At 44.8% G+C, this 72,089-nt stretch overlaps 1 protein-coding gene and 1 long non-coding RNA gene across 8 annotated transcripts; both read left to right on the top strand.

Annotated features, from left to right (window-relative positions):
- The first annotated feature begins 4,995 nt into the window (after positions 1-4,995).
- Positions 4,996-10,768, top strand: LOC123097297 (uncharacterized). 7 transcript variants are annotated; one of them, XR_006446979.1, is made up of 4 exons: positions 4,996-5,502; positions 6,144-8,384; positions 8,459-8,549; positions 9,988-10,768. It is a non-coding gene; the product is annotated as an uncharacterized lncRNA (long non-coding RNA). The 7 variants fall into 7 exon arrangements; XR_006446974.1 differs by having other exon boundaries at positions 4,998-5,502; positions 6,144-7,972; XR_006446978.1 differs by lacking the exon at positions 9,988-10,768 and having other exon boundaries at positions 4,999-5,502; positions 6,144-6,578; positions 6,821-7,972; positions 8,459-9,922.
- Positions 10,769-16,721: 5,953 nt separating this feature from the next.
- Positions 16,722-34,993, top strand: LOC123097298 (arabinosyltransferase XEG113). Its single transcript, XM_044518999.1, has 10 exons — positions 16,722-17,523; positions 18,404-18,660; positions 18,827-18,962; positions 30,608-30,702; positions 30,807-30,860; positions 31,017-31,130; positions 33,461-33,559; positions 33,650-33,769; positions 34,307-34,393; positions 34,482-34,993. The coding sequence occupies exons 1-10, from the start codon at positions 16,806-16,808 to the stop codon at positions 34,650-34,652; spliced, it is 1,851 nt and encodes a 616-aa protein (XP_044374934.1). The 5' UTR covers positions 16,722-16,805; the 3' UTR covers positions 34,653-34,993.
- The last annotated feature ends 37,096 nt before the right edge of the window (positions 34,994-72,089 follow it).

The following is a 72,089-nucleotide window of genomic DNA, read 5'->3' on the forward strand; positions in this document are numbered from 1 at the left end:
GCCCGTGCCGGTCGCCGTCGTCTCCGTCGGCGCCAGATCCGGCGAGGGGCCGGCCGGATCCGGCGCCCCGACCCACCGGTGCCTCCCCCGAGCTCTCTCTGGCCACTTCTCCGGCGAGCCGCCACTGCCTCGAAAGTCGCGCCCACAAACCCTAGATCGAGGTCGTTTCCCCCCTCTGTTTTTCTGCCAAGTCCCGAATGTATCACTTTACATTGCTCTGTTCATCATGGCATTTCTCATTGCATACTGCTCCATTTTGCGTGCATGATATATCTAAATGTTCATCACGAGATGCTCTTCATTTTGTTCCATTGTGCCATGCTCGTTTGAGTTCATCTTGATGCCCAAATCTCTGGTGCAAGAGTGCTATATGATGTTTACTGTTGTTACTTATCAGAACTTGATGTTTTGTTATTTTTGTTGCATTTGATGTGTGCATCTTATGGGCATGAGCTCTACGGGTGTTTTGATCTATGTCATGCCATTTTTACAGAGGTGTATGCCATGTATTTTTTGTGATCTATGTGGTGACTAGCACAAGCATGCAAACTAGGCTTCGTGATGTTTCTGTTTCCAGGGACTTAGAATTTTGCAGTCTTTTGCTGTTGTTATTTTGATGCCATGTATCCATGTGTCTACAGTGAGATCCATGCTTCTTTTGGGTATGTTTAGTAAGGATGTTTTGTGTATATAGTTGTGCTCTATCCATCCATGCCCCTGTTTGCAATTATGGAGTGCCCTAGCATGTCTTCAGCTTGCTCTAATTTTGCTATAAAATGTTCCTGGCAGAATGTTAACATGATATTCAATTTTGCCAAGGTTGTTGTAGTTGATCCATACATGCTACGAACTTGCTCTTGCCATGGTTAGCTTCATGAACATGCCATATTGCTGTAGGTATGCTTGTTTTGTCATGCATTGCTTTGTGATGAGTGAATCGAGCTCACAAAGATGCCTTCATATTCCTGTTAATGCCATGCTCTGTTTTCTGCTAAGTCTGGAACCTGTTAACGAAACTTGCTATGTTTACATGGGTGCCATCATATCTTCTGTGCCTTTTTGGCTCATGATGAGTAAGGAATTTTGTTCTATGTATTTAGTAGATTCATACCATGCCTTGTTTTGCTAGGATAAGTTCCTGTAGCATGTTGATTGCTTGCTCTGAACATTGCTTCCTGATGCTATTTCAGCCATGTTCAGTATTTTCACTAAGTCTGTGAAGCTGATATCTTCTGCACTTTTGCCATGCTTGTTTGAGCTTGTTATTGTGTGATCTAGCCGTAGCTCAGTGTTCATCTTTTGTCAAGAATCTCTTGTAGATCACTGACATATGATTTTTTTGCTATGTTGGGGTGCTGTAGCATAGTTACTTGATGTATTCTAGGTGCTATCCTGCTATTAATCGCATAATTATGTCATTCTTGTTTTGCTTGCCATTTGCAAACCGTGCATCCGTTTCCGGTGATCTTTATATCGATTTCGACCAAAATCATCTCATCTTTCCAGTGGCATACTTGGTTTGCCAAGTTGGTGCCTTGTTCATCCTTTTTCTTCCGGAGCACGCATATGCATCGCATATCACATCTCGCATATCATGCATGCATTGCATCATGTTGCTTGTGCATTTCCCGTGATTTATTGTGGTTCCATTGCTTGTGTTCTTGCTGTGGGTAGAGCCGGGAGACGAGTTCATGAACGAGGAACCTGTTGAGTACGCTTACGAGGATCAAGCTTTCGACAACTCTGAGAACCTTGCAGGCAAGATGACCATACCCTCGAAATCACTTCTATCTTTGCTTTGCTAGTTGTTCGTTCTATTGCTATGCTGCGCTACCTACCACTTGCTATATCATGCCTCCCATATTGCCATGTCAAGCCTCTAACCATCCTTTCCTAGCAAACCGTTGTTTGGCTAAGTTACCGCTTTTGCTCAGCCCTTCTTATCGCGTTGCTAGTTGCAGGTGAAGTTGAAGTTGGTTCCATGTTGGAACATGGATATTTTTGGAATATCACAATATCTCTTATTTAATTAATGCATCTATACATTTGGTAAAGGGTGGAAGGCTCGGTCTTATGCCTGGTGTTTTGTTCCACTTTTGCCGCCCTAGTTTCCGTCATACCGGTATTATGTTCCTTGAGTTTGCGTTCCTTACGCGGTTGGGTGATTTATGGGACCCCCTTGATAGTTCGCCTTGAATAAAACTCCTCCAGCAAGGCCCAACCTTGGTTTTACCATTTGCCACCTAAGCCTTCTTCCCTCGGGTTTTCGCGAGCCCGAGGGTCATCTTTATTTTAAACCCCCGGGCCAGTGCTCCTCTGAGTGTTGGTCCAACCCGTCAGCCGCCGGTGGCCACCAGGGGAAACTCTGGGCTTGCCTATCGGAAGCTTGGACAATCCGGTGTGCCCTGAGAACGAGATATGTGCAGTTCCTATCGGGATTTGTCGGCACATTCGGGCGGCTTTGCTGGTCTTGTTTTACCATTGTCGAAATGTCTTGTAAACCGGGATTCCGAGACTGATCGGGTCTTCCCGGGAGAAGGTTTATCCTTCGTTGACCGTGAGAGCTTATAATGAGCGGATAGGAGGGAGGCGGCTCGGGGCGATCGGGTGGGAGGAAGGGAGGCGGCTCGGGAGAAGAGAGGGATGGGGAGGGGTGGTGCGCGCGCGGCGACGGGGAGAGGGTGCGGCGGCGACGCAAGAGATGGCGGCGGCTAGGAGCTGCGGCGGCGGCTAGGAGCTGCGGCGGCGGCTAGGAGCGGAAGCTAGGGTTGGATCGGAAAAAAAACTGATACCATATTGGAGCCAATGCAACTCTCGATGTATTGATCGGGTGCACGGTGCACGTATATATGGATACAAGGGCAGCCCTCAACCTCATCTATACAAGGAAACTAGAGGCGGGGCCGGTAGGAGATTATCCTAACAGATACATGCATAAATATGTTCAACACAGAACAACAAATGCATGAATACCATATGTCGAGAAAATTGGACCAATATAATAATAAAGGGATGATATTACAGGATTATGGTTGAATATATGAAATAGGACGTGACATACTCTACTTTGTTCCTCTTGCCATCTCTCGAATACCACGTGTTTGCCTCCTACCCTCTTCTTCTCTCTTTCTTCTTCTTAGCAAGAATATCACAATCAGAGATATTATGTGTCAAATGAAAAGTCAATAGAATGCAACTCAAGATGGTGATGTCACTCTTCACCTTATTGGCATCTCATGTGGTCCCACAAAGCAACCGGGTATGAATTTAATAAGGTGCTAAAATTATCTCGCACATAATTCATACTCAAAGAGGTTATTTGTTCTCCAAATGTGGCTGCAAAATGAAACTATCATGGACCTCACATATCTGTCTTTTTTTGGGACTATGGTATTACTCACAAACTTATATGCCCTAAAAACTCGTAGATGAATAGTAAAATCAAATTCATTAAAAAAGTGTTTTTTAAACTAATATGTTCGTATCTTATAACTGCATTCCATGTTTCTTGAGAAAATAACATCTCTCGGGTTATGATAAATAAAGATCGATGCTCTAATAAACATAACCCTTCTTAGGGTAGGAAGTTTGGTTTTTGCCCATATAACCACACGTTTTTTCACAAAAAAATTGCACGTAATTAGAAAACATAAAACTATTTGTTGCAAAAATATTAAGATTTTTTTATTATTTAACTATTTCTTTTGGTCTTAATGTTATTCAACATGGGGAATCTTCATTAAATGAACACGAATCATTGAAGTTACTGCTATTGTTGACTACTTACAACATGTTCATCTGGGCTATGTCCTTTGAATACTGAAGATGAAGATATGGACAGGCAGAGAGCGTTGCTGGAAACTGGAGTGGGATCCTCGCCTTCGTTGACGGCACCTGCACTAACTCTAGGTGCATCAGCGTCAGCCTCACTTAGGAGTAAGCCAAAAGGACCCTGCAAGCAAACCAAATAAAAAAAACCTGAACCAAATCAAGCCGAAATAAAAAAAGAGCAGGGGATTTCTACCTATCACCTGCAGCGTCGCTAGCATTATAGTGCGGAGGAGTTCTTCACTATGGGAATAACAGGAGAGGGAGAGAAGATTGAAAGTGGTGGCATGATATTTACATGTCTGCCCGGGAAGGGTAAGGTTCATCTCAACAACAAAGGATGCATGTGACCGTTCCCATTGCATCCGGAACAACGACTTCTCGTGCCGCTCCACCAGCACGTCAGCTCTGCTGACGTACCTGCCATCCACGACAGCGGCAGGAGCATGCTGTGCTCGGCTCCGGCAGCTGCGCGGAGCTCATCACATCACACTCCATGAAGGTGATGCGAACCCTGTTGAGCAGCCAGCGCACAGTGGAGCAGTCCTCAAACGTCTTCTGTACTCTGCACAACGGTGTGGTGTACAGCAGCACGGTGTGCTTGCTGCCGGGTGGGCACCAGCTATCGAACCCGACAAGGGATCTATGGCACGGCCGCCATCTAGCCGGCAGGGATGTCGTCATGCATCATCATCGCGGCGCCTGGTCTTGTCGAGCGCTGGCGTGTATGCGATGATGGCATGGACGGTGGCGAGGAGGCCGGAACGAAGAGGCTTTCCGATTAGATCTTTCGGTGGCGGTACCGGGTGCCTGACTCTTGAGAAGAAACGATCTTGTGGTCGGAGCACACCTTCATCTTGTTGGCCTTTCGCGGTTTGGCCTCCGGCGAAAATTTGTCCTTGCCGTCGTCGCGTTGCCGCCTGGGCAGCCGCCATTGGGGATGGCGACCAGCTCGCACACAACCTCCAATGGCGGGAGTGTGGCACTGGGAGGCGGGAGGACAACGTTGGTTTGTGCGGCGTCGCATTGGGGATAGATGGAAGGGAAAAGAATCGGTGAGGAGATTCTAATATCTCAGTTGGTAGTCTACGTTTCGGGTTTATTTTCGTCCCACCACTTTCGTCCGTTTTTTTTTTAGGTTTTTTTTTTTCCGTCCACCACCTCTCCTCCGCTGGTTTTACCGTCGGGAGAGAACCAATCCCTCGCTAGCCCGGCCTCGTCTCCCGTCTCCAGTCGCAGCCGCCGCCGCACCCCAATCCAACCCCGCCGCCGGCGATCTCCTCGCCCCCCTGCGCCGGCGCCCCCAACCTTCTATTCCTCTCCCAAGGGAATCCCAAGGGAAGGGAAGGCAGGGGAAGGGAAGGGAAGGGAGAGGGAGCGCCCAGATCCACGACGGCATCTGCACTTCGCCCCCGCCGCTGCATCCCTTCGCCGGTGCCCTCCCAGTTCAAAGCCGCCACCGCTTTGCTTCATGAACCGGCGACGATCTACTTGTGGAGTCGCACGACGATCCCTTCCCGGATCCGCCGCCGATCACTTTCAGGATCCGCCACGGATCACTTCCAGGATCCGCCGCCGACCACTTCTAGGATCCGCCGCGTACCGCCTACAGGATCCGCCGCCGATCACTTCAAGGTTCCGCCGCGTACCGCCTATAGGATCCGCCCGTTCGTGGTATGGCTCCCTTTCCCTCTCCGCCAAATCTGACCTTTGTGTATGTGTTGCGCTGTGTGCGTGTGTGCTCTGCGTTAGTGATGGGATGGGCGTGCTCTGTGTGTGGCTTGCTAGCTTAGCTTGTGTGCGTGCGTGTTCTCCGCCGATTGATGCTTGTATGAACTCAGCGTGTTTGTGTGCGTGCTGCTTGCTGGCTGCCGATGGATGCTTGTTGCGTGTGCATGCATGTGTGTAGTGTTTGCTGGATCAAGCAACAACGACACATGTTGTTTTCTAATTTTGGTGTGTGAATATATCATGCGAACAAGAGACAGCTTATTGAGATGTAATAACCAAGTAACACTGAAGAGACAAAAATACGTATTATTATGCAATAGCTAATTTCCTTATCATGTATTGTTTATAGACAACCATTGCTTGGTTATGCGCTTCTTTTCTATTGGTTGATTATGGACTACATCACTCACTTCTAAATTACAAACTGGATATCATGTTCAACATAAGATCCCATGTTCAAATTTATAGGTGGTTCATCCACTTTTTAATGTTAATTGGTGATAAGAGCAGCCTCACAGTTCAAGACACATCATATAATTATTCTGTATGAACTACCCTAAGACTAATCATATGTACACTTGCAGGGGCAGCTAGCTTTGCTGATGCATATGCCGACATGATAAACAAGATATGCATGCATATTTTAATTTTATTTGGAGATAAGATATATATGCGATACTAATTGCTAAGTCGAGGAAGCAAGGTGTGTAGGTTCTCCTTGATACTGTTTTTTTTTCTACATTGTCGCACACTTGAAAAACAATCCTTGCGTTTAGCCAATAGTGTGTAGCTTCTCCTCGATATTGATTCTCATACTTACAGTGTTGGATACTTCGCTTAACACAAAACTGGAACATGAAACACTGATGCAGGTTTCATGATGGAACTGGAAAGGCCCTTTTGAATGTATGAGAACATCTACAAACCAATATTGTGCAATAGTATATACTCGTTGATGTGTTGGGGATGATGAGATTTTTGTAACCAACGGTTTCTGAGCTAACATCGAAACATAAGATGTATATCTCACGCTGGACCATTAAAAACATTAGATTTCCCTACATGTCTGTCATCGAACATCAGAACTACTATTTCAAATTCATTGGCATTTGGTGCTATGTTCTGTACCATATCAGAACTATTTCCCTTTTATTTTGGTGTGGATATATACATGTACGTACACGCATATTAACTATTGGACTATGCATCAGCATTAATATTTACACATTACAATGTACATTCATACATTCATTTCGTACAGAGATCGGGACAAAGGAGTTCTGAAGAAGAAGATTCATCTACAGAATATATAATATGCATTGAAGAAAACAGAGATTCATCTTGGTGAGCACTAACCGTTCATTATAGATTGTTGGCGAGATAAGTTGCTCCTATGACTAAAATTGTGCCGGCGCTCTGATTTACTACTGGGTGCCCTTTCTAGAGGTAAATTTTATTATTATTTTGGTCGTGTACGTGTGTGGGGGGAGGGTGTCTTGATTGATTCACTAACTGTTCTAGCTTTGACGTTGTATGTCATCAGCTTGGGTTTGTTCCATCAGACTTTTCACACATTATATGACTTCGTTAGAATTCAGGTTGCGTTCTGTCTTTTACTTTAGAAAAATAGCGAGTGAACCTTTTTTGAAATTCGGTCTGCCACATAGAGAGGAACTCATTGGCTCCCCGGCACCATCGAGCACTGAGGTTGACCAAACAAGTGTGTGAACATTTATGAGATTTGTAATTTGAAAACTATATAAAGCCAAATAACTATGAACACACCCTTGGAATAAATGTGAAAGGAGAATCTGCGGTCTTACCGGAAAAAATTGAAACATTAGCTAGGATTTGTTGGTTAGATTCATGTTGCTCCATCCATTTACTATCAGTTCCTTTCATATATTGCTTCCATCAGAACATGTTGACCTGATTGTCCATGGTTACACTCATCTTCAAATGGCACAACTTGTTTTGCTGCCACATCTTCTCTTACCATACGATGAATAGGTACTATGTTCCATCCCTCTCTTATTTCACACTGCATTAACAATGTTTTTTCAGTGTGTCGATTTGCCTAACTATGCCTTGTTGATTACTGATTTTGTTACTAATGTGTACACAAACCCTGCCTAATTAATTTAGTCCACTATATCTAACCATATGAAAGTGAAAGTTGATTCTGACTACTTGCCTGGTGGTACGGTACATTACCTCTTTTTCAAATTATGAGAGCGGAACGACAGCGTTGGCGTGGACGACTCGGAGCTCAACCCCGTCAAGGGCCGCGAGCAGGAGCGGCTTTCTTTTCAACAAGAAGATGACCAAGGTCCAAGGGCGCCGCCAGCCACTTTGTCGTTGTCATCGAAGAGTCCAAGATTGTCCCCGCATCGGTTGCATTGGTGCCGATCAGGTGCTAATCTGAATCCTTGTCCAATTGCAAGTGGCCTATAAAAAACCCTGGGTTGAATGCACATTACCATCACACTGCCATGTAATTTTTGTTGGTACACAATCATGTTGCTGCAGTTCTATTTATAGACTTTTTGGTCATTTTGTCTTTGTCTTTGTCCATGGTCAGATCATGTTTTTAAGCTTGATTGTTATGAGTCAGTAAGGTGAGAATGAGCGGTAATGGTTTAACTAATCATCCCATCATGTTTTTAGTATCACTAATTTATTTATGCTAATTCTTTCAACATTCTTGCCGTTGATGATTCTAAAAGGTAAAGAGAAATGTTAAAGAATTCATCTTCTGCTATGGCACGCAACCCCGCCGGCTCCATGGATGTCTACGCAGTCATCGTCCTTAACTGCTGTCTAGCGTCTGTGACCTCTGTTGGCCTCATCATGGTTCCTTCACCCTCCAGCTGCTCACGTGATTCTCTGTTCGTCGCAGGTCCAGGTCTGCGCGGTTGGGGCGTCAATCACGTGTTCAGCGGCATGTCAGAGCAACTCTCTGGCCAGAACCCTGACTATGTGCGCTTCAGGTAATGCAATCCGCCAGATATGTATGTTCACGTTTGTCAGTTGGGTTACACTAGGAGCAGGGGATGTGCACAAGAATTTTCCTGCCCATGTGGTTGCCGGTCTTCTGGATTGGTTTGGATGCTATAAAAAAAAGTAGAACCAGTTCCACCAAAATCGATACTAGGCTACTAGCAGTACCATTGTCTTTGTCAATTTTGTACCTGCCATAGTAAGATGACCCCTATTCTTAAGAATACATAATAGATGATATTGTAGTGTTATGAGATTAGCTTTTACTTCTGTCCATCGATTGCTACAGATTTTGGGAGAACACTGTTGTCCACGTTATATCATATACTTCCAAATTATAAAGCGTTCTTGTTGTATGTAAGTTACCTATTATCCACAGAATACAAGTAGTGGTTCAGAGCTACAGAGAAAAGTCTAAGATATTCATCGTTATTTCTCCAGTAAGATATCCCCCTTCGTTAATACTGCCCTATTCCTTTTCCCTTTTTCACGAAAGTGGAAGGAGTGATGAAGAACTGAAACATAGTTACAGTGGGCGTTTTTTATAGGAACAAACTGAAGAATTTGACATTAACATAATTGTAGTACTAATTCAGGTGTCCCTGGTTTTATTACCACTAGAACATGTTGACCTAATTGTCCATGGTTACACTCATTTTCAAATGGCACAACTTGTCTTGTTGCACATCTTCAAAATCGTTAATAGGCTACTAGCAGTACCATTGTATTTGTCAATTTTGTACTCCCTCCGTAAACTAATATAAGAGCGTTTAGAATACTAAAGTAGTGATCTAAATGTTCTTATATTAGTTTACAGAGGGAGTACCTGGCAAAGTAAGATGACCCCTATTCTTAAGAATACATACCTGAGAATATTGTAGTGTTAGGAGATTAGCTTTTACTTTTTTCCATTGATTGCTACAGATTTTGAGAGAACACTGTTGTCCACGTTATATCGTATACTTCCAAATTATAAAGAGTTCTTGTTATATGTAAGTTCCCTATTATCCACACAATCCAAGCAGTGGTTCAGGACTACAGAGAAAGAAAGCACCAATAACTTGTTTTTTCATTTCTTTTTGGTGATAAAACTGGATTTTGCTTTTCCATGATCATGTGTCGGTGCCTTTGTCTCTATCAAATATTAGGGGTAATGAATTTTCCTGTGCTGGATCAACATGCAGATCCTGCCCACCTTGAAGTCATAAATCCAGTGAAGTCAATTTCAGTATATTCAGGACATAGCCAGTAGCTTAGCAATTTCCACGAGTATGTTTTGTTTACAATAAAGTTGTGTGCAAAATGTATATGCTACATTATGCATGATTCTCTCTTTTATCAAAGTATATCCATGTGTTTATTTTGTCATCCCGTTGCAATGCACGGGGACCTTCGATTTGATTCAGTTTTATGTTCTACTACAAATAGGGAAATGTGGACGCTGGATATCCATTTCTTAGGTGTCAATCTGGTACTTAGGCTGTGTAATACAGGGCAGAGTTCTTCCAGCTACTAATTCACGTAATCTGATTTATAGCCTAGGCACTTTTCTTTAAGCATAGTTACCTATTCGATGGTGACCAACCATCCGTCACACGCGCCATACAAACAATTCAGGAGGAGGCCCGCTTGTGAGCATGCGCCGGCGCCAAAGGCCTTGCGGTCATCATCCCGGAGACGCAGTCCTGGTCCATCGTGGGAGGCGCTTCCACAGAGATCCATGCGTCGAGGCAGCTTACTCATGCCATCCATGCGCACATGCTTGTAGGCGGCCTTTTGTTGCGGCATATATCCTGTAACAACTAAACCCTGTATTTTCACACTCTCCTATCAATGCAATGATATGCAAGGCTTTTGCATATTCGTGAAAAAAGGACATTGCCATATATGAATGTATGAACAAAAAAGGAGGTAAAATAATGATTTCACATACGCACTTTCCCTACAACCTATGTCAAGGGTACCGACTGTAGTGATTTTGCATATTAACTTGATAAAGATAGTACTACTACCTTGAGTTTGACAAAGAATAATGACACTAAATTGCCAGCCATTTTGGATTTGTCATCTTTTTCCCCACTAGGGCGCTTCCTTAAAATTTATTACTTTAAGAGACATGGGGATCGTGAGGTTGACACACTTGATGGCTACTAAGATGTTTCAATTCGCCAGGTTGTCTCTTACTGCTGCTTATGCATCACTGAAGATCACAAACCGTAGACTCCTCTAGGAGTAGAGATTGTTTGCTGATTATGGAAAGAGTGTGTTTGATTGGTATATGTTTGATTGCGATGGAAATAGCGAAAAGATTTGATTGCGATGCGATTCGATTGTTGTTGTTTATGGAAGCTTTTTGTGATGCGATATCTTTTGGATGGAAGGTTTTAAACCCACCCTTCACGATATGATTTGATTGGTGTCTTATATGGAAGGGTGGGATCGCTGGAAGGATGGAAGAATTGGTGTGTTATATGAAAAGGTGCAATAAGGTCTTTGGTGAATACTCCCTCCGTTCCTTTATCTGAGGTGCATTTTTTTTTACAAAAAATTCACAATGTAAGGTGTATTTGTTGTAATCTCACTTAATCCCTCTTTTACCCCTCCACCGCCACATACATGGTAGCTATCCTCTTGATGCTAAAATCAAGCCAACCACTTAATGCGTTTGTTGGGAAAAAGGGCCCCATCGTTTAGTTAGGAAATTGTATATCCTCCCGTCGCACGCAATCCCATTTTTTTAGTGCTTCCTCCTTGAGAGCGTAGACAACATCTTTCTCTACCTGATCTAAGCCTTCTCCTAAGAACAGAAACCATCACACGAACAAAGATTCTCAACGGATGCCCTTTCTCTTCCACCATGGATCCGTTCACGCTAGAGGAAGATAGGTTCAACTCATTGCTGCATGTTTTTAGCCAAGAGGATGATCCCGCTATGGAACTGTTCAGTCAGGTGGAAGAAACGGACGAGTCCTTGGGCCTGTTTAGTGAGGTGCAAGACCGCGGCCAGTGTCTCGCCGAGGACTCCTCGCCTGTGTTGTCCAACGTGAAGCTCGCCGACCAGATTTTGCATGATGCGGCCACGGCCGACAGCGGCGGCGTCCGACAAGCCGGGTTATTGCGCACACATGGTGCTCGACATCCAGTCTGTAACTTCTTCCATGGCGGGAATCGCCACCGTCAACGAGGTCGTGAACTGCGCTGTGTCCGAACCGTACGCCGCATCGGCCTCTTGTAGCATGCCATGTCAAGCAATGCTCGGCGCTCTGACCTTTGCCGTATGTATGGAATATCCATCATGTCAAATAACATCACTGATTTTTGGTTAGTCCCACTTATACGTTTGCTTTTCTCCATCATATCTGTACATGTAGTATGGCATGCCTTGTTCTAACTTTTAGCGCCACAACCGGAGGCGTCGATCAAGGCGAGGAGAACGATAAGAGCAACACGGTAAATGACAAGGCCATCAAGAATGATGAGGTGGATAGCGATGCTGAGACCATCGATTTCGAGTTTGAAGCAATGCAAGCTGCCAGAGCAAGTGAAGTGCGTGTGGAACGATTTTATGCCCCAGATTCAATGCCGGACTCGGTACCCCCAGGAATGGAATCATATAGGGATTTCATACTAAAGTCCTTGATGACATCGTATGATCCAAAGATGATGAAGAAATGACCACGTAATCAGTGACGCAACTACTCTCTGTTTAGCACTCAACATTTGGTGTGATTTCAGAAATTATCATTGTGCCCAAAGTCTTTTTTGAATTGCATGAGTTTGTTAAGTGACACCATACTTTAATAATGGCATGAATGAAGCACATTTTGTTGGTTACTTTTACTTGCAACGAGTTCTTCTAAGATTACTCGATGGCATGGAGTAATAAGCATCAGAAAACAAAGAACGAGTTCTCTAAGATTATGAATAATGCTACAAGTGCAGTACGAGTATGCTTAAATTTAGGACTGTATAGATAATGAATTTGCTAAGTTTGTTAATGATAACAAGCCAGAAGAAGTACATCAAGCATCTGGAAGGGCCTCAATAGCAGCAATTACAACATCAGCATCGCAGGGTATTACGTCCGGAAGCATTTCGAGTGCTGCCAGAAATGACTTCCTCATGTGCGGGACCTTGTACATGTTACCTCCTTTCTGCTTCAGTACCTCGCGCATGCATGACTGAAAGGTAAGAAAAATACGGTTGCTTCTCTCAGCCGGGTATGTGTCATATGCTTTTTCCACCTTCGCAACAATATCAACAATTTTACCAGGGGACATCTTCTCAAAAAGAGCCTGAAGTGCCACAAAGAACCCTAAGCCAAGGATGTTCAAATCAGGTGAGTTCGGCGGCTGACATGTAAGCCTAATATCCCATCCATCCGCCTGTGCCGCTGCACAAAACACACTGTCATTCACAGAAATATGGGTCTTTGCATTATCTTGCTGAATGTATATCATGCGTCCGCGTTCCGAAGTCGGCCACAAAGCCTTGATGGCAGGTAGAAGCTTGTTCACCATATAATCTCTACTGACATCCTTTGTCACCGACGGCAAAACTTTGGTTACCTCTTCCCCCCTCTCTCGGTAAGGGCTACGCCTCTTTGCAAAGTCCTGATATGTGAACGGCCAAATTCCAATCTTGCCATCAAATGTCATGACACCATGATCATCATAACGAGGCCTTGCTACCGCTGCCAAGAACATCACTTTCCCAATAAATCCCTTGCTCTGTGTGCCGCGATAGGGCTCTTCTTCATCAGATGCCAAGTAGTAGTTATGAGTATCTTTAGTGCGGTAGAACCACTTCTCATCAATATGAATGACATTGTACATGCCTTTAAATGTTGGTTCTTCAGGCACACTTAGTTCATCCAACATGGATAAACAAAACCGAATCCGACCTAGCTTGTTGTCATCAGTCAGTGTGGATTTAATTGAATTTGTATGGCGCTTCAGTCTGCCCTCCTTCAACCTTATCCATAATATTGTCTTCGCCATTTTAAGCTCAGTAGCAAGATCTTTGAGCGTAGTTCTTTTGCTCAATTCAATCTGTTTTATGGCATCCGAATCAAAGGGTATCTTCTTGCGGCCACAAGTTTTCACCCTTTTGTTTGCTACCCCATGAATAACCACCAGCTCGCTTGCCTTTCAACCATATGTTTTGAACAGTCTGGTAATTAACTTAACAAAGCTCTGCCACCTCCTCAACCACCCCTTGGTTTAGTACGCCTTGATTTGTCCGCTCTAATATCATGGCATAAATTTCTTGCTTTTGATTGTCTGGGTACCATCTTCTCTTATTTTTTCTATTAGCATTTGGGCCTACAGAACATTCAGAACAAGAACTGAATTACTTTCAGCTAAAATGAACTACTAACATTCTCTAGAAATTAACAAGAATTTAGTGCCACAGATTACTCACAGTGACGTCAAACAAGGACTAACTTAAATAACTCATGGAGTAGACTAACCATTGTTGCTGCCGGTGTCAGCTACTTCAGCTTGTACTCCAGGTCCAGGGTCACTCTCCGGAACAACACCTTTGTTCAACTCCACACGGATGCATGGGTTAACGTTGCCGGCGGGGATGGTTGCATCATTGCCGCTGCCATCTACCAGAGATGGAACACCTTCGGTACAATCACCTTGGTTAACGTTGCCGGCAGGGCTGGTTGCATCATTGCCGCTGCCATTTACCAAAGATGGAACAACTTCGGCACGGCCGCCTTGCCACTTCGTCAGAGCCGGGCGCATTCTGCTGCGACCAGCCAAGCCCAAGCGTCGACGACCACGTCGAGCGTCACTGGCGTCCCCGGCGGCATTGTCCTCACCTCCACGGACACGCCCGACGACAGGACCAGCAAGTAGCGTCGCACGCACGCGTTTAAGCACGACATCATGTGCACCATGAGCACGTCCGAGACCCGCGTGCACACTGGCAGCTTCTTCCCCTTCCGAGCCATTGCATCCACCACCAGCATCTACTCCATGGCCTGAGTTGTGTGCGGACATAGAACCTGCTGCATCAACTCCTTAGTCACCGGTGGCGATGTTCGCGAGATGGCAGGGGAACATGACAACCGTTCCCTGGATGAATACTTCACCGGTACGGCGCGCACGAGAATCTATAAGAATATGTTCACCGTCGAAGAGATAGGCCCTGGTGGTACCAAGCCGGATCGCCCCCGGATAGAAGGTATGCGTACTTCTGAGCGAAACCGTCGTGCAAAAGGACACCGGCCACCACTTCTCCGCTGGATTCACCGGCGGCTTGCACTGTATTCCATCCTCTGCGTGGCCTCGTCCACCAGCGCCTCGGCGATCGACCTGTGTAGAGATGGTGACACAACGGGTCAAGTACTACCCCAGAGTACATGATCTGATCTGGTTCAAGGAATATGGAATACATACAGTACGTACCTGTGAAGACTGCGTTGCATCCACTGTGTGGCCGCGTCCGTCAGCCTGTTGGCCTCGCGCGCGTCCGCGCCCGCCGGCGCGTTGGCCGTGTCCGCGTCCGCGCCCGCCGGCGCGCTGGCCGTGCCCGCGTCCGCGCCCGCCGGCGCCTTGGCCGTGCCCGTGCCCGCGCGGCCCCGCGTCTTCCGCCGGCGTGCGTACGTCAAGTCGCCCGTGCTCGGCAGAAGCACCTCGCGTGTGCTGAAGGAGGTCCACCTCATGGTCGGCTTCTTTGCTGGCATCAAGTCGATCATGCTGGCGTCCATTGCCGTCATCGAGCGCATGCTCAACTTCTACATGGAGCCCGCAAAGAAAAAATTATTCCGCTATTACTGCAAAAAGGTGAGACTGCACAAGAACATACCGTCGTCGGAGTCATCGGAAGCTAGCCAGTCATAGTCGTATCCAAGATCACAGGCACTGTCTTCGTTCTCCTCTATTGAATCCCAATTAGGTGCTGGATACAAGTCTAGATCAACCATTTTTTTGTTGGCCACGTACTGAAAGAAGGGGGAGATGAAGAAAACCCAGGGGGAGTTAACTCATTGTGTACACGAAAACATATTTTAAAATCTTCATTGTCTTGGCGCCAAGTCACTTCCCTCCCTTTTTCTGATGACCGCGCGAACACATAGGTACTCATTTTCGTATAGGAGGCAAGACAATTATTTGCATCCCTGATTTGTTGGGATACCCGGATTGCATGTGCCATGCAAGGCCGACAGCATATCTGCATGCAGCGGCCAAATCAGTGGAGGCTCACGTAATTGATTTCCAACGCTAAACTAATACCATGGGTAGTATTGTCCCAGATGCTCCAAAAATTGTTGCCTTGGTCACCGAGCTGGAAAAAATGCACCTTAGATAAAGGAACGGAGGAAGTAATTAATAAAATGACTGCATGCATTGCCCAGATGCAGAGGCCGGGGGTGATCCTCCTTCTGTAATAAATAAATAAATATGAAAGGGTGCGATCGCTGGAAGGATCGTAGGGTTGGTTTGGTTTTTTTTTTGGCATGGGACGTGTGGGTGTGGTGATGAATTAAAAACGGTGTTGGTTTTCGGAGGGAGGGGGAAAATCGGTGGAAGGGAGATCACGAGATGGGGCATATATCGATCGATGGAAGAGTGGGAAACGAATGAAACCAACGAACGACCTAAGTACCGAGGAGGGATGCTATTCCGCGCGTGCTCGTTGCGACGAGCGATTTCCGACAGGAGCTACGAAATAAACTTTCCATTTTAAATAAGCCAGGATGAAAGATAGAAAAGGAAACACCTCGGCCCCACCAGTTGAAATCATGGGGGAAGATAAAAGTATGGAAGGCACACCCCGGCCCCATCAGTTGTAATAGGGGGGGGGTTGTGATTTTTTGATGTTGAAGACACATGTGGTGGGCCCCCTTCTCCCTGTCCGAAAGCATGCAACGCCTGAGGCTAATTGCGCGTTGCGAGGCGCGGCCGCGAAGGAGCCTTTTCCAGTACCAAGACATTAGGAGTAGAGATGAAGATCACGCGGATGACATTTTTTTTAAATCGCTGACATTTTTTTGCGCTACTTTGGTTGAAACCGCGTGGCAATTTAACTGTTCGCTGGAAAAACGGTCCGAGCGAACGTTCCCCGGATATTGGCGTTGAAGGAAAACCCCACCGTCCAATGGGTCCAACGGACGCCCCTCCGCGGCTGCCCCACGCGATAGATATGACTGGAGCACCCGTCCCCACCGCCAGTTGACCCCCTCTGCTCCGGCGACCCCGATCCCCCGCCCTCCTCCCCCGGGCGGCGAAATGGCGCCGTGTTGCCCTGCCGAATCTACCAAGCCGGCCTTCATCGGGATATTCGGCGCCATCGTCGGCGGATTCGCCGTCTCCGCTGTTTTCTTCCTCCTTTCTTTCTCCTCTATCACCGCCCCCGCGCTCCCCTTCCCGGTCGTCACCGCCACCACCACCAACCTCTCTGCTCTCTCCACCCCCGCCCAGCCGGAGACCATGTACAACCGCCCTATCTGGAAATCCCCGGCTCGGGGGTCGCGGATGCCTTCGCCGCGCGCGTTCCGCCTCACCCGCGACATGGTGCGCGCCCGCGCCCGCGATGGGGTCATCGTCGTCACCTTTGGCAACTACGCCTTCATGGACTTTATCCTCACCTGGGTGCGCCACCTCACAGGCCTCGGGGTAGACAATCTCCTTGTCGGCGCCATGGACACCAAGTTACTCCGGCAACTCTACCTCACGGGCGTGCCCGTCTTCGACATGGGCAGCAGGATGGTCACGGAGGACGTTGGCTGGGGGTCCCCCACCTTCCACAAGATGGGCAGGGAGAAGGTGCTGCTCATCAACGAGCTCCTGCCCTTCGGGTACGAACTGCTCATGTGCGACACGGACATGGTGTGGCTCAAGAACCCGTTGCCATATCTCGCCCGCTACCCCAGTGCGGATCTCCTCACCTCCAGCGACCAGGTCATACCCACAGTCACCGACGACAGCCTGGAGAACTGGAGGGAAGGTAATCTACCCGCACACTGACATGTTGCAGTTACATTTTAGCTTCTAACTCTTTCCTAGCTAAAACTGTTTTTTGTCCCAGACTTAGGCTGCTGTAATAATGGTGATGTGGACCTGTTTTATCAGGCTTCTTTTCTATGAAAATGGAGCCGGGGAGCTCTCCCTGTTATTCTAAAAAACATGTTGCAATTACATTTAAGAATGAATGTCATGAAGAGACATTGGTTTTTGATTTTCATCCGTTGATAAGCTGATAGCAATCTGTCAAAGATGTTGTATCCCACCCGCTAGTACTATCAAAACTGAGCATTACTGAGAAGTGTCTCCTTGCGCTTTTCAGACTATTAAATTAAATGCTGTAAAACTATACTCGTTGCCAAATATGTGGGATCTATTATCTCTCTTGTTACCCCTCGCCCTTGAAATTCAAATGAATTTAGTTCAACCACGAAACTAATATTTCAGTGTTTGTAATCCAAACATTTGATTAAACAAGATTTTGTCGGTGAAAGAAAGGAGGAACTCACTTAGCTAGCTTATTGGAAAATGTCAGCGAATACCTTTTCACACTATATTGGTCTAGTTCGTGTAATACCATTGCTGAAGATATTTGTGCCTGCCAACATATATCATCAAATCCTCAGAGAACAAGGACACAAATTACAATAGTACTCTCATTACAGGGTTTCTCATATCATTACGGAAATGTGCTGCGATTCACCTTAATAAGATTACAGTACCTTCTTTTTTTGTTTAGCATCAGTTACCAGCAATTTGTTTCAGTTTGACATGAGGTATCTTGATGTTTCCGAGTTATAGAGTTTGACACTCGTAACTTAAGGATATAATTCATTGCTATTTGTCCGTGTCCTTATCCACAGTAACTGGGGCATATAATATTGGTATTTTCCATTGGCGACCCACTGAACCTGCTAAAAGGCTGGCAAAAGATTGGAAAGACCTTGTCATATCTGATGATAAGATATGGGACCAGAATGCTTTTAATGATCTCGTACACACAGTTTTTGGACAACCTGTTCAAGGAGAAGATGAACTTGTCTACTCATATGATGGAAAATTGAAGCTTGGAGTCCTACCAGCAAGTATATTCTGCAGCGGCCATACCTACTTTGTGCAGGTAGGAGCATTTTTTGTTTGAGGTTGGTGACTAAGAATCATTTTTTGTTAGTTTCATTTATGTTATTCCATTCTTGGGTATTACTCTTTTGTGCCACCATTTTGTACTTAGAACTCATAGTGCTATTGATATCTAACTGCTCCGTATACTCTTGTTTAATTGACAGGGCATGCATCAGCAGCTTCGGCTAGAACCATATGCCGTGCACACTACTTTCCAGTATGCAGGTACTGAAGGAAAGCGCCATAGATTACGGGAGGCAATGCTTTTCTTTGATCAACCATCTTATTATGACTCACCAGGTTTGTTCACTGCCTATCCCACCATAAATATTACAATAGTCGACCTTCGGAAATAAAGTTCAGGCTAGCAGTTCTTGGTGGTGTGTCCTAGTGTTCGTATGCTTCTTCTGTATATGTGTCATGTGGGACCAGCACTTGAAGCGCATGAACAAGGAGGGTCTCAAATCTGCTTAGCGAGAGGCATTATCTTTAGTTTGCTTGTATGTCAAGTTAGTTAATTATTTCCATAGATAATGATTGTTTTAATTGGAAAATTAAGTTGGATTTGTATCAGCCGGCCCGGCCTTATATATGAAGGGACCTAGGCCTAGTACGTGGGCATCAGAGAATCAATAAAGAAGAAAAGATGAGGCTTGCCTCTAGTTATCCCCAAACCCTAACCTCCCTGCGCCTTCACCGCACAAGGATCTGCACGGATATGCTCTTGTTCCTAGTTACTAGGCCACGCGCGTGCAGGAAGATGGGATCACTGCTGTCCATTGTCCGCGATGATGTGGAGGGCATTGTCAGCAGCAAGTTTGCCGGCCTTGTTGACCAAGTTACTGCCTTGTCTACCGAGACTCTTGAGCTCAAGACCGATCTCTGCAAGCTGATGGAAGACGTGACCAAATTGTGCCAAACACAAGGTGGGCCGAGCGCGACGAAGGCGAGTGAGCTGCTGACTCGTGACAGCAAGCAGTACAACATTGATGATGATGCTTGGCAAGGTGCTCCCAAGTTCTAGAAGCTGAAAATTTCGACCTTCAATGGTTCGAAAAATGTGTTCCCATGGCTAACCCGTGTGGACCAATTTTTCGAAGGGCAGGGCACACCTGAGTGGGGTAAGGTCTGGCTGGCTCATATCAGCTGGCTGGTCACACGGCGCTGTGGTACCACAACTGCAAAATCTCCCACAACGCCCTATCCTGCCCTGTGTTCGCTGAACGCATCACCCACCATTTTGAACCTAAAATCTGAAACACCCAGCTTGGCACAATCAAGAACCTGCAGCAGTCTGATGTGGCAGATGAGTATGAAGAAAAATTTCTCACCCTCATGTGTAGGTGTGAAGGACTCGCTGAGCAGCACAAGGTGGAGTTGTTCGTGGCTGGCCTCCACAATCCCCTCCGGACGGATACACAGCACACACACACACACACACAACACAAAGCCTTTAGTCCCAAACAAGTTGGGGTAGGCTAGAGGTGAAACCCATAAGATCTCGCAACCAACTCATGGTTCTGGCACATGGATAGTAAGCTTCCACGCACCCCTGTCTATGGCTAGTTCTCTGGTGATACTCCAGTCCTTCAGATTCCTCTTTATGGACTCCTCCCATGTCAAGTTCGGTCTACCCCGACCTCTCGACATTATCGGCACTCTTTAGCTGTCCGCTATGCACTGGCGCTTCTGGGGGCCTGCGCTGAATATGCCCATACCATCTCAGATGATGTTGGACAAGCTTCTCTTCAATTGGTGCCACCCCAACTCTTATCTCGTATATCATCATTCCGGACTCGGTCCTTCCTTGTGTGGCCACACATCCATCTCAACATGCGCATCTCCGCCACACCTAACTATTGAACATGTCGCTGTTTAGTCAGCCAACACTTAGCGCCATACAACATTGCGGGTCGAATTGCCGTCCTATAGAACTTACCTTTTAGCTTTTGTGGCACTCTCTTGTCACAAAGAATGCCAGAAGCTTGGCGCCACTTCATCCATCCGACTTTGATTCGATGATTCACATCTTCATCGATATGCCCATCCTTCTGCAACATAGACCCCAATTATCTAAAGGTGTCCTTCTGAGGCACCACCTGCCCATCAAGGCTAACCTCCTTCACCTCGTGCCTAGTAGTACTGAAACCACACCTCATGTACTCGGTTTTAGTTCTACAAGTCTAAAACCTTTGGATTCCAAGGTTTGTCTCCATAGCTCTAACTTCCTATTGACCCCCGTCCGACTATTATCTACTAGCACCACATCATCCACAAAGAGCATACACCATGGGGTATCTCCTTGTATATCCCTTGTGACCTCATCCATCACCAGAGCGAGAAGATAAGGGCTCAAAGTTGACCCCTGGTTCAGTCCTATTTTAATCGGGAAGTCATTAGTGTCGCCATCACTTGTCCGCACGCTTGTCACAGCATTATCGTGTTGGGGAACGTAGCATGCAATTTCAAAAATTTCCTACGCTCACGCAAGATCTATCTAGGAGATGCATAGCAACGAGAGGGGGAGAGTGTGTCCACGTACCCTCGTAGATCGAAAGCGGAAGCGTTTGACAACGCGGTTGATGTAGTCGAACTTCTTCTCGTTCCGACCGATCAAGCACCGAACGTACGGCACCTTCGAGTTCTGCACACGTTCAGCTCGATGACATCCCTCGAACTCTTGATCCAGCAAAGTATCGAGGGAGAGTTCCGTCAGCACGACGACGTGGTGACGGTGATGGTGAAGTAATCCGCGCAGGGCTTCGCCTAAGCACTACGTGAATATGACCGGAGGCGTAAACTGTGGAGGGGGGCGCCGCACACGGCTAACAATTGTTGGTGTGTCTTCTAGCGGTGCACCCCCTTCATATATATAGGTTGGAGGGGAGGAGAGGCAGCCAAGGGGGCGCCACAAGTAGGAGGAATCCTACTTGGTGTCCTCCCAATTCGGCCTACCCCCTTTCCTATTCCTATTCGGAGTAGGAAGGGAAGAGGGGGAAGAGGGAATCCTATTCCCTTCTTTCTGTCCTCCCCCTTTTCTACTCCAATTTGGCCAACCCATATGGGAGGAGCGCACCAGCCCCTAAGGGGCTGGTTTGTCCCCCTCTTGGCCCATTAACGCCCATGTAGTTGCCGGGGGGATGCCCGGAACCCCTTCCGGTGACCCTATATGCACCCGGTACCCCCGGAACACTTTCGGTGTCCGAATACCTCTCGGCCATTTCGAGACTCCTCGTCATGTCCGTGATCTCATCCGAGACTCCGAACAACATGTGGTCACCAAATCACATAACTCATATAATACAAAATCGTCATCGAACGTTAAGCGTGCGAACCCTACGGGTTCGAGAACTATGTAGACATGACCGAGACACTTCTTCGGTCAATAACCAACAGCGGAACCTGGATACATATTGGTTCCTATATATTCTACGAAGATCTTTATCGGTCAAACCGTAATGACAACATACGTTTTTCCCTTTGTCATCGGTATGTTACTTGCCCGAGATTCGATCATCGGTATCTTCATACCTAGTTCAATCTCGTTACCGGCAAGTCTCTTTACTCGTTCCGTAATGCATCATCCCGCAACTAACTCAGTAGTCAGATTGCTTGCAAGGCTTATTATGATGTGCATTACCGAGAGGGCCCAGAGATACCTCTCCGATACTCGGAGTGACAAATCCTAATCTCGATCTATGCCAACCCAACAAACACCTTCAGAGATACCTGTAGAGCATCTTTATAACCACTCAATTACGTTGTGACGTTTGATAACACACAAGGTATTCCTCCGGTATCCGGGAGTTGCATAATCTCATAGTCAAAGGAATATGTATAAGTCATGAAGAAAGCAATAGCAATAAACCTTAACGATCATTATGCTAAGCTAATGGATGGGTCTTGTCCATCACATCATTCTCCTAATGATGTGATCCCGTTCATCAAATGACAACACATGTCTATGGTTAGGAAACTTAACCATCTTTGATTAACGAGCTAGTCTAGTAGAGGCTTACTAGGGACACCGTGTTTTGTCTATGTATCCACACATGTATCAAGTTTCTGGTTAATACAATTCTAGCATGAATAATAAACATTTATCATGATATAAGAAAATATAAAATAACAACTTTATTATTGCCTCTAGGGCATATTTCCTTCATATCGTACATGTCCTTGATGAGGGTAATGTACTTTGTTGGAACTTTGTGTTTCTCCAAGGCCCACCACATGACATTTCGCGGTATCATCGTAGGCCTTCTCTAAGTCATGAATACCATATGCATGTCCTTCTTTTCCTCCCTGTATCTCTCCATGAGTTGTTGTATCAAGAAAATGGCTTCCATTGTCGACCTCCCAGGCATGAAACCAAACTGATTTTTGGTCACGCATGTCATACTTCTTAAGCGGTGCTCAATGACTCTCTCCCATTGCTTTATTGTATGGCTCATCAGCTTAATTCCACGGTAATTAGTATAACTCTAAACATCCCCCTTGTTCTTGAAGATTGATACTAATATACTCCGTCTCCATTCTTCTGGCATCCCCCTTGTTTGCCTGAAAAATGAGGTTGAAAAGCTTAGTTAGCCATACTATAGCTATGTCTTCGAGGCCTCTCCACACCTCAATGGGGATACAATCAGGGCCCATCGCCTTGCCTCCTTTCATCCTTTTTTAAGCCTCCTTGACTTCTGACTCCTGGATTCACCACACAAAACGCATGCTAGTATCATCAAAGGAGTTGTCCAGTTCAATGGTAGAGCTCTCATTCTCCCCATTGAACAACTTGTCGAAGTACTCCCGCCATCTATGCTTAATCTCCTCGTCCTTCACCAGGAGCCGGTCTGCTTCGTCCTTGATGCATTTGGCTTGGTCAACATCCCTCGTCTTCCTCTCTCGGATCTTGGCCATCTTATAGATGTCCCTTTCGCCTTCCTTCGCGTCTAACCGCTGGTAGAGGTCCTCATACGCCCGACCCCTTGGTTCACTCACAGCTTGCTTTGCGGCCTTCTTTGCATCTTGCTGAAATACCCGACCACCTTGGATGATGCCATGGACTAAGCGCACGCTTATGATGAACGGGAGAGCCCAGAGGAAGGCCCTACGAACGGAAGTCTAGCTAAAATTCCCGGCCACCTTGGAGGATGCCATGGACTGAGAGAGGTATGCAATATATAGGTGGCTAGAGGTAAGGGAAGAGCTGCATGCAGGCAAGGCCCGTGGGCACGGGGTGCCCATAGAGCTAATCTTCTCCTTCAACTGCCGAGCACCGTCTTCCGTGCGTTCTTTTTGCTCCTCTTAATGGACTTGGTGTTCCTTCTTCACTCCTTCGTGATGTTCGTCAATGTACCTAATGACACATAGGGTCTCTTTGTGAGGCAGTAGACAAGTCTCATCTAAATGCATATGGAGCTCGAAGAGGAGCGAGTTCACCTCGCTTTTAATGGCACGTGTGTGAGCTCTTGTCAAAGGTCCACTTGAAGGTGTAGGTGTTGGTGTAGGATCCATGGCGATGTCCATGGGGTGCTTCGCATCATCTCCCCCCTCCTCTTGTGGAAGACCCACTCTCGGATAAAAAACGACATCACCATGGTAAGGGACTAAGTCGGTGACATTGAACATGTCACTCACGGAGTACTTGTCGATCTTATGGGCGTTGTTGTTTATCCTTTCTAGCACCTTGAAGGGCTATCGGCTCAGGGTAGAAGCTTGGACTTGCGTTGTTTCGGGAAATGATCCTTTCGAAGTATCTCCAGGGTTGAACACCATGGGCTTCTTGTTGGTGTTGATCTTGGATGTATGCCTTTGCACTTGACGCTCGATGGTGTGCCTTGTGTCTTCATGCATCTTCTTCATGAAGATCGCCCGAGCACTTGCGTCAATATTGGTGCGCTCTTGTAGTGGAAGCGGATGTCCAATGGCGACAAAGGATTTAAGCCATAAACAGCCTCAAAAGGGGACTTCATCATCGTCGAGTGTCTTGCGCGGCTGTAGGCGAACTCGGTGATGGGCAAACACTCTTCTACCTCCTTGATGTTCTTCTTGATGAGTACTCAAAGTAGGGTAGATAGCATGCGGTTGACGGCCGCCATTTGGCCATCGGTTTGAGGATAATATGCCGAAGAGAACAAGAGCTTGATTCCTAACTTGGTGCAGAGGGTCTCTTCCAAAAGTAACTCCAGAACTTGACGTGGCAGTCGGAGAAGATTGTCTTTGGCACTCCATGTGTATGCAAGATGTCTCCGTTCTTGAGGTGTTGAACTTGCCATTGTATTTCTTTGGTCTCCTCAGGGTTCGGTAGGGGTGTGCCAGGGATGAGGTCAATGCGGTGTTTGATCCCTTGTAGAGGAGGTAGTCTCGGTGGTGCTCAAAGGGAAACACATCCTCAAATTCTCGCAAAACATTTGACAAAGCACTAGGAAGATGTTGTGAGTTGTTAGTCATAATGACCTCATATTTGTACAGGAGTACAAAGTGAAGAACATGTGATGGGCGCTCAGTCACTTCCCTCATCTTTGTTGGTGGCTCAGAGAACTACATCTTTTTGACCACTCATCATGGAGGTACCCATTTTTGGCTTGTGACACTCGCTCACTTTATGGTGGTTCCAAATCTTCTTTATGATGGCTTGAAGATTGGTGTCTGTCGGTTGTGACTAGACTTGGGGTCGTAGGTCGAAGCACATAGTCCTTGCCCTTCCACTTGAAACTATAATGGTTTGTGCGTCCATTATGAATTACTCAGTGGTCATATTGCCATGGACGTCCCAATAGAAGATGAAATACGAGCATGGGAACTACATCACATTTCAATGTGTCTTCATAGGCGCCGATCTTGAAAGATACTTCCACGGTGTGCTCCACTTGTATGGTGTCAGAAGTCCCTCAACCATTGAACCTTGTATAGGGCGCGGGTGCTTCTTCTTGATAAGATGCAATTTGGAACAAAGCTCTTGACTAGCCAAATAAAGGCAACTTCCTCTATCGGTTATGACTTTGATTGATCTTCCTTATATGCCCGCTTTGGTATGGAAGATATGGCATTGTTGGTCATCTTAGTTTGTTGAAGTGTCAAAATCTTTGAGACAACAAGAGCCGGGCTCGAATCATTGTCACAAATGACTTGACCATCTTCCGCATCATTTATTTGGCGGTGCATAGCCACATGATCCAGTGCTTCTAATTCATCTTCGCTTAGTTATACCTGCCATCCATGTTGAGGATCATTGTTCTTGTAGGACACTCGAATGTTTTGTGGCGACTTCGAGTAAGAGCCTCACATGTGAAGCATTATATGCAACTTGTTTTGTCAGTGGAGTCTGTTGGAATAATTGTAGTTCATGAAGCGCGGGGCTTGAAGGAGCTTGCTGTAGTAGGTGGACGACTTGAGTTAGTCGCTGGTGGCCTTGAATTTGGTGTCACACTACTAGCGGGTGTAGCTCGAGTGTATGGTGCCGCACTTGGAGAAGCTTGAGTATTGTTGGCACCAAAGTTTCTTCAAGGATAGGCGGAGAACTTGGAGTACTTGATATCATCTTGCACTTGTTGTTTTGCCTTTGATGCTTGATGTACGATCTCGAGAAGGTTGGAGTGTGGTTAAAAGTCCACAATCTTCTTTATTAGATAGTTGAGACCATTGAGGAATCTTGCCATAGTTTGCTCCTCGTCTTCCTTCACATTGGCTCATATCATCGCAATCTCCATTTCCTTGGTAGTATTCTTCTATGGACTTTATGCGTTGCTTGAGATCTTGCAACTTCTTGTAGAGATCCCACGTGTAATGTGTAGGCACAAATCTTGCTCTGAATAACTTGCTTCATGGCATCCCAAGTGGCGATAGAAGGTTCGCCTTGTTCTTGTCATCGTTCAGTGGCTTGCTCCCACCGAATGAGGACATACTCATCAAACTCGAGTGAAGCCATTGCTATCTTCTTCGCTTCATCAAAGTTGTGGAGGCGAAAGATTTTGTCCACTTCAAGTGCCCATGAGAGGTTCCTCCGGGGAACTTTGGCATATTGAACTTGAGCTTGCCAAATCGTTCTCCACCTTCTTGATTGTTGTGAGGTTGGCGTTGCTCTTGACGCGGAGGAGGTCGAAAGTCTTCACGCTCCTCATGATGTGCTTGATGTGGGAAACGAGGTGCGTTCCTATACGCCTTATTTCATGGCGTTCCTTGATGCGAGCCTCTTCATCTTGGTGCTCTTCGCATGCTCTCCGGTTGCGCTCTTGGAGGTTGTAGGTAGCGTCACGGGGAGCTTGGTGCGCTAGATTAGCTTGCTCCACACGGCGTTCTTCTTGCCGGTGTGCCTGACGTTCTTCATCTTGATGAAGACGGCTTTCTTGTTGTCGACGTCTTTCATCATCTTCACGCGATTGGCGATTGAAGGCATCTTGATGCTCTTGCTCTTCGCAACGTCGGTCACGCTCAAGAATGTACCCTTGTAACCCATTGCCATGGAAATGATTTGGAGCTTGAGGGTCTTCACGGTCGTCACGTAGATGATAACGGTGTCGTGTGAACTTGCGCTGGATGGTAGCTCGGATGAATGTCGACTTGAACGCCTTCTTGACGATGAAGATGAGGAAGACTTGAAATGTTCATCTTGGCATCGAAGACTACGAATGCGCTCATGCAAGATTGCATTGGCGTTATTCATTGCTCGTTGAAGTCCGAAGTGGTGTGACTTGGTGACGAGTTGATTGGCGTCTTCGTGGTCATCAAAGACCGGAGTAAGTAGGGATTGAAAAGAACAATACTAAAGTTACCTCTTCCCGAAGTTGAGAATGGATTAAGTGATCTCTCACTATGGAATGCGAAAAGAGTGCAATTGGTACTGAATCTTGTCAATCTCACACCTACACAACAAGGCTTGTAAGAGTAGTTTGGTGAGGATTAGTGGCACAAAGTCATGCAAATTGAGGTCCAAGATATTGTAAAAGTTGAAATCAATTCGAAGGACTCAAAATGCCAAGCAATAGATCATAAATGTATAGGAGATGATCAATAGGAACGCACACGGTGGGATAATGGGGCTTGTGCATCAAGAAATGGGCATATAAAATTGGGCCTAGCGAAGACTAGCTCTTGCTGCACAAACACAAGGAGAGACGCTAGCTTGATTGCTCTCGTGGTCTGGATTTGCACTTGTGCACTGACCTACAAGAACAATGCAACATTTTTCTATACCACTTCTCCGTGCCAATGGGTGAAAAGCTTGCCAAAGGTTAAAAGCTTTCTTTTGTATCTTTCTTTGGTCTCTCTCTCTCTCTCTCTCTCTCTCTCTTTGATATTTCGTCCTTTACCACTTTCCTTGATGCTCGAGCAAATATGCGAGACAAGTATTTAAGATATGCACGGAGTAACTTAGAACATAGAAGATGATGTACTATCACTATGGTGCACAAGTCACGAGGCCCAACAATTCTCAAATAGGTAGTTATCACTAGAATGGTGGGCTATCAAGTTCAATGGCATGGGAAGATAGTGGTTAACAGAATATATACCTTCGTTGAGGTCGAAGGGTAACTGTCCTTGCTTCCAGTGTTCGTGTTAAATGATGGAAATGGTCGATGTAGTGGTACACGGTTTCCAGTATGTTGGCGAAGATGCCGCTGCACCAATGGCAAATATGCCACACAGAAGGTGAAGGCGCCGACTCTTTAGGGGGCCGTCCGCACGGGGTCTCCAGGGCTCATGTGCATGGGGGGGGGGGGGGGTCGTGCGCACGGTACAAGGCCGTCGGCACGGGGGCTCGGTGGCTGTACAAATTCAAGATGGAAAGAAATTTTTTCGGCCAAAGCAACACAAAGGAGGCCAGATCCACTTGCCAAATACCAAATCCATGGATTGATATCAACAAAAACTCACAAGGAACAACAAATTGCAAGAAATTGGTATGGCTATTCTTTGTGGGGAATTTTCGAATTTAGGTAAGAACAAACAAAATTAGGCTAGAAAGGTGAAAGGGAGGGCCCCAAATTGTGACAACCAAAGCTCATGATACCAGGGTGATGTAGGGCCAGGCCAAGCCCTAGGTTGCCAAATCTTTCATAACTTGGAGATGGATCAAGAGGAACAAACGGAACCACAAGAACAAACACCAAAAGACGAGATCTAATCACACATGTTCTCTCTCCACAAATCCACACAAGATGCATAAGATCCATAAACAACTAGAGGAACAAGTAGCTAGGGTAAGTTTTTCCCAAATCCACTAGGGAGATGAGGTCTTGATAGGGTAGTCTTCTCCAAATCCACAAGAGGAAGAGGATGTTATGAATCCAAGAGGATCTTTTCCAAAGGAGGCCTTGGACTTCAAAGGAGTGATAGATGAGTAAAGCCCTCTCTACCTTGGTCTATTATGCTTTGCTAACCCTAACAAATGAGAGAGGTACGAAATGTATAGGTGGCTGGAGGTAAGGGATGAGCTAGGGGGTACAAGGGGCATTTCCCATATTTGCACGCAGGCAAGGCCCGTGTGCACGGTGTAAAGGGGCCGTGCGCACGGGGGTTTTGTGGGCACGGTACAAGCCCCGTGCGACACCCAAAAAACGTTCGGGGTGTCCAATAGCTGTAGCGGTGGCCCGTGCGCACGATGTCCAGGACCCTGTGGGTACGGGTGTCCAGAGAGTTGATGCCCCGTGCACATGGGTTCTGGGGCCTCGTGGGCACGGGGTGTCCAGAGAGCTGATCTTCTCCTCCAGCTGCTGGGCACTGTCTTCCGTGCGTTCTTCTTGCTCCTCTTCATGGACTTGGTGTTCCTTCCTCGCTTCTTCGTGATGTTCATCAATTTACCTAATGCCACATAGGGTCTCTTTGTGAGGTACTCCCTCTGTCCCATAATATAAGATCGTTTTTCAAGCTAACAAAAAACGATCTTATATTGTGGGACGGAGGGAGTAGTAGCCTAGTCTCATCTAAATGTATATGGAGCTCGAAGAGGAGTGAGTTCACCTTGCTTTCAGTGGCATGTGTGCGAGCCCTTGTCAAAGGTCCACTTGCAACCTGGCCCAGGCTCGGTCATTGTCCGTCCATATTGCTACCCCACCATCCAAAGGTATGAGATTGAGTGCCAGTGCGCGGAGATGTTTGAGCCCTTGACTGATCTGCCATAGCCACTCTGAGTTCTCGTCCATGCTCTTGGTGGAAGCCCGACAAGTTGTGCCGTTTCTGCGTGGACTACTGTGCCAAGTTCGTCACCAAGCTTGACCTTTACTCAGGCTGCCACTAAGTCCGCATGCATCTCGATGATGTCCGCAATTTCACACACATGAACGCTTGTTTGAGTTCCTCGTCATGCTTTTGGCTTGATGAACGCATCGTTGACATTCCAAGCTCTCATAAACAAAGTGCTGTGGCCTTCTTACGCCACTTCGTGCTTGTCTTTGTCAATGATATTTTGATATTTAGTCCATCTTGGGCTGATCAGTTTCGGCATGTTCGCAGTGTTGCAACTTTTACAGCAGCACGAGCTCTTGCTCAAATAGTCCAAGTGCACATACGGTGCAACATCTGTTGCATACCTGGGCCACGTCATGTCAGTCGACAATGTTGTGATGGACTGTAGCAAGGTGCAAGCGGTGGTGGACTGGCCAATACCCAAGGCAGTGCGGGCACTTCTCGGCTTCCTTGGCTTCGCGGGGTACTACAGGATATTCATCCAAAACTTGGGCACCACCGCGACACCCCTCAGAAAGCTCCTCAAGAAGGAGGGTTACTGCTGGTCCATGAAGGCCGACACTGCCTTTTAAGCCCTCAAGACGACATTGCCTATAACATCATTTTTGCACATGCCAGACTTCAGCTGTGACTTCATTGTTGACGTTGCTTTTATTAATATTGTTAGGCTTCATTGGATGGTGCATTTCCCACTGCATAGATAATATTTTTTTACCTCATTCCAATTTTATCATGCCCATATAGTATGCGGTCTCATGTTGCAGGAGGTTTCCTATCATTTAGGCCTAATATTCCCAAACGAATGCTGTTAGATGGTGCCCATACCGTTGAATCTCATTTTGCGTTGGTCAATTACCAGGTATCTTCTGGCATATCTATATTTCACCAATTTTATGGGTGCACTTCTATTGGTAAAAGTTGTCTGTTTACTATCTGAGGAGTCACTTGCTTGAAACTCTTCAGATGAAGCAAATAAGAACGGCGTTGGCTATGGCTTCCTTGTTAAAGCGGACCCTGGTCAGTGAAGTTTCTTTTTGATGCTACTCAGGTTTGATTGAACAAAACCGAATAGTTCAGGGCTTATAGTGTGAACCTTTTATAGCATTATCTTGTTTGTTGAGCTTTGTGCAAGCATGTGAATCATCCTTTTCTGACCACTTTTGGTACTTTTAGGTAATGCCTCCATTATGGTGCAGGCTTGATAGGATGTGGTTTGGGCATCCTGGAGTTATGGAAGGCACAATGACTAGACAACCTTTTCTCTGTCCAATGGATCATGTATTTGAGGTAATTACTCGAGGAACAAAAATCGTTTCTCATGGTTTTATTTATACCTGTATGAATTCTGTCAGGAAGGTACCTATTGCCCTTTATCATTTTGTATGCTATGTTTAACTACCCTTATGTAACTAGTTGCTGTAAGAGTTACAGTTTCAGACAGCTTGTCACAAATAGGTTCATCTGTTGGTCAACTGAACTGAGTAATTAAAAGAGTAAAAAAAATATAATTTTAAGTGAAATTGTATCATGTGATGACATGACAGTTCGGTATAGATGACGTAGAAGGTCGCTCAGAAGTATTTGCCCAAAAGCAGGATAGTTCTACAATCCTGTCTTCTGGATTTGGAGAACTTGATTTTAGGAATGCCTTCTTTTGTGATCTGGTGAACTACTCATATATGGCTGCCTCTGGCGGTCAAATGACCTGTATTATCCTTCACACTTTGCCGCAAACAAATTTGTATGACTATCAGGCAAGAATATAACAGCTTTCACGGTAGCTGCTCAATTGGTTTCTACTTTTCATTTTACAAATACTTCCTCTGTAAAGAAGGCATTTTACATAAGTTTGTGTCTTCACACTACAGAATTTCGCACCATTTTTTGTTGAACCCAATCCGAAGATACTATTTTAATCTTTCAATCAGTCATCATCGAGGGTCTATCATTGTAAAAAGCCTTTGATTATTATGTCTACAAATGTGGAAGTGCAATATATTCTTTGGAGGCATGCTAAATATTGTTGAACAGAGAAAGTGTTGATAGAACATAGTGCTTTCAACCAAACCAGTTGACAATAGAGTGAAATAAAGTTGGTTGTACTTGACATGATAGATAGGGCAGACAAGTGCAGTGAGCACTACAGGATGTCTATAAAGTGGTTTGTAACAGTTGATATATCTGGGGACATGTCTCTTCAGTTTGAACTTTGGAGAAGAAATATACTCATACGCTAGCCTTGCTTGTGAGTTGAATTAGAGCAACTCTATCAGATTCCCTAAATTCAGAGCCTTTAAAACCAAGCACCCTTTAAATTTTTATTAAGGTTGCTGTGCAATCGCGCAAACTCAGACACCCTAAAAAAACAGCCTTTATATTGCTTCTGCCATACCGGATCCATTTGTCACTGAGGTTGGCTTTTCCCATTTGTAACCTCCGTTCCGCCATTGAATCTGCACATCGTAAACTCCTGCACCGGGCCTGCAAGTGTCCCCTCTGGGTGAGCAGCTCCTTGAGCGCGGTGGTGTGAACAAATCCCGGCCTGCACGAGCTCTTTGACACTCTCAGCGTCGCAGCCCAAGCGCGCACACCGTGATGTCATGTCCCTCCTTGAGAAGGCTGAGCAAGGGTGATATGATGTCCTTCGATGATGAGCTTCCTACCCCGCCCGTGAAAACCCAGAACAGCCCACCCTGAACAATGGCATCCATCTACGCCAGCCTCTACACACCGCCTCCGGTCAGCTTCCCCGGGAGGTGCGCTCAGCGGCGTTGTCCCAACTGCGCTCCCCCGGTAGCGCCAATGCGCTCAACACTGTCTACTCCCATCTGGTGCCCCTTGTCACCATCCCGCCGCTCGGTTCCAGCGTGTACTACTGCCAAAGCCACGTCCCTACCAACTTCGCCGCCATGCAGCTTGCAGAGCCACCACCACACCGTTGGTTCCTCATCAGGTCTTCCTCCCGGCACGGGGGGGGGGGGGGGGGGGGGGGCGGTGAAGATGTACCACATGGTGTGGTAGCGGCAATGGGGCAAGTGGGCTGCGGAGATCCGGCTCGCTAGAACTGGATGTGCGTGTGGCTCAGCATCTGCCACTTGCCGGAGATGGCCGCCCAGGCCTATGACCGCTCCGCCGGTGCTTTAATATTGCTGGGAGGTGGGAAAAGGGGAGGAGCACGCTCGCGGGGGGGGGGGGGGGGGGGTATCAACGCTAGTCTGGCGGTGGAGATCGCGAATAGCCACGGGCGGGAGGTGACATTTCCCTCGTGCCAAAATCTGGTAGACTTGCTTCTATATGGTACTCCCTCTGTTCCAAATTAATTAAAATTCTAAGATTGTCCAAAGTCAATCTTTTAAAGTTTGACCAAATCTATGAAAAATCTGCCAAGACTACAACATTAAATATTTATAATACAAATCTTTATTTTATAAAGAATCTAATGAAACTAATTTGGTGTTGCAGATGTTAATATAGACTTGGTCAAACTTCAGTAAGTTTAACTTTGGACAAACCTAGAACTTATATTAATTTGGAACGGAGGGGGTATCTAACTTATTTTTGTACATCAACCATGAAGCAACATTTTCCTACTTCAGCTCAGTGATTTACATGTATAGGTACATGTTATGCTGAAGGACTTGCCTGAGGAGGAATTTGGGCCACGTATTGATTTCAGAGAATACACATTTCTTGAGAATCCATCATTGCCTAAACAGGTAACACTATGCTCTTTGCAGGCATTTCACCTTTATCCGGAAACAAGATGGCTTGTTCCCTAATAGTTTCTGTTTGGAGTATTAATTTAGGTGAAAGAGTCGTTTCTTGAGGTGCGGCTCTGCAATGAGCATAGCACCAGATGCTCCACAGCCAATGGAACCAATAAACACAGAGCCCTTCTATTGCCAAGGAATAGCACCGAACAAATGGTAAATTATGAGGAACCTACTGTTGTGTCTGGTTTCAGTTCAGCGCAACACATCATTCACTTGGTCACACTTGTCACATTGTAAAATGTCCCATATGTTTCCTTTAATCTTGTTTGATTTAGTTGCTCCCAATCAACTCCTTTACGAATTGTTATTTTCCTTTCTAGGAGAGCTATGCATTCTGTATGCATATGCATAGATCAGTCATCTAAAATAATATGAAAACAAGGCAAAAGCTAATATAAAATTGAAGCAAATAAATTAATGCATTTCCTGCTAACTCGCGATTACTGCTATAATTTCAAGGTGTGCCGATATGGGTTTTCTGTTTCAGTATCAGTCCATCAGTGAGGAAAGTGGCATACATATTTTTGTAAAGAAGTAAATATAAAGGTGTACAGAGATTGATACACCTAACATTCCTGTAGATACAAACTGGGAGTCCTAAGATATATAATGAACAAAATCTATTACAGGGTTTAATTAAGAGCTTTATGCTGAAGCCCCCCCCCCCCCCACCCCCCTATTTTTTTGCAGCTTTTGGATGTCTTTTCATCGTATAAGAATATCAAGATCATACATTTCTCGTCTATGGTTGATGGCTTCAGAGGTTTTGCTGATGCGGTAAGCTGCTGATCATTTACCTCAGTTTTGATTAAATTTCTGGATGAAAGTCTGCACTCTTAAATTTTATCTAATTACGAAAAACCAGGCTGTGGAGACGCAGTTTCGGAATCGTGTGAAGAGGTATACAGGAATATGGTGTTGTGTTGAGTTCCGTGAAATTGGGCACATATACTATGACATGTACTGGGATGATAAACCAGGTTGGAAGCCACACCCCCCACAGAATAGGGAAGAGGACCATCCACCTTGGGCCTGAATTTTGAGGTCGGACAATAGATCAACCATGAAAAGGGATGACATTCTGTGATGAAGGCAAGATAGGTCACACATTACTGCAGGTTCATTTTTAACTCCAGAGCAGGCTGCTCCTATCCGTTGGAAAAAAATGCTTACTCGAGAAAACATTTAACTTCCAGTTTTGTAGGCCTGTTCTGTAGATTAATTCACTACTGTTCAGTCTGCCCCTTGACCTGTACTTCTTATCACATATGTCCAGAAAAGTTTTCATGATATAGCGTGAGACAACATTTAAGGTAATGATTTGACTAAAAAAGCATGGCATCATGTTCATAGCCCTCTCAGGCTCTTCATACTGAAGATAACTACAGTTGGCTGTGTTTCCCCTGTTCTCGTGTTTTGGATGCGCTCTGAGACGTCGATCGTCCATGTAAAGGCACATTGTCCATTTTAAGGCACACGGTTGAAGATAACGTTTCGCTTGTTGGGGAACTCTCTTCGTCATCCATCATCCATGGAACGGCTGTCCTTCGTTCCCGGGTCACTGCTATTTTGACTAAGTTTGTTTAGCTTTTCAACCACTCTCTGTGTGTAAGGGCTATAAAGCCCCCATTTCTCCTTAGAGGGCATGTGATTTGTAATCGGGTTGTAACCCTAGCCGCCGGTGGTGAGCTTTACCTACTTTCCCATTCTAGAACTCGGTCCACAATTTCTCTCTGAATGTTTGAATACGAGAAATGCGACACACGGAGGGGAGGATTACGGGACTCACGGACTAGCAAACGTGGGAGATTAGGATTGGAGAAGAGGGGAGGATGGGCCCCATCCCGGCTGAATGGGAGAGAGATTAGTTAGAGAGAAAATCCGTAAAGCCTTGAATACAAGTGCTAACTTCAATTGTTGGTAGCTATGTTGTCGGGGTGGGTGAGATGCGAGTGATTCATTAATGCAAATCACGGGTGGAGTAGTGGGTTGCAGGCGATGTTGTAGCTGTAATTGTATTGTAACATCCTGGTTTGGGTTCTATACCAACCCCCTCTTTCTATGAAATATGATAAGCACATTCGTGCGTATTTGAGATTTTTTTGAGGTTGGGATCTCTCGTAAAATCCGTGCTCGAGCTCCGGTTGAGGCGGCGGAGATCTTTCGGTGGTGGCCGGAGAGGCGTTGTTCAGGTGTAGTTAGTCCTTCAGTCTGGTTGCTGGAGAACAATTCTTTGGTAGTAAAATTCCAGCCCTTGATTTCTGATCGTGCATCGCCGGCGGCGGGCGAAGGTGGCGGTGCAGGCGGCAACCCTCCCAACCCAGCCATATTGTCTCTAACAAGGTACTCTATCTGATGCGGAGCATCCTATGGCCATTCCTATGGACCTATCTACACCTCTCCAAGTGTTAAGTGGATCGATGACACGAGCATGTGCAAGAGCTCTCGAGATCGAGGTGACATCTCTCCTTAGTGATATGTGTGATTAGGTATGGCCCACGTGAGACATGGCTACTACCTAAAGCCGAAATGATATGTATGATTAGGTATGAAGAACACCCCCTCGGAGATGCTCGTGACGACGGACAAGTCCCCAAGTGCATGGATGAAGGAGCATGGCGGAAGGAACCGGAGAAGGTCTACATGCCTCGGACATCCGGCCCTTGGAGATGTCAACCACAGCAGCAGCTCGGCTGAAGACCACCTACAGGCATCGGACATCCGGCCCAGCCCCGGACAACCGGCCCGACCAGCCCGGACATCCGGCCCAGCCCCGGAAATCCGCCCCCTTTAATACAGAGAGCACCCAAAACTTGCCCCTGCCAGCCCGGACATCTGGCCCCAGTGCCGGACATCCGGCCCGAGCCCGGACATCCGGCCCCTCCTGCCTGCGTGCAGTGTATCTAGGCCGAGGCCCATGTACCCCTTCGCCCCCTAGACTATATATACTCTTCCTCTACCTACGTTTTAGGGTTAGCATTGTGATAGCTCATTTTGGAGATAAAGCTTTGCTGATCCACTTGTACCTACTCCGTTGGAGACCAAGGCCTCCTAGGAGAAGGTCCCCCAAGTGGATTAAAAACCCCCTTGTGGGAAGATCCTCATTTGTTGGATTTGGACCCTTGCTACCTCTTTGTGTATGTGGATCTAGCACAATTGTGGTTGGATCAAGTCTATTTGAGAGTACTTGTATTTCTCTTTGATTTACCCTCTTTCCCCCTCCAAGTGTGAAAAGATCAACCTATTAGGGTTCCACCCTACATCATCTTGGATTAGAGCCACGTTGATTCACAACTTGGAGTTCTCCCCCTTCGATTTCTAGCCCCAATTTTGTGTGTTTTCGACCAATTTCGAAAATCCCCATAAAAAACAGTCTCGATTTTTTTTGTGATTTGTTGGTTTGATGATGTTTTGTTGGATTTGATCCATGGATTTGCTGTGTTACTAGTGAATCTAGCTTCCCTTCACTTTTGCCCAATTTCCATCCACGAAATTCCATGAATTTTGCCCCGAATTTTTCTTTTTCCACCCAGTTCATCGAGTTCGTCCATAGATTTGGCGCCCCGGACATCCGGCCCGTGGCCCCCGGGCATCCGGCCCAACGCATGGACATCTGGCGCCTGGCAGCAGCAAACGTCTCCATCACCACCATTTCCCCCCGATTTCACCATTTTGATCGGAGTTTCCACCATTACTTCTGCATACGACCACCGCTTTCTGCAACCACCATCACTTTTCCGCTACCACCTCCGACAATTTTGACACATTTTGTTTTGAGAATTTGAGTTGGGGTTTCCGTTTCCTAACGTGTTTCGGCTACTAGTGACGGTTCGACAACGACATCACCGCCACTCATCCTCGACACGGATTCGTCATCGACAACGACCACTTCACCATTTTGATACCTTCAACCGTAGGCAAGGGCGGCAACCTCGACGACACCTTCGTATACTCTCCCTTGCCATTGCATTGTTAACCCCGAGCCCATTTTGCGTCAGTTTCCTATCGAGACTAACCATTTGAGTATTGTCGGGCAACGTTTCTTGTGCACTTTAGTGATAATCGATCCACACATTCCTTTGCGCGCATTTATCATTGTATCATCTATAGTGTCATACATTGTTCCGGCATATACACAATTGCTATCTTGGTTCGAGCATTTTGCAAAAGTGGCCAAAGAAAGATATCAAAAGAGCAAGAGAGGAAAGCTTTTAAGCAAAAAGAGAACAAAGAAGCTTGTAAGCAAGAACCATAACATATTGCATACAAATTGCCATACTCGATCATCTTGGATCATCTTAAGAGAATCACCGGGAATCATACATATAGCATACTTGGGATAGAATTCATTGCATTTTTGCTTTGTAGGTTGTGCACAAGTATCGTATCTGGCTATTGAAAATCGTGCTAGCGTCTCTCTAGTCTTGTGCAACAAGAGCATTTTTCGTGGATTCCACATTTTGAGCTCGTCCCTTGGTTGCACGACCCCATTTATCTATCCGTGCGTGTGTTTCCGTGTGCCACATCTTGCTTTGGTCTACTTGTTTCACTTGCAAAATTGTGAATCTCTTTCAACATTATTGAATCTTGCTAACAATTGCATAAATTTTATGCCACCTGAAAATGCTAGTTATCGACTAGAGGACGGGGGGGGGGGGGGGGTGAATAGGCGATTTTTATGGCAGTCTTCGAAAGATGCAAGATCTTCAAAGACAGACAACCAAACAACACCTATACGATATGCAACGAAAGATAAACTACGCTAGACATACCATAGTCAAGTAAACAGTATAATGAAAGCACGAAGACTAAAGGAAACTAGGTAGAACAGATCGGAATGGAAGACAGTATGAAGCCAAATATGTGAAAGTCTTCACACAACGAAGTCAAACAGACCAGGCAAGCAAGCAATGACTTCACGAAGGCAAACTGAAATGTAAAGGAGTTAGGGGATACAACCAGTTGCTTGATGAAGACAAGGATTTGGTAGACCAGTTCCAGTTGCTGTGCAAACTATATGTCTGGCTAGGGAGGCTGAGATTGAACTCAGAAGACCATGTCTTCACCTTATTCCCTTGAGCTAAGGACACTTAGTGCTCACCCAATCACTCATGTAAGTCTTCAAGGTGGACTTCCAAACCTTCACAGACTCCGTTCACCGGCGATCCACAATGACTCTTGAATCCTCAGAACATGACGCCTAACCGGCTGGAGGATACATAGTCCTCAATTGTAATAAGTCTTCAGATCACGGGGACAGAAAGACTTCAGTGATGCCTAACACTCTTTGGCTCTGGGTGTTTTGGGTTTGTCCTCGCAAGGTTTCTCTCTCAAAGGCTTCGGAGGTGGGTTGCTCTCAAACGACAAAAGCCGTGCACTAACTTTGAGCAGCCACCAATTTATGGTGTAGGGGGTGGGCTATCTATAGCTAGGAGGCAACCCGACATGATATGTCCGAAATGACCCTGGGTCACTAAGGATCTGACACGTGTCCAACGGTCGGATTTCAAACACACGAGGCAGCTTGACTTGGGCTACAAGTAAAGCTGACTCATCCAACTCTGGATAAGATTTGCTCTCATTGTCTTCACTAGAAGACATAGGATTTTGGTTGAGCATCACGTCAGTCTTCCGACTTTGTTCACCTGGACCCCACTTAACAGTTAGGTGGTTCATATGACTCAAGAAAGAAGAAAATGAAACTACGAAAGAAACTATGTCTTCGCACTCCATAGCCTTCACGTGAATGTCTTCACACGCCATTATCTTCAACGTGAATGTCTTCACGAACCACCATTGTCTTTAATGTCTTCATACATTTTTAGGGGTCATATCTGGTAGGTAAACCGAATCAACGAGGGACTTCTACTTGTGTTATCCTACAATTCTCACAAACACATTAGTCCCTCAACCACGTTTGTTGTCAATACTCCAAAACCAGCTAGGGGTGGCACTAGATGCACTTACAATCTCCCCCCTTTTGGTGATTGATGACAAACTGGTTGAAGTTTTTAATGGGGATAAAAATATGTGAAAGTTAAAGAACGAGGTCATTGTCTTCATGAAGTTGAAAGGGCTCCCCTTGAAGATGTGCATATAAGTAATTTGCCTTTGAATGCAAATGCACATGGCAGGTTCTGCTTTGTGGAGATCTCCTTCAATTCATGAGGACAATTCATCGTGCATACAAAAATGTAGTGAATATAATGATATCCACAATGAAAAATGGGTGTCTGCAGAATAACTTCATGCGGAATTTATCATCACAATAAAAGGTAGCAGCAAAAGTAGCAGACGACCATCAAAGGCTTAAGTGTTACAACTCAAAAACCAACAGTTCAAGAACGAGAGTTGCAAAACTTAACAAAAATAAGCACCCGACCCATATAGACCCGCTTGAAGACTATCAACTCATATGCTTCTCCCCTTTTTGTCAGGAATGACCAAAAGGAGTGAAGACATAGAGTGTCTAAGCGTTCCTAGAAGGTGTTGGTGAAGATGTTGGGACAGCCGGGTCGACGGTGGAGTTGGGCGGTGTAGAAGGGCTTGATGCAGAATCATGATGCAGTGAAGTCATGGCTGGTGAAGTGGCGTCGTCTGCTACCTCTTGAGCGTGCGTTGGTTTTCCCTTGAAGAGGAAAGGGTGATGCAGCAAAGTAGCGTAAGTATTTCCCTCAGTTTTTGAGAACCAAGGTATCAATCCAGTAGGAGACAACGCACAAGTCACCTAGTACCTGCACAAACAATCAAGAACCTTGCAACCAACGCGATAAAGGGGTTGTCAATCCCTTCACAGCCACTTGCAAAAGTGAGATCTAATAAAGATAGTAAAGTAAATATTTTTGGTATTTTTGTTGTATAGATTGGAAAGTAAAGATTGCAAAATAGTAAACGAGATGCGATGTAAATAAAAGAGATGCAATATCATAAGAAAGAGACCCAGGGGCCATAGGTTTCACTAGTGGCTTCTCTCAAGATAGCATGTATTATGGTGGGTGAACAAATTACTGCCGAGCAATTGATAGAAGAGCGCATAGTTATGAAGATATCTAAGGCAATGATCATGAATATAGGCATCACGTCCGTGTCAAGTAGACCGAAACGATTCCGCATCTACTACTATTACTCCACACATCGACCGCTATCCAGCATGCATCTAGAGTATTAAGTTCATAAGAACAGAGTAACGCATTAAGCAAGATGACATGATGTAGAGGGATAAACTCAAGCAATATGATATAAACCCCATCTTTTCATCCTCGATGGCAACAATACAATACGTGCCTTGCTGCCCCTACTGTCACTGGGAAAGGACACCGCAAGATTAAACCCAAAGCTAAGCACTTCTCCCATTGCAAGAAAGATCAATCTAGTAGGCCAAACTAAACCGATAATTTGAAGAGACTTGCAAAGATATCAAATCATGCATATAAGAATTCAGAGAAGAACCAAATAATATTCATAGATAATCAAGTTCATAAATCCACAATTCATCGGATCTCGGCAAACACACCGCAAAAGAGTATTACATCGAATAGATCTCCAAGAACATCGAGGAGAACTTTGTATTGAGAATCAAAGAGAGAGAAGAAGCCATCTAGCTAATAACTATGGACCCAAAGGTCTGTGGTAAACTACTTACGCTTCATCGGAGAGGCTATGGTGTTGATGTAGAAGCCCTCCGTGATCGATTCCCCCTCCGGCAGATCACCGGGAAAGGCCCCAAGATGGGATCTCACGGGTACAGAAGGTTGCGGCGGTGGAAAAGTGGTTTCGTGGCTCCCCCTGATGTTTCTAGGGTATAAGAGTATATATAGGCGAAAGAAGCACGTCGGTGGAGCTACGAGGGGCCCACGAGGGTGGGGGGCGCGCCCTCCTGCCTCGTGGCCGCCTCGTTGCGTCTCCGACTTCATCTCCAAGTCTTCTGGTTTGCTTTCGGTCCAAGAAAGATCATCGCGAAGGTTTCATTCCGTTTGGACTCCGTTTGGTATTCCTTTTCTGCGAAACACTAAAATAGGCAAAAAAACAGAAACTGGCACCGGGCCTCCGGTTAATAGGTTAGTTCTAAAAATAATATAAAAGAGCATATTAAAGCCCATTAAACATACAAAACAGATAATATAATAGCATGGAACAATAAAAATTATAGATACGTTGGAGACGCATCAAGCATCGCCAAGCTTAATTCCTGCTCGTCCTCGAGTAGGTAAATGATAAAAATAGAATTTTTGATGTGGAATGCTACCTAACATATTTATCAATGTAATTTTCTTTATTGTGGCATGAATGTCCAGATCCGAAAGATTCAAGACAAAAGTTTAATATTGACATAAAAATATGAATACTTCAAGCATACTAACAAAGTAATTATGTCTTCTCAAAATAACATGGCCAAAGAAAGTTCATCCCTACAAAATCATATAGTTTGGTTATGCTCCATCTTCGTCACACATAATATTCAAATCATGCACAACCCCGATGACAAGCCAAGCAATTGTTTCATACTTTAATATTCTCAAACTTTTTCAACTTTCACGCAATACATGAGTGTGAGCCATGGACATAGCACTATAGGTGGAATAGAATGGTGGTTGTGGAGAAGACAAAAAGGAGGAAGATGGTCTCACATCAACTAGGCGTATCAATGGGCTATGGAAGATGCCCATCAATAGATATCAATGTGAGTGAGTAGGGATTGCAATGCAATGGATGCACTAGAGCTATAAATGTATGAAAGCTCAACAAAAGAAACTAAGTGGGTGTGCATCCAACTTGCTTGCTCACGAAGACCTAGGGCATTTGAGGAAGCCCATCGTTGGAATATACAAGCCAAGTTCTATAATGAAAATTCCCACTAGTATATGAAAGTGGCAAAATAAGAGACTCTCTATCATGAAGATCATGGTGCTACTTTGAAGCACAAGTGTGGAAAAAGGATAGTAGCATTGTCCCTTCTCTCTTTTTCTCTCATATTTTTGTTGGGCTTCTTTGGCCTCTTTTTTTATGGGCTTCTTTGGCCTCTTTTTTTCCTCACACGGGAAAATGCTCTAATAATGATGATCATCACACTTCTATTTATTTACAACTCAAGGATTACAACTCGATACTTAGAACAAAATATGACTCTATATGCATGCCTCCGGCGGTGTACCGGGATGTGTAATGAATCAAGAGTGACATGTATGAGAGATTATGAATGGTGGCTTTGCCACAAATACGATGTCAACTACATGATCATGCAAGGCAATATGACAATGATGAAGCGTGTCATAATAAACGAAACGGTGAAAAGTTGCATGGCAATATTATCTCAGAATGGCTATGAAAATGCCATAATAGGTAGGTATGGTGGTTGTTTTGAGGAAAATAAATGGTGGGTTCATGGTACCGGCGGAAGTTGCACGGTATTAGAGAGGCTAGCAATGGTGAAAGGGTGAGAGTGCGTATAATCCATGGACTCAACATTAGTCATAAGAACTCACATACTTATTGCAAAAATCTACAAGTCATCAAAAACCAAGCACTACGCGCATGCTCCTAGGGGGATAGATTGGTAGGAAAAGACCATCGCTCGTCCCCGACCGCCACTCATAAGGTAGACAATCAAAGAAATACCTTATGCTTCAAATTTGTTACACAACGGTTACCATACGTGCATGCTACGTGACTTGCAAACCTCAACACAAGTATTTCTTAAATTCATAATTAATTTACTAGCATGACTCTAATATCACCATCCTCATGTCTCAAAACAATCATCAAGCATCAAACTTCTCATAGTATTCAACGCACTTTATATGAAAGTTTTTATTATACCCATCTTGGATGCCCATCATATTAGGACTAGTTTTATAACCGAAGCAAATTACCACGCTGTTCTAAAAGACTCTCAAAATAATATAAGTGAAGCATGAGAGATCAATAATTTCTATAAAATAAAACCACCACCGTGCTCCAAAAAGATATAAGTGAAGCACTAGAGCAAAATTGTATAGTTCAAAAGATATAAGTGAAGCACTAGAGCAAAATTGTATAGTTCAAAAGATATAAGTGAAGCACATAGAGTATTCTAATAAATTCCGATTCATGCGTGTCTCTCCCAAAAGGTGTGTACAACAAGGATGATTGTGGTAAACTAAAAATCAAAGACTCAAATCATACAAGACGCTCCAAGCAAAACACATATCATGTGGTGAATAAAAATATAGCCTCAAGTAAAGTTACCGATAGACGAAGACGAAAGAGGGGATGCCCCGGAAGGCATCCCCAAGCTTAGGCTTTTGGTTGTCCTTGAATTTTACCTTGGGGTGCCTTGGGCATCCCCAAGCTTAGGCTCTTGCCACTCCTTGTTCCAAAATCCATCAAATCTTTACCCAAAAACTTGAAAACTTCACAACACAAAACTCAACAGAAAATCTCATGAGCTCCGTTAGTAAAAGAAAATAAACCACCACTTTAAGGTACTGTAATGAACTCATTCTTTATTTATATTGGTGTTAAACCTACTGTATTACAACTTCTCTATGGTTCATACCCCCCGATACTACTCATAGATTCATCAAAATAAGTAAACAACACACGAAAAACAGAATCTGTCAAAACAGAACAGTCTGTAGCAATCTGACTTAATCGAATACTTCTGGAACTCAATTTTTTTTGAAATAAATTGGTAGACGTGAGGAATTTGTCTATTAATCATCTGCAAAAATAATCAACCTAAAAGCACTTTCCAGTAAAAAAATGGGAGCTAATCTCGTGAGCGCAAAATTTTCTGTTTTTTACAGCAAGATCGCAAAGACTTCAGCCAAGTCTTCCCAAAGGTTCTACTTGGCACAAACACTAATTAAAATATAAAAACACATCTAATCAGAGGCTAGATGAATTATTTATTACTAAACAGGAACAAAAAGCAAGGAACAAAAATAAAATTGGGTTGCCTCCCAACAAGCGCTATCGTTTAACGCCCCTAGCTAGGCATAAAAGCAAGAATAGATCTAGGTATTGCCATCTTTGGTATGCAATCCATAAGTGGCTCTCATAATAGGTTCATAAGGCAATTTAATTTTCTTCCTAGGAAAGTGTTCCATGCCTTTCCTTAACGAAAATTGGAATCTAATATTTCCTTCTTTCATATCAATAATTGCACCAATCGTTCTAAGGAAAGGTCTACCAAGAATAATAGGACATGTAGGATTGCAATCTATATCAAGAACAATGAAATCTACAGGCACATAATTCCTATTTGCAACAATAAGAACGTCATTAATCCTTCCCATAGGTTTCTTAATGGTGGAATCCGCAAGATGCAAATATGAAGAACAATCATCAAATTCACGGAAACCTAGCACATCACACAAAGTTTTTGGAATCGTGGAAACACTAGCACCGAAATCACATAAAGCATAACATTCATAATCTTTAATCTTAATTTTAATAATAGGTTCCCACTCGTTATAAAGTTTTCTAGGGATAGAAACTTCTAGTTCAAGCTTTTCTTCATGGGATTGCATTAAAGCATCAACGATATGTTTAGTAAAAGCTTTAGTTTGATTATAAGCATGAGGAGAATTTAACACAGATTGCAAGAAGGAAATAGAATCTATCAAAGAGCAATTATTATAATTAAATTCCTTGAAATCCAAAATAGTGGGTTCATTGCTATGTAAAGTTTTGACCTCTTCAATCCCACTTTTATCAATTTTTGATCAAGATCTAAAAACTCCGAATCATTGGGGCGCCTTTTAACTAAAGTTGACTCATCTCCAGTCCCATATTTATCAAGATTCATATTGGAAAACAAATATTTAATAGGAGACACATCAATTACTTTTAGATCTTCATCATTATTATGATGAAAACTAGAAGAACACACTTTCACAAAGCAATCTTTTTTAGCACGCATCCTAGCGGTTCTTTCTTTGCACTCATCAATGGAAATTCTCATGGCTTTGAGAGACTCATTGATGTCATGCTTAGGTGGAATAGATCTAAGTTTCAAAGAATCAACATCAAGATAAATTCTATCCATGTTCCTAGCCAACTCATCAATCTTAGGCAATTTTTTTCAAGCAAAGCATTGAAATTCTTTTGCGAATTCATAAATTCTTTAACACTAATATCAAAATCAGAGGGCATCTTATTAAAATTTCCATAAGAGTTGTTGTAGGAATTACCATAATTATTAGAGGAATTACTAGGAAACGACCTAGAATTAAAATTTCCTCTATACGCGTTGTTACCAAAATTGCTCCTACCAACAAAATTCACATCCATAGATTCATTATTATTCTCAATCAAAGTGGACAAAGGCATATCATTAAGATCAGAAGAAACACTTTTATTAGCAAACAATTTCATAAGTTCATCCATCTTTCCACTCAAAACATTAATCTCTTCAATCACATGAACCTTTTTACTAGTGGATCTTTCGGTGTGCCGTTGAGAATAATTAACCATAATATTGTCTAGGAGTTTAGTAGCTTCTCCTAAAGTGATTTCCATAAAAGTGCCTCCCGCGGCCGAATCTAAAAGATTTCTAGAAGCAAAATTCAATCCGGCATAAAATTTTTGTATAATCATCCACAAATTCAAACCATGTGTAGGGCAATTACGTATCATTAATTTCATCCTCTCCCAAGCTTGTGCAACATGCTCATGATCAAGTTGCTTAAAATTCATAATATCATTCCTAAGAGAGATGATCTTAGCGGGAGGAAAATACTTAGAGATAAAAGCATCTTTGCACTTATTCCATGAATCAATACTATTTTTAGGCAAAGAAGAGAACCAAGTTTTAGCACGATCTCTAAGCGAAAACGGAAATAGCTTCAATTTAACAATATCATTATCCACATCTTTCTTCTTTTGCATATCACACAAATCAACGAAGTTGTTTAGATGGGTAGCAGCATCTTCACTAGGAAGGCCGGAAAATTAATCTTTCATAACAAGATTCAACAAAGCGGTATTAATTTCACAAGATTCAGCATCGGTAGTAGGAGCAATCGGAGTGCTAATAAAATCATTGTTGTTGGTATTGGAAAAGTCACACAATTTATATTATCTTGAGCCATCGTGACAAACAATCAATCCAACACACAAGCACACAAGAAGCAAGCGAAAAGAGACGAACGGAAAAGGGGCGAAGAAAAGGCAAAGGTTTTCGGAAATCGTTTTAGAAGTGGGGGAGAGGAAAACGAGAGGGGAATGGCAAATAATGTAATGCGAGGGAGGAGAGTTTATGATGGGTACTTGGTATGTCTTGACTTGGCGTATGTGACGCCCTCGATTCAATCGTACACTAATCATACACGCAAATGTGTACGATCAAGATCAAGGACTCATGAGAAGATATCACAACACAACTCTAGACACAAATTAAAATAATACAAGCTTTATATTACAAGCCAGGGGCCTCGAGGGCTCGAATACATAAGCTCGAAAACACAAGAGTCAGCGGAAGCAACAGTATCTGAGTACAGACATAAGTTGAACAAGTTTGCCTTAAGAAGGCTAGCACAAAAGCAACATCGATCGAAAAGGCAAGGCCTCCTACCTGGGAGCCTCCTAACTACTCCTGGTCGTCGGCGGCCTCCACGTAGTAGTAGGCACCCTCGGGGTAGTAGTAGTCATCGGTGGTGTCGTCTAGATCCTGGGCTCCACCATCTGGTTGCAACATCCTAGAAGAATGGAAAAAGGGGGAAAAGGAAGCAAAGCAACCGTGAGTACTCATCCGAAGTACTCAGCAAGCAAGGATCTACACTACATATGCAACATTATCAAAGGAAGGCGGTATATGTGGACTGGGCTGCAGAAATGCCAGAATAAGAGGGGGAGAAGCTAGTCCTATCGAAGACTAGCATCTTCTGGAAACCACCATCTTGCAGCAACAGGAGGGAGTAGAGTAGTATAACATAAGTCATATTTATGTTGTTGTACCAACGCTCCGGGATCCTTTCTCGACTCCCAAAGCAACATATCCAAAACATGCCTCAGCATCCAGTTCTAGTTGTATCGATCGGGATACAACTCCGAGTGTCCGTTACCGTAGGACAGGCTATCGATAGATTATTTCTTCCCTACAGGGGTGCACCAACTTACCCACCATGCTCGATTAACTCCGGCCGGACACACTTTCCTGGGTCATGCCCGGCCTCGGCCAAACAATACGCCGCAACCCGACCTAGGCTTAATAGAGAGGTCAGCACGCCGGACTAAACCTATGCCCCCAGGGGTCATGGGCCATCGCCCCGGGAACTCCTGCACGTTGCGTGGGCGGCCGGTGAGTAGACCTAGCTACCTCCTTTAACAAGGCAGGTGCTTACGCAGTCCAACCCGGCGCGCGCCGCTCAGTCGCTGACGTCTATTAAGCTTCGGCTGATGCATACGACGCAGAACGCCCATACTATGCCCACGTGATGGTTAGTGCTATTAGGCCAGAGGCCCCTCAGATCAAATATCCAAATCGTAGTGGATTAGGAACGTGCGGTAACAAGCAGAGACTCACGAAAGATGTGACCCCGTCGTCCCATCTCGAGGACTTGCGGCAAGGGCTAAGAATGCCCGGCCACGCCTCGTAATTATCTCGCGGGCACCCTCCAGGTCAACCCGACTCCTCATCACTCGCAAATATGCTCGCGCGGGTACCCATCAGGGCCGACCCGTCTTTAGTAACAGGGTTCAGTGTAAAGTCATAGTAACCATAGTAACCGTGTGTCTAACACCAAGGGAAAAACCTGAGGAATCACCCTTGACGGATTCCACTCGATGTAATCATCAAGGTGAACGTAAGAGGATCCACCCTCGAGGTTCACACTTGAGGGGTTGCACGACAGAGTCGTATCGGAAGTGGTTAAGGCGGAATCACCCTCGATGACCACGACCGAATAGCTACACTACAGGGTTAACATCAGAAGTGCTGATGAGGTCTCACCCTCGGCACTCGATAGTAACCCAGTAGTGTCGAGCAACTAAGGGGAAAGTGATGTGCGGTGCCGGGGCCTGGTCTTCGATCCCGTTGATCGGGTCTTCGATGATGAAGCAGGGGCAACAAGGACAAGGTGGGGGTCACTGATGGATCACTAACCAACCTATACTAAGCAGTTTAGGATAAGCAGGCAGGTAACAATAAGCAGGTTACAAAAGCAGGCTATGCATCAGAATATAATCAAACAATTACAGTAGCAAAATCTAATGCAAGCATGAGAGAAAGGAAATGGGCGATATCGGGATGATCAAAGGGGGGGCTTGCCTGGAAGCTCTGCTGAAAAGGAAGAAGGGTCGTCGTCGACGTAGTCGATCACAGCGGTATCAACAGCGGTCTCGAGGTCTACCAGAGAAGAAGAGGGGGAAGAAACAGTAAATACAAAGCACACAGAGCATCACAAGGCATAACATGGCAATACACAGTGCTAGGAGTGTTCTAACGCGGCACTACACGATACCGGCGAAGGGGGAGAACATCTGGGAAAGTTTTCCCGAAGTTTGGCATTTTCGGACAGACGAACCGAAGGGGGAAGGTTGCATGTTCGCTATGCTAGGGGTATGTGGCAGACGAACGGACCGCGTATTCAGATTCGTCTCGTCATTCTGAGCAACTTTCATGTATAAAGTTTTTCCATCCAAGCTACGGTTTAATTTCTACGAATTTTCAAAGTTTTAAACAGTTATTTGGAATTTCCTGAAAATTGGCTAAGTCTGAGAATCGCTCAGTTTTAACACCACTTAGCTGTTTTCCGAAGGCTATAACTGTAGTTATGTACATCCTATGGCTTAGTGCCCTTTACCAATTTTTATCATCTTTCTGTGATCTACATGATAGTATCATTGACATCCATGTTAGAGTTCAGTTGCTTGATCGAAACTGCGTTTGGAAAGTACCACTTGAAGTTAATTCCAGAAACTGTTAAAATATACGAACATAGGATTTTGTGATTTTCATAGGATTTAATCCTTACATCTTTTGAATTTGGACCGATGGGATGTTTTGAACCTTGTCAAGTGTACTACCTTCCCATATGAATTTTACTCATATTAATTGTTGTTTAGTTGTTGTTTAGGGGTTGTACAGAGGGCCAGTCGGCATAGCAGCAACCAAGCTAGCTACTGCTACAGTAACTGAATGTTACTATAGCAGAGCAGCAGCAGAATGCAGGGAGCAGCGGCAGCCGGAGGCGGACGAGGCCAGAGGTGGACGCGACCGGACGTGGGCGCGACCACACTCAACACACTCACATTGCACGCACACACACACTGCACACACCCATAGCCGCTCGCCCATGGCTATGGCCATGGCCAGCGGTAGCAGCGGCGGGCGGCGGCCGGCAGCGATGAACGGCGAGCAACGGCGCCGGCGAGCAGTGGCGCCGACGAGCAGCGGTGGCACCTAGTGGCAGCAGCAGTACGCGAGCAGCAGCAGTACTTGAGCAGCAGCTGCTATGGCCGCGCAGCAGCAACTAGCAAAGCAACAGTAGAGGCCCGAGCGTGGTGGCTGCGAGCGAGGCGCCACCCGGGCACGGCGACTACGGGCGAGGCACGGCCCCGGGCGCGCGGGTCTGCGAGAGCGCGCGCGGAGGGCCAGCAGCAGCGCAGGGAAGGCAGGGCGCGGCAACCGCGAGCTCCTCGGGAGCTCGGGCGCGACGGCGGGAGCGACCTACAACATGCGGGAGAGCTAAAGGGGAGGAGGAGGGGAGGTGGCTCATTGCCATTGCAGGGAAGGCCCGGGGAAGATTCGAGGTGGCCGGGACGGCGTCGGCGTGCGGCGGCCCGAGGCGGACGGAGGTTGACGATGACCGCGAAGCCGACGGGGTAGGGGCTCCGAGCTCGGGGAAGTGGACGCAGTCGGCGATAAGGAAGCTCTCACGTGGTCGAACAAAGGGCGGCGGCCGGTGGCCACGCGCACGGCGAGGCCGTGGTGATGGCGGCGTTCGGGAGAGGGGGAAGAAGGGGATCTGGGGCGAGGGCCGAGAGGAGACGGTGTGGGGACGAGTGGGCGAGTGGATGAGATCGGGGGGAAGCTCGAGGGGGCGCGAGGGCTACCTTATCTGCGTGGGGGCGTCACCGGCGAGGGAGTCCGGTGGCAACCACGCCTGTAGCGTGCGCAACCGAGGAACAGGGAGGCAGGGTGTCCGGTGCGGGGAGCTGGGCCGGCTGGTGGATGTGGGCCGAGGCCCAAAGGGGACAGGGGGGCTTTCTCTCTCTCTCTCTCTCTCTCTCTCTCGTCTGCCTTTTCCCTTTTCCTTTTCTTTTTTGTTTTCTTTTATTTGTTCTGTTTTGCATTTTCCTTTTAGTACCAAATGAGTTTTGTTTTGAACAAAACTTGGCACATAAAACTAACACAATACCTTGAGATGGAACAAAAAGTTTGGGGTCAAAAGGAGTTGCCTAACCAATTTTAGAAATTAAAAAGGCCAATTTAAATGCTGCTGGAGCACTGAATTAATTCCTATGGGCATTTTGGGAATTCAGAAGAGGTTGGTTTCAACATGACAGTGATCAGGGAAATTTACAAGATAAGGTGAACATTTTAGTTTTACTGCTCAAAGAAATAATTTATTTGACTTATTTTAAATTTGAAAAAGGCTTTGATTTTTGGACAAGTGGCGAGCTGCATAGTAATCACGATGACATGGCCACCATTAGGGGGAGACAACTGTAGCATGATTCTCGGGGTGTTACAATGAAGATCTCCCCGACAACGGCGCCAGAAATCCGCAAGTTGACGGTAGATCAAATCTTGACTTGACTTTAAACCTCCCCGGCAACGGCGCCATAAATCCTTTTTGCTACCTCTTGAGCATGCGTTGGTTTTCCCTTGAAGAGGAAAGGGTGAAGCAGCAAAGTAGCGTAAGTATTTCCCTCAGTTTTTGAGAACCAAGGTGTAACACCCCGCATGTAACTTGCCATATTTGTAACTCCGACTCTTGCCATTTCCGGCTATGTGATATGTTTTTCCCTCCGTTGTCGGGTTTTGTCTTTCGTTTTGCATTTTGTCATGTAATGCATTTTCTTATCATGTCATCATGTGCATTGCATTTGCATACGTGTTCGTCTCATGCATCCGAGCATTTTCCCCGCTGTCCGTTTTGCAATCCGGCGCTCCTATCTCCTCCGGTGCACCCCTCTTGTTTTCTTTCGTGTGCGTATGTCAAACTTTCTCGGAATGGACCGAGGCTTGTCAAGTGGTCTTCTTATACCACCCGGAGATTACCGGTCAAGTTTCGTTCCATTCGGAGGTCGTTTGGTACTCCAACGGTTAACCGGGCATCCGCAAAGTCCATTTGAGTATCCAGCAAAACCCCCCTCTAAAACCAGCCCAAAACCCACCAAACTCTCTTCCATGCTCTAGGTCGTTCAATCATGATCGTGTGGGCGAAAACCGCACCTCATTTGGAGTCTCCTAGCTCCCTCTACCTATAAATATGTGGGCATCCCGAAATACAACCGCAGTCGAACCCTAGAAATTTTTCCCTCCGCGCCGCCGGACGCGTCCGCCCGCGCCGGACAACGTCCGCCGCCCTCTCCACTGCGACACGTGGGAGATATAGCCGCATCGTGGGCGTTACACAAGGTATCAACCCAGTAGGGGACAATGCACAAGTCACCTAGTACCTGCACAATCAATCAAGAACCTTGCAACCAACGCGATAAAGGGGTTGTCAATCCTTCACGGCCACTCGCAAAAGTGAGATCTAATAAATATAGTAAAGTAAATATTTTTGGTATTTTTGTTGTATAGATTGGAAAGTAAAGACTGCAAAATAATAAACGAGATGCGTTGTAAATAAAAGAGATGCAATATAATAAGAAAGAGACCCGGGGGCCATAGGTTTCACTAGTGGCTTCTCTCAAGATAGCATGTATTACGGTGGGTGAACAAATTACTGTCGAGCAATTGATAGAAGAGCGCATAGTTATGAAGATATCTAAGGCAATGATCATGAATATAGGCATCACGTCCGTGTCAAGTAGACCGAAACGATTCCGCATCTACTACTATTACTCCACACATCGACCGCTATCCAGCATGCATCTAGAGTATTAAGTTCATAAGAACAGAGTAACACATTAAGCAAGATGACATGATGTAGAGGGATAAACTCAAGCAATATGATATAAACCCCATCTTTTTATCCTCGATGGCAACAATACAATACGTGCCTTGCTGCCCCTACTGTCACTGGGAAAGGACGCTGCAAATTGAACCCAAAGCTAAGCACTTCTCCCATTGCAAGAAAGATCAATCTAGTAGGCCAAACTAAACTGATAATTCGAAGAGACTTGCAAAGATATCAAATCATGCATATAAGAATTCAGAGAAGAACCAAATAATATTCATAGATAATCAAGTTCATAAATCCACAATTCATCGGATCTCGGCAAACACACCGCAAAAGAGTATTACATCGAATAGATCTCCAAGAACATCGAGGAGAACTTTGTATTGAGAATCAAAGAGAGAGAAGAAACCGTCTAGCTAATAACTATGGACCCAAAGGTCTGTGGTAAACTACTTACGCTTCATCGGAGAGGCTATGGTGTTGATGTAGAAGCCCTCCGTGATCGATTCCCCCTCCGGCAGATCGCCGGAAAAGACCCCAAGATGGGATCTCACGGGTACAGAAGGTTGCGGCGGTGGAAAAGTGGTTTCGTGGCTTCCCCTGATGTTTCTAGGGTATAAGAGTATATATAGGCGAAAGAAGTACGCCGAGGGGCCCATGAGGGTGGGGGTGCGCCTACCCCCCTGGGCGCGCCCTCCTGCCTCGTGGCCGCCTCGTTGCGTCTCCGACTTCATCTCCAAGTCTTCTGGTTTGCTTTCAATCCAAGAAAGTTCATCGCGAAGGTTTCATTCCGTTTGGACTCCGTTTGGTATTCCTTTTCTACGAAACACTAAAATAGGCAAAAAAAACATAAACTGGCACTGGGCCTCCGGTTAATAGGTTGGTCCCAAAAATAATATAAAAGAGCATATTAAAGCCCATTAAACATCCAAAACAGATAATATAATAGCATGGAACCATAAAAAATTATAGATACGATGGAGACGTATCATCATCCTCCTCATCAATGACTCACGCAACAATAGTTGGAGTCGAAGATGAATAGTCAGAGTCTTCAATGGATGGTGTTGGACGCCAACTTGCTGACTGTGAGGGCCTGGAGTCAAACTTGAAACGTTTAATGAAGCCATCTGCTTGAAGTTCATCTTGAGAGCATAGCAGAGTGAGGCTCTTCCAGGCACGCTGATGAAGGAAATATGCCCTAGAGGCAATAATAAAGTTATTTATATTTCCTTATATCATGATAAATGTTTATTATTCATGCTAGAATTGTATTAACCGGAAACTTAGTACATGTGTGAATACATAGACAAATAGAGTGTCACTAGTATGCCTCAGCTTGACTAGCTCGTTGAATCAAAGATGGTTCAGTTTCCTAGCCATAGACATGAGTTGTCATTTGATTAACGGGATCACATCATTAGAGAATGATATGATTGACTTGACCCATTCCGTTAGCTTAGCACTTGATTGTTTAGTATGTTGCTATTGCTTTCTTCATGACTTATACATGTTCCTATGACTATGAGATTGTGCAACTCCCGAATACCGGAGGAACACTTTGTGTGCTACCAAATGTCACAACGTAATTGGGTGATTATAAAGGTGCTCTACAGGTGTCTCCGATGGTACTTGTTGAGTTGGCATAGATCGAGATTAGGATTTGTCACTCCGATTGTCGGAGAGGTATCTCTGGGCCCTCTCGGTAATGCACATTACTATAAGCCTTGCAAGCAATGTGACTAATGAGTTAGTTGCGGGATGATGCATTACGGAACGAGTAAAGAGACTTGCCGGTAACGAGATTGAACTAGGTATTGAGATACCGACGATCGAATCTCGGGCTAGTAACATACCGATGACAAAGGGAACAACGTATGTTGTTATGCGGTTCGACCGATAAAGATCTTCGTAGAATATGTAGGAGCCAATATGAGCATCCAGGTTCCGCTATTGGTTATTGACCGGAGACGTGTCTCGGTCATGTCTACATAGTTCTCGAACCCGTAGGGTCCGCACGCTTAACGTTCGGTGACGATCGGTATTATGAGTTTATGTGTTTTGATGTACCGAAGGTAGTTCGGAGTCCCGGATATGATCACAGACATGACGAGGAGTCTCGAAATGGTCGAGACATAAAGATCGATATATTGGAAGCCTATATTTGGACATCGGAATGGTTCCGGGTGAAATCAGGATTTTACCGGAGTACCGGGAGGTTACCGGAACCCCCCGGTAAGTGTATGGGCCTTATTGGGCCATAGTGGAGAGAGAGAGAGAGGAGACCAGGGCAGGCCGCGCGCCCCCTCTCCCTCTGGTCCGAATTGGACTAGGAGGGGGGGCCTTCCCTTCCTCCCTCTCTCCCCCTTCCTTCTCTCCTAGGGCAACTAGGGAAGGGGGGGGGGAATCCTACTCCCGGTGGGAGTAGGACTCCTCCAGGGCGCGCCATAGGAGGGCCGGCCCTCCCCCCTCCTCCACTCCTTTATATACGGGGGAGGGGGCACCCCATAGACACACAAGTTGATTTGGTGATCTTTTAGCCGTGTGCGGTGCCCCTCTCCACCATAATCCACCTCGGTCATATCGTAGCGGTGCTTAGGCGAAGCCTTGCGTGGGTAGCAACATCATCACCGTCATCACGTCGTCGTGCTGACGGAACTCTCCCGTGAAGCTCTACTGGATCGGAGTTCGTGGGACGTCACCGAGCTGAACGTGTGCTGAACTCGGAGGTGCCGTGCGTTCGGTACTTGGATCGGTCGGATCGTGAAGACGTACGACTACATCAACCGCGTTCTCATAACGCTTCCGCTTACGGTCTACGAGGGTACGTGGACGACACTCTCCCCTCTCGTTGCTATGCATCACCATGATCTTGCGTGTGCGTAGGATTTTTTTTGAAATTACTACGTTCCCCAACAGTGGTATCCGAGCCAGGTTTATGCGTAGATGTTATATGCACGAGTAGAACACAAGTGAGTTGTGGGCGATACAAGTCATACTGCTTACCATCATGTCATACTTTGATTCGGCGGTATTGTTGGATGAAGCGGCCCAGACCGACATTACGCATACGCTTACGCGAGACTGGTTCTACCGACGTGCTTCGCACATAGGTGGCTGGCGGGTGTCAGTTTCTCCAACTTTAGTTGAATCGAGTGTGGCTACGCCAGGTTCTTGTGAATGTTAAAACAGCACATACTTGACGAAATATCGTTGTGGTTTTGATGCGTAGGTAAGAACGGTTCTTGCTCAGCCCGTAGCAACCACGTAAAACTTGCAACAACAAAGTAGAGGACGTCTAACTTGTTTTTGCAGGGCATGCTGTGATGGGATATGGTCAAGACATGATGCTAAAATTTATTGTATGAGATGATCATGTTTTGTAACCGAGTTATCGGCAACTGGCAAGAGCCATATGGTTGTCGCTTTATTGTATGAAATGCAATCGCCATGTAATTGCTTTACTTTATCACTAAGCGGTAGCGATAGTCGTAGAAGCAATAGTTGGCGAGATGACAACGATGCTACGATGGAGATCAAGGTGTCGCACCGGTGACGATGGTGATCATGACGGTGCTTTGGAGATGGAGATGAAAGGCACACGATGATGATGGCCATATCATATCACTTATATTGATTGCATGTGATGTTTATCTTTTATGCATCTTATTTTGCTTAGATCGACGGTAGCATTATAAGATGATCTCTCACTAAATTTTAAGGTGTAAGTGTTCTCCCTGAGTATGCACCGTTGCGAAAGTTCGTCGTGCCGAGTCACCACGTGATGATCGGGTGTGATAAGCTCTACGTTCACATACAACGGGTGCAAGCCAGTTTTGCACACGCAGAATACCCGGGTTAAACTTGACGAGGCTAGCATATGCAGATATGGCCTCAGAACACTGAGACCGAAAGGTCGAGCGTGAATCATATAGTAGATATGATCAACATAGTGATGTTCACCATTGAAAACTACTCCATCTCACGTGATGATCGGACATGGTTTAGCTGATATGGATCACGTGATCACTTAGATGATTAGAGGGATGTCTATCTAAGTGGGAGTTCTGAAGTAATTTGATTAATTGAACTTTAATTTATCATGAACATAGTCCTGGTAGTATTAGCATATCTATGTTGTAGATCAATAGCTCGCGTTTAGCTCCCATGTTTTATTTTTGATATGTTCCTAGAGAAAACTAAGTTGAAAGATGTTAGTAGCAATGACGCAGATTGGATCCGTGATCTGAGGATTATCCTCATTGCTGCACAGAAAAATTATGTCCTTGATGCACCGCTAGGTGACAGACCGATTGCAGGAGCAGATGCAGACGTTATGAACGTTTGGCAAGCTCGATATGATGACTACTTGATAGTTTAGTGCACCATGCTTTACGGCTTAGAATCAGGGCTTCAAAGACGTTTTGAATGCCATGGAACATATGAGATGTTCCAAGAGTTGAAATTAGTATTTCAGACTCATGCCTATGTCAAAAGGTATGAGACCTTTGACAAGTACTTTGCCACAAGATGGAGGAGAATAGTTCAGCTAGTGAGCATATGCTCAGAATGTCTGAGTACTACAATCACTTGAATCAAGTGGGAGTTAATCTTCCAGATAAGATAGTGATTGACAGAGTTCTCTAGTCACTATCACCAAGTTACTAGAACTTCGTGATGAAGTATAATATGCAAGGGATAACGGAAACGATTCCCAAGCTCTTCGTGATGTTGAAATAAACGAAGGTAGAAATCAAGAAAAGCATCAAGTGTTGATGGTTGACAAGACCACTAGTTTCAAGAAAAGGGCAAAGGGAAGAAGGGGAACTTCAAAAATTACGGAATGGAAGTTGTTGCTCCCGTGAAGAAGCCCAAAGCTAGACCCAAGCCTGAAACTGAGTGCTTCTACTGCAAAGGAAATGGTCACTGGAAGTGGAACTGCCCTAGATACTTGGCGGATAAGAAGGATGGCAAAGTGAACAAAGGTATATTGGATATACATGTTATTGATGTGTACTTTACTAGTGTTTATAGCAACCCCTCGGCATTTTGATACTGGTTCAGTTGCTAAGAGTAGTAACTCAAAATGGGAGTTGCAGAATGAACATAAACTAGTTAAGGGCGAGGTGACGGTGTGTGTTGGAAGTAGTTCCAAGATTGATATGACCATCATCGCACGCTCCCTATACTTTCGGGATTAGTGTTGAACCTAAATAAGTGTTATTTGGTGTTTGCGTTGAGCATGAATATGATTTGATCATGTTTATTGCAATACGGTTATTCATTTAAGTTAGAGAATAATTGTTGTTCTGTTTACATGAATAAAACCTTCTATGGTCATACACCCAATGAAAATGGTTTGTTGGATCTCGATCGTAGTAATACACATATTCATAATATTGAAGCCAAAAGATGCAAAGTTAATAATGATAGTGCAACTTATTTGTGGCACTGCCGTTTAGGTCATATTGGTGTAAAGCGCATGAAGAAACTCCATGCTGATTGGATTTTGGAATCACTTGATTATGAATCACTTGATGCTTGCGAACCATGCCTTATGGGCAAGATGACTAAAACTCCGTTCTCCGGAACATTGGATTGAGCAACTGACTTATTGGAAATAATACATACTGATGTATGCAATCCGATGAGTGTTGAGGCTCGCGGCGGGTATCGTTATTTTCTGACCTTCACAGATGATTTGAGCAGATATGGGTATATCTACTTGATGAAACATAAGTCTGAAACATTTGAAAAGTTCATATAATTTCAGAGTGAAGTGGAAAATCATCATAACAAGAAAATAAAATTTCTATGATCTGATCGTGGAGGAGAATATTTGAGTTACGAGTTTGGTCTTCATTTGAAACAATGCGGAATAGTTTCGCAACTCACGCCACCTGGAACACCATAGCGTAATGGTGCGTCCAAACATCGTAACCGTACTTTATTAGATATGGTGCAATATATGATGTCTCTTACCGATTTACCACTATCGTTTTGGGGTTATGCATTAGAGACAGCTGCATTCACGTTAAATAGGGTACCATCTAAATCCGTTGAGACGACACCATATGAACCGTGGTTTGGCAAGAAACTAAAGTTGTCGTTTCTTAAAGTTTGGGGTTGCGATGCTTATGTGAAAAAGTTTCATCCTGATAAGCTCAAACCCAAATCGGAGACATGTGTCTTCATAGGATACCCAAAGGAGACAGTTGGGTACACCTTCTATCACAGATCCGAAGGCAAGACATTTGTTGCTAAGAATGGATCCTTTCTAGAGAAGGAGTTTCTCTCGAAATAAGTGAGTGGGAGGAAAGTAGAACTTGATGAGGTAACTGTACCTGCTCCCTTATTGGAAAGTAGTTCATCACAGAAATCTGTTCCTGTGACTCCTGCACCAATTAGTGAGGAAGCTAATGATGATGATCATGTAACTTCAGATCAAGTTACTACCAAACCTCGTAGGTCAACCAGAGTGAGATCCGCACCAGAGTGGTACGGTAATCCTGTTCTGGAGGTCATGTTACTTGACCATGACGAACCTACGAACTATGAGGAAGCGATGATGAGCCCAGATTCCGCGAAATGGCTTGAGGCCATGAAATCTGAGATGGGATCCATGTATGAGAACAAAGTGTGGACTTTGGTTGACTTGCCCAATGATCGGCAAGCCATAGAAAATAAATGGATCTTCAAGAGGAAGACAGACGCTGACAGTAGTGTTACTATCTACAAAGCTAGACTTGTCGAAAAAGGTTTTTGACAAAGTTCAAGGTGTTGACTACGATGAGATTTTCTCACTCGCAGCGATGCTTAAGTCCGTCTGAATCATGTTAGCAATTGCTGCATTTTATGATTATGAAATCTGGCAAATGGATGTCAAAAACTACATTCCTTAATGGATTTCTTAAAGAAGAGTTGTATATGATGCAACCAGAAGGTTTTGTCGATCCTAAAGGTGCTAACAAAATGTGCAAGCTCCAGCGATCCATCTATGGACTGGTGCAAGCATCTCGGAGTTGGAATATACGCTTTGATGAGTTGATCAAAGCATATAGTTTTATACAGACTTGCGGTGAAGCCTGTATTTACAAGAAAGTGAGTGGGAGCACTACAGCATTTCTGATAAGTATATGTGAATGACATATTGTTGATCGGAAATAATGTAGAATTTTCTGGAAAGCATAAAGGAGTATTTGAAAGGAGTTTTTCAAAGAAAGACCTCGATGAAGCTGCTTACATATTGAGCATCAAGATCTATAGAGATAGATCAAGACGCTTGATAAGTTTTTTCAATGAGTACATTCCTTGACAAGATTTTGAAGCAGTTCAAAATGGAACAGTCAAAGAAAGAGTTCTCGCCTGTGTTACAAGGTGTGAAATTGAGTAAGACTCAAAGCCCGACCACGGCAGAAGATAGAAAGAGAATGAAAGTCATTCCCTATGCCTCAGCCATAGGTTCTATAAAGTATGCCATGCTGTGTACCAGATCTATTGTATACCCTACACTGAGTTTGGCAAGGGAGTACAATAGTGATCTAGGAGTAGATCACTGAACAACGGTCAAAATTATCCTTAGTGGAATAAGGATATGTTTCTCGATTATGGAGGTGACAAATGGTTCTTCGTAAAGGGTTACGTCGATGCAAGTTTTGACACTGATCCAGATGACTCCAAGTCTCAATCTGGATACATATTGAAAGTGGGAGCAATTAACTAAAGTAGCTCCGTGCAGAGCATTGTAAACATAGAAATTTGCAAAATACATACGGATCTGAATTTGGCAGACCCGTTGACTAAACCTCTCTCACAAGCAAAACATGATCACACCTTAGTACTCTTTGGGTGTTAATCACATGGCGATGTGAACTAGATTACTGACTCTAGTAAACCCTTTGAGTGTTGGCCACATGGCGATGTGAACTATGGATATTAATCACATGGTGATGTGAACTATTGGTGTTAAATCACATGGCGATGTGAACTAGATTATTGACTCTAGTGCAAGTGGGAGACTGAAGGAAATATGCCCTAGAGGCAATAATAAAGTTGTTATTTATATTTCCTTATATCATGATAAATGTTTATTATTCATGCTAGAATTGTATTAACCGGAAACTTAGTACATGTGTGAATACATAGACAAACAGAGTGTCACTAGTATGCCTCTACTTGACTAGCTCATTGAATCAAAGATGGTTCAGTTTCCTAGCCATAGACATGAGTTGTCATTTGATTAACGGGATCACATCATTAGAGAATGATATGATTGACTTGACCCATTCCGTTAGCTTAGCACTTGATTGTTTAGTATGTTGCTATTGCTTTCTTCATGACTTATACATGTTCCTATGACTATGAGATTGTGCAACTCCCGAATACCGGAGGAACACTTTGTGTGCTACCAAACGTCACAACGTAACTGGGTGATTATAAAGGTGCTCTACAGGTGTCTCCGATGGTACTTGTTGAGTTGGCATAGATCGAGATTAGGATTTGTCACTCCGATTGTCGGAGAGGTATCTCTGGGCCCTCTCGGTAATGCACATTACTATAAGCCTTGCAAGCAATGTGACTAATGAGTTAGTTGCGGGATGATGCATTACGGAACGAGTAAAGAGACTTGCCGGTAACGAGATTGAACTAGGTATTGAGATACCGACGATCGAATCTCGGGCTAGTAACATACCGATGACAAAGGGAACAACGTATGTTGTTATGCGGTTCGACCGATAAAGATCTTCGTAGAATATGTAGGAGCCAATATGAGCATCCAGGTTCCGCTATTGGTTATTGACCGGAGACGTGTCTCGGTCATGTCTACATAGTTCTCGAACCCGTAGGGTCCGCACGCTTAACGTTCGGTGACGATCGGTAATTTGGTATTATGAGTTTATGTGTTTTCATGTACCGAAGGTAGTTCGGAGTCTCGGATATGATCACGGACATGACGAGGAGTCTCGAAATGGTCGAGACATAAAGATTGATATATTGGAAGCCTATATTTGGACATCGGAATGGTTCCTGGTGAAATCGGGATTTTACCGGAGTACCGGGAGGTTACTGGAACCCCCCGGTAAGTGTATGGGCCTTATTGGGCCATAGTGGAGAGAGACAGAGAGAGAGGATACCAGGGCAGGCCGCGCGCCCCCTCTCCCTCTAGTCCGAATTGGACTAGGAGGGGGGCGGGGCGCCCCCCTTTCCTTCCTCCCTCTCTCCCCCTTCCTTCTCTCCTAGTCCAACTAGGGAAGGGGGGGGGGAATCCTACTCCCGGTGGGAGTAGGACTCCTCCAGGGTGCGCCCTAGGAGGTCCGGCCCTCCCCCCTCCTCCACTCCTTTATATACGGGGGAGGGGGGCACCCCATAGACACACAAGTTGATTTGGTGATCTTTTAGCCGTGTGCGGTGCCCCCCTCCACCATAATCCACCTCGGTCATATCGTAGCGGTGCTTAGGCGAAGCCCTGCGTCGGTAGCAACATCATCACCGACATCACGCCATCGTGCTGACGGAACTCTCCCGTGAAGCTCTGCTGGATCGGAGTTCGTGGGACGTCACCGAGCTGAACTCGGAGGTGCCGTGCGTTCGGTACTTGGATCAGTCGGATCGTGAAGACATATGACTACATCAACCGCGTTCTCATAACGCTTCCGCTTATGGTCTACGAGGGTACGTGGATGACACTCTCCCCTCTCGTTGCTATGCATCACCATGATCTTGCGTGTGCGTAGGATTTTTTTTGAAATTACTACGTTCCCCAATAGCTGACATGCTTCATGAGCAAGAAAATACTTCTTGGTGGAGAGGTTGCATATGTGATTGACATCCACACGAAGACTTTGCATCTGACGCTTCATCCAGTCATGATGCCTATCCATATTCTGATGAAGAGACACAAGAAGCTCTCGGTCATTTAGCACACGAGCACGCCTCTATTAGCTATTGTGTTGGCTGTTGCATCAGTGGGAGCACGATGCGGCAGCCGAAGCTGACTGACAAGAGGACCAGCAGAAACAGGTGGGTTCGGCACATGAACAGCTTCAAGTGGTATTGAGAAGCTTTGGAAAGCAGCATTGTCTTCACGCACGAGTTCCTTGGCAGGCTATGGATAGATGGCTTCATGAGACATATCCACGTCAGGCAGAAAGACAACATGATTGCGCGCTGAAGCTTGATAGTTGATAGTGGAGTGAAGCTTGATCAGCCGCATAACCCAGGGTGCATAGAACTTGAGGCCAAACAGATCAATCCCTGAAGCTGCCAACTGACGGATGAAGAAATCTTGAGTGTTGAAGCAGATGCCATTCAGAATGTAGAAGACCAATGTCTTCATTGTTCCTTCAATCTTGGCGTGTGGAGAGTGCCCTTTGATTGGCCATAGAGTATGCCTCAGAATGTGATAGATGCTGCGGGGCAAATACTCGAGGTCATTGACAAGGAATTTCTCCGGGTACTAATCATCGACTGGCAATAGCTTCGTTATACCCAGTATTTGACTCATGTTGGGCTTTGGCTTCTGGAAGATGCTTTCCATTTCTTGTTCATAGCGCCGACAACCTGGCTCATAGAGATCACCAGGAGTGGGCAGGGAATTAAGCTCTATGATGTCTTGAGCTTTGGCTTCATGATGTACATCTCCTGACATCCACTCAAGGACCCATGTCTTCGGATCCCTGTTGTAGTCTGAGATATGAAGAGTGGCATAGAATTGCAGCAAGAGCTCCTCATTCCAATGCTCCTTGTCGACGACAAATGGGAGCAGACCAACTTCACGAAAGCAGTCAAGAGCTTCTTCAAGGCACGGTAGTCCAGCAATGGCATCACAACACATGCGCTTGTGAGGGAAGATCCTGTCCTGGTTATACAAGATGCATGAGTAATAGCTTCATTGCTGATGACTCCAGAACCTATCAGAAGATATCTTGGGCTTCTTGTAGGGATTCTTGGCACTGTCAAAGAATGTGTTGTGCTCTCTCAAGCCGAGGACACTAAATGAGCCCTGAGTGGTAGCAGCACTGGGAAGCCTTGGCATCCTGGGCTTTGGCTTCTGAGTCTGAGGCCTGTGCTCAATGTGGTAGTCATATTGGGGACCATGAGCAGCAGGAGGTGTCATGATGGTCCATCTGACACTGATCAGCTCACCTTCACGATTGACAAATTCAGCATTGAGATCAGTCATCATCTTCTAAAATTTCTGCACATCAGTGACGATGAGCTTGGCCATGTGCTTCTTGAAGAGAGCCTTCTCATGATCAATCTTGTTTTTCTTCTCTATAACTTTTTGAGCAATGGCAAGCTCTTTGGCAATAAAGCTTTGAAATGTTACACTGATGTCAATGGGCAGTTGCAAATCATCAATGCTAAGAGAAGTGTCTTCAAACCATTCGTCAATGAAATTGTTTAGAATATCAGCATCAAACAGAGGCAGATCATTGAAGATTTCGGCCTCCTGTTTGCTCTTGATCAACAACTCAAGGGCATCATCAGCAAGATCATTATCACTTGAAAGATCAATGACACCCTCTTCATTACGCAGGATGCTTGCAGGTGTAAGAGCTTGCCCTGAGATCTTCTTAGTCTTCTTGGACGTGCGAGATAAGTCTTCAGACTTCACACTCGATTCAGGAGGTGCAGATTTCAGTGGCTTCACTCTTGAAGCTTTTGGAGCAGCAGAAGACTTTGAAGCCTTTGACTTTTTCACTGGCTTCGGGGGCTCTGGAACTTCAGTTTGTTCCTCATCCTCAGCAGCATCTTCAACACTGGCCCTTTGTGCGGCACAATGTGCCAGAAATGAGTCGAAGTCGTCAAAGGGGCCAACAAGATTTGGCTCAGCTTGGCGGTGAAAGTGCGTTATATCGACTAGAGGGGGGGGGTGAATAGGCGATTTTTAGAAATTCTTCACTGAGGAATTTGTGGGTGAGGAAATTCCTTAGCGAAGAACTACTTGCAGCGGAATAAGTACTCAAAAGTATGCATAGCAGAACACAAGCATAGTCATCATGATGAAATGAAGACAATCACAGAGTACAGAAAGCGTGAACACAGGATAACACATGATGAAGACAAACAGACTGAAGAAATTGAACTGAGGAAATTGAGAAAGTCTTCAGTCAAAGTCTTCAAACACAGATATGAACGAGCATACAACACAGTAATGAGGAAATGAAAGAGTTGAGGAAATAGAACCAGTTGGCTTGGTGAAGACAATGATTTGGTAGACCAATTCCAACTGCTGTCTCAGTTGTACGTCTGGTTGGAGCGGCTAGGTATTTAAACCTGAGGACACCCAGTCCCGGACACACAGCCCTCACCGTATTATCCTTGAGCTAAGGTCACATAGACCTCGCCCAATCACTCGTGGTAAGTCTTCAGGTGACTTCCAAACCTTCACAAATTCGGTCACTCGGCGATCCACAATTTCCTCTTGGATGCTCTAGACCATGACGCCTAACCGTCTGGAAGAAGCACAGTCTTTAAAGGTAACAAGCGTCGGATCCACGCAGGATCAATCTCTTCAGTGATGCTCAATCACTTTGGGTTTGTAGGTGTTTGCGTTTGGGGTTTTCCTCACTTGATGATTTGCACTCAAATTCCTCGGAGGATGGGATGCTCTCAAATGACAAGTGTCAGTTTCTCTCAGAGAGGCCAACCAGCTAGTGGTTGTAGGGGGCGGCTATTTATAGCCTAGGGAGCAGTCCGACATGATAAGACATAAATGCCCTTCAATGATATGACCGTTAGGTGGGTATATATTTTGGGACAGCTGGCGCATAGCACACCAACGGTCAGAAATTTGAGTATCAAATTCCTTAGGGCTATCATGTTCCTCACTGTGTAGGCAATCCGCACTGGCGAATTCCTAACTCCTCAGTCAGAACAAATTCCTCAGAGACCAGAAGAACTTCGTCTCTGTCACTGAAGAATATGACTGAACTGTATGAGATTTCCAATGGCTTCACTCGAAGGGATTGGTAGGTGTAGGATTTTGAGTTGAGCATCACATGGAAATTTTCCTTAGTATTTCCTCGACCCCCTTTAATAGTACGGTGTTTCCTATGACTCAAGAAAGAGAAAATGAAACTACGAAAACAAAAGTCTTCACGCTTCATATTCCTCAAATGAATACTAAGTCTTCAAGGTCACACAAATTTCTTCACTTTCAAAGTCTTCAGAAATCCGAAGTCTTCAGTCGAAGAACTTCATTTTTAGGGGTCGACTTTCTCTGTAAATATCAAACTCCTCATAGACTTATAGACCCGTGTACACTCATAAACACATTAGTCCCTTAACCTATAAGTCTTCAATACACCAAAATCACTAAGGGGCACTAGATGCACTTATAATCTCCCCCTTTTTGGTGATTGATGACAATATAGGTTAAGTTTTCAACGGGGATAAACATAAAATACTGATATTGAGGAATTTGATTGCAAGATATAGAAGAACTCCCCCTGAAGATGTGCATAGTGAGGAATTTGCTTTTGAAGCAATGCACACTTGAAGAGTTGAATCATGGAGATCTCCCCCTATATCTTGTAATTCATACACCCATTTGACATAATATATGAAGAATTTGAAATGCATGATGAAATATGGTGACTGATGTAATTCAACATGCGTGCAATAATATTAATGAGGAATAAGCATGCAGAAGAAACAGCAAAAGTATCAGGTCACCATAGAGTTTAAGTTTACAACTCGATCCAGCAAAGTCTTCAAAAGAACGAGAGTTGCAACTTAAAAAAACGCCCATAAGATAGACCCGCTTGAAGACTAACTCAAATTTCTCCCCCTTTGTCATCAAATGACCAAAAGGGTTGAAAATGAGGACTAACGCCCCTGAAGAATATCAAGGTGATGAAGGAGCGTCAGCGTTGTTGGGGTCGTTTGTCGATGTAGGGCCTGCCGCAGTGTCGTCCAAATCTTCATGTTCATCAGTGTCACGTGATGAAGAATAGGAGCTGGCCACCAAGGAAGGAACCTTGACCTTCTTGTACTTCTTTGGAGGAGGTGCAGCCCAGTCAAGATCGTCCTTGAGACCCATTGTCTGCAGATCTTCTTCACTGTAGACTTGAGACAGAACAACCCAGGTGCAGTTGAGGATTTCATGAAGGTAGTAGTGGTTTTTCTTCACTGCATTGTGGGTAGCAGTCATGTTGTGAAGAATTGAACCAAACTGACGTTTGACCCATTTATTATTGCGATCAACCTTCTGGTGAAGACTGAGGAGAAGCTCACGGTCAGTCATCACCCTGGGTGCTGTGCCTTGAGGATTTTGCTTGGGTGCGTTGGCGGCAGAGTCATGAGTGGCAGAGTCATCATTGGTGGAGTAGGATGCAGCCTTGCGAAATTGTCCATCCAATGGACGAATGCCTTCATCAATTACTGCAGTAGCCTTGCCCTTTTCATCAGCTGAGGAAAATGTCCGTTTGAGGACTTCAATTGGGGGCAAGTAGCTGCAATGGTTCAGTGTATCAGCTTTATAGTTGAGTGAAGACCTTGTCCTGATGAATCTCATAATCCAAGGTGCATAAGGCTTCAGCTCAAACGGTGACATGGCGACGTTGGCCAGAGTCCTCATGAAGAAATCATGGAAGTTGACGGGAATGCCATGAATGATATTGAAAAGCAGATTCTTCATGATGCCAACGACTTCTTCTTCATTTGAGTCGTGGCCCTTGATTGGACTCAATGTCTTCATCGGAATGCGATAGACAGTCCGAGGCACATACATCAATTCCTTCACAAGGAATTTTGTTCTTGATGAGGACATGACTACCTTGGATACGACCAAAAATATTGCATACATGCATATTTGTCAGGTGATTTCTAGTGCAAACTATTCAATAATCTATTTATGTTATCCAGAACAAAAATACTTCACACACTTTTGTGTTTTGTCTAATTGTAGGTGTATGGGACATTTGTACAATCCACATATGAAGATAAGGCAAAAGGAGAAGTTTAGGTTCTGTTCAAAAAGTCCTCTCACGTCACTTTTGGGCCAAGAGAAGATAGAGTCCAAGTCTCTCACGTTCTGGATTCAGATTCGGACTGCACAGACATACCTGACTCAAAACGCCAACAACTTTTTCATACGGACTCCGAATTGGGTGATTCTTTTTTTGTTGGAAACTAGATTTCGTGCTCTTTCCAACCCAATTGGATTCACCTTTAAATTCGTCCGGAGCATTGAGTTATGGTCGAAACAATCTGACAATGCACCAGAATCCGAGTCAAACTACAAGTCCAAAGGTGTTGCATCACCTCCACTTGGGCCCATGAGCCTTGTACGACCTAGGGTTGGTTTTAGGCTGCCTTGGGACGTCCTCCCACCTCCTTGGCCGCCACCCCTTGCTCCTATATAAGTAGATCCATCTAGTAGCTTTTTCCTTGGGATTTGTTTAGTTAAAAGTTAGCCATTGCAACTTCGTGTACTTCGTTTGTGTCCAACGACCAGACCAAGACCGCTTACGGATCCCCACCATTATCAATACTTCATATATATTCGCAATATTCAGATTGCATTATCATATTCTTGCTCGTTCTTCGATTGCTTGCAGGAATAGACCTTCGTGGTCAGGCTGATCGTGCTTCCGGCATCGTCAGTAACCTCAGGAGATTGGTTTAGCGATTGATAAGGCGCAACGTCGTGCACGTTTGTAGTCGGATCGTCAAAGTCGTCTCCACCGAATCGATAGTTATCATCTCATCGAAAGATCGGGACACCCTCGCCTCTATCAAGTGGTATCAGTTTTCAGGTTGCTCGGTGAGAATTTCCAGTTTCCCCTAGATTAGATTTATTTTCTTACCTATTGTCCAAGAAAAAGCCACAAAAAAGTTAGATCTATTCATCCTTTTGTCCAAGCCAGTCTGAGCCTTTGCAATTTTCTATTCATTGTTTGCATTATTGAATTATCGGTTGCATCGTCGTGTCGAGTTGCTGGTCTTAGGGTCTAGTTCGTTTAGAGTTTCGAGTTCTGTTCACATTAGTCACGTCGCCGCTGCATCGTTATCCCTTCTGCTGTCCACCACACCATCCATCAAATTCCACCATGTGCTACCCATAGTTCATTGTCACAATCATAGTTGAGGTCGTTCACATATTCGCTTGATCCAATCTGCATCTTATCTAGTTTGTCTTGGAAAGAGGGAGAGAAAAAAAAGATAGAGAAAAAAGAAAAGAGAAAAAAAAGAAAAAGAAGTCAGAAAAAAAAGAGAAAGAAAAAAAGTGTGAGGAAAAAAAAGAGAGAAGAAAAAAAACAAAATTCGGATCTATCTAGACTCAATCTCGTAGTTGAATTCGGATTGGAATCTGTTTTGTGCACTGTTTAGTAAAACAGGCATACCTTCCTCATACGAAGTCCGTTTTGAGTCCGCGAGTACTCAAATGAAAGCTAGCGACGAGCCGCATCTAAATAGTTGCAGAGACTAATTCAATATTTGACACCTCAAAATCGTCTTCTAAATAGGTCTTTTTGCCCTCCGAAGTTCGCGGACACAGCTTATTCCAGTTTTTCAAGCCAGTTTCAGAATTATTTCACTCCTCATATCAACTCGGAATTGAGTGATTCTTTTTGCATTGGAAAGCTTGAGTTAGTAGCATTCTTTGAAAAAAATTATCAGAAAATTGGCACAAACTTTTCAAGAGGAAAGTTGGAGAGAGTTGTTGTATATCCTGCTTGGCAGTTGTTTTTCATCATTATCTTTACTGCCGTTGTGATCTTCACTTATATCTTGCTGTCCAGAGCTACTTAGTATCCTTCATTGATGCTAGTTGTGCTACGCCGTGACCTCATTAGTGTTCTAGGCTCGCGTCTCTAGTCCTGTCTAGCCTAGGACCAGCACAGTACCGTCGTTGAGCGTTTATTCAACATTGCATCTCTGAATTGATTATTGCTAATATTTTGCTACCATATATAGCCAACCTAGCTCCACATATTTCTACACCGTGTATACGTACGTTCCCCTGGCAATCGCTTTACTCAATCTTTTGAGTTATTTGACACCGCTGGTTGCCTGTCACCACCTGCTGCTTGGTAAGAACTTGTAAGATATTGATATTTGCTTTACTGTGAGCGCTTTACCACCACATCCTAGTAGTTCATAGGAACATTATTCTTGAATTTTGTTTCTTGTTTCTACTAATCATGACAGGATCTAGAGTCAATTCATGGGGTTTGTCGATCGTGGGAGATGTGCCATCACCTATGCAAATACCACAACCGTCACGAGAGGTGCACAAACATCCAAATGCACATGATCAGGTTAATGTTTCTATACCACCATTTAATGGCCATTTTAGACCTGCTTTATATATTGAATGGGAGTTTGACCTAAATAATATATTTGCTTCCAATAATTTTGATGTACGTAAAAAAGTTAAGGTTGCGGTTGGTTCTTTCACTGGTTATGCTGTAGTTTGGTGGAGTGAATATTGTCGGTTACACCCTAATGATATACCTACTACTTGGGATGATTTGAAACTTGCCATGCGACATACATTCGTTCCCGCTTATTATACTCGTGACATGATTACAAAGTTGCAACATTTAAAACAAGGTAGTGACACCGTAACGAAATATTATGATACTTTACAAACTACCTTGCTGCATTCCTCTTTAGAAGAAAGTGAAGAAGATTTTATGGATAGATTTTGGGAAGGATTAAATCGTGACATTCAGGAGATACTAATACATGAAGAGTGTTATCCTATGGACCATTTGTTTCATCTTGCTTGCAAAGCTGAACAGGAAATAAAACGACGTGTTGCGCACAAGGAGAACAAGCGCGAGATGCATATTCCAAGAGTTGATACGGTTGTCCCTTCAACTACTAAGCATACTATGACAACCACATCCGTTGTTGTGAGGACTACATCACCTCCACCATGTGACACATCATCACCGAGAGTGCCTACCTCATCTGAGTTGATCATAAGAGGTAATGACAAAGGTACTAATCTTCCACTTCCACATGAGTATGATGAATGTCTTGTCAATTTAAGTGCACCATGCGGTGAGCTACCCACTACTTTGATCACACCAGCTACCTTAGAGGACTATGTTGATGATTTGACTTTGCCATGTGATCAAACAATTTTGAGTGAGCCCATTGAATTAACTATCGATGCAAAAGAATCAAGTGAATCAGGGAATAAATCAGATTTGGATCAAATATGTTTGAAAATAATTGTGCCAATGTTTAATCATTTTGATATGACCTCTAATCTTGGTGATGGTTCATCAATGTTGGGATGGTTTAATGATGAATATTGTCAATCTTTTCATATGAATAAGAGCTTCACTTATATGTGCAAACTGAGTTGCAATACTTTCATGCCTTCTACTTCTTATGATAATATTTTGGCTTTATATTTTATTAACTATGAAAGTTACTCATGTATACATGTGTCATATGTGCAAAATCCACGGGAAGTAAAAATGGATGACATATACATATACAACATGTACACCTTGTCTCTTTTGTTAGCCACATTTCAGATTAAGCAACGCCGAGGACGGCTTTGTTTTCAAGAAGGGGAGGATGATGAGGACATGACTACCTTGGATACGACCAAAAATATTGCATACATGCATATTTGTCAGGTGATTTCTAGTGCAAACTATTCAATAATCTATTTATGTTATCCAGAACAAAAATACTTCACACACTTTTGTGTTTTGTCTAATTGTAGGTGTATGGGACATTTGTACAATCCACATATGAAGATAAGGCAAAAGGAGAAGTTTAGGTTCTGTTCAAAAAGTCCTCTCACGTCACTTTTGGGCCAAGAGAAGATAGAGTCCAAGTCTCTCACGTTCTGGATTCAGATTCGGACTGCACAGACATACCTGACTCAAAACGCCAACAACTTTTTCATACGGACTCCGAATTGGGTGATTCTTTTTTTGTTGGAAACTAGATTTCGTGCTCTTTCCAACCCAATTGGATTCACCTTTAAATTCGTCCGGAGCATTGAGTTATGGTCGAAACAATCTGACAATGCACCAGAATCCGAGTCAAACTACAAGTCCAAAGGTGTTGCATCACCTCCACTTGGGCCCATGAGCCTTGTACGACCTAGGGTTGGTTTTAGGCTGCCTTGGGACGTCCTCCCACCTCCTTGGCCGCCACCCCTTGCTCCTATATAAGTAGATCCATCTAGTAGCTTTTTCCTTGGGATTTGTTTAGTTAAAAGTTAGCCATTGCAACTTCGTGTACTTCGTTTGTGTCCAACGACCAGACCAAGACCGCTTACGGATCCCCACCATTATCAATACTTCATATATATTCGCAATATTCAGATTGCTTTATCATATTCTTGCTCGTTCTTCGATTGCTTGCAGGAATAGACCTTCGTGGTCAGGCTGATCGTGCTTCCGGCATCGTCAGTAACCTCAGGAGATTGG

The sequence above is a fragment of the Triticum aestivum genome, chromosome 4D (genome assembly GCF_018294505.1).
Source record: "Triticum aestivum cultivar Chinese Spring chromosome 4D, IWGSC CS RefSeq v2.1, whole genome shotgun sequence".
In the NCBI taxonomy this organism is placed as follows: Eukaryota; Viridiplantae; Streptophyta; class Magnoliopsida; order Poales; family Poaceae; genus Triticum; species Triticum aestivum.

What these genes read in the sequence shown, in the direction of transcription:
- LOC123097298 (XM_044518999.1), top strand. Translation starts at nt 16,806, where the DNA reads ATGGCGCCGTGTTGCCCTGCCGAATCTACCAAGCCGGCCTTCATCGGG. An exon ending in TTGCGTTGGTCAATTACCAG is followed by an intron (nt 30,703 to 30,806) that starts GTATCTTCTGGC and finishes GAAACTCTTCAG; the next exon opens with ATGAAGCAAATAAGAACGGC. An exon ending in GGAATAGCACCGAACAAATG is followed by an intron (nt 33,770 to 34,306) that starts GTAAATTATGAG and finishes ATTTTTTTGCAG; the next exon opens with CTTTTGGATGTCTTTTCATC.